The sequence below is a fragment of the Chamaea fasciata genome, unplaced genomic scaffold (assembly GCF_029207755.1).
Source record: "Chamaea fasciata isolate MVZ Bird 193981 ecotype frontalis unplaced genomic scaffold, bChaFas1.0.hap1 SCAF_17, whole genome shotgun sequence".
In the NCBI taxonomy this organism is placed as follows: Eukaryota; Metazoa; Chordata; class Aves; order Passeriformes; family Sylviidae; genus Chamaea; species Chamaea fasciata.
Window position 1 is genome coordinate 11,086,855 of NW_027094102.1, and position 71,161 is coordinate 11,158,015.

General features: G+C 47.3%; 1 long non-coding RNA gene across 1 annotated transcript; it reads left to right on the plus strand.

The window, feature by feature from the left end:
• Positions 1-21,609: 21,609 nt before the first annotated feature.
• LOC136298448 (uncharacterized) lies at positions 21,610-22,630 on the plus strand. The gene is made up of 3 exons (XR_010723319.1): positions 21,610-21,699; positions 21,856-21,935; positions 22,255-22,630. It is a non-coding gene; the product is annotated as an uncharacterized lncRNA (long non-coding RNA).
• Positions 22,631-71,161: the final 48,531 nt, after the last annotated feature.

Consider the following 71,161-nt stretch of genomic DNA (forward strand, 5'->3'; position numbering starts at 1 on the left):
TAACTGACTTCACTTTTGAGGGTTTTCTGGGCCTGAGCAGTCCTGGAGGGACCAGGGTAACCTCAGAGTCACAACTCTGTACCCTGAGGTGACTCTTGGGACCTGATCTCCCTGTCCCTTTGTTGTTCTCTAGTGCCTTTAGATCCCCGGGGAAACTTCTGCTTCTGGCATCTCCTGTTTATTTGCAGGGAAGAAGGAGCAGCTGTCTCTCCCATGTTATCTTTCTGTTACCTGCTTGTTCTGTTTTTCTAAGCTCATATGTTGCTGTCTTGGTTTGGAAAGACAGGTGTCTGCCAAGGAAGGCAGGAACTTCCCTTGGAATGCAGAATGTAAACCCCCTCCCTCTGAATTATTATAATTTTGAAATTAAAGGGCATTCAGGCAAAGATATGGGAATAGGAATAACAGTTAGGAATATCAAAAAGGTAGTTGAACAAAAAAGCAAACAAAAAAAAAGAAACCACTGACAGAGTCAGAACACAACCTGACACCCTGTTGGTCAGGGTGTTGGGAGCAGCTCAATCAAGTCCTCCTGCAGTGGTACACGTGGTCCTGTTGGAGCAATGATCCTGGAGAAGGGTGGAGTTTTCCTCTGAAGGTCCAGTGGGGGTGAGATGGGTCCGGTTTTCCTCTGGGAATCCAGTGCACACAGGCTGTGCTGGTGTTCTGAATGCCAGGTTTGATCCAGGCAGGAATGCTGGGCTCCTCCTGCTAGGTGGAGCATCTCCCAATGGGATGATGGAATTGTATCAGCCCTGCAGTGAGCCTGGATGGCCCATGGACAGCAGATATCCCCTGGAGGGAGGATGGGTCTGGAAGAGATAAGGAACACGGTCCCAGCTGGTTTTAACAGCTGGTGATAAATTCACACTGCTGGTTACATCCTGCATTGCAACCCAAGACAGCTGCCCATGATGGAGTCACCAAAGCACTGCATGAAGTGTTCTGTCTCTGACATCATCCTGGTGCCACTCGGTTTAAATGCTGCAGCAAGGATTTATTTCAGACTTTCAAACCATTCCTCTGGTTGACTTACCTCATGGATGTTCTGGGTAAGAGGTAAAAAAAGGCTAAAGACAACTAAAATTTTAGATGTCTCAGGACAAATGTCCTCTTTCAGGGTGATGCTGGGCTCCGCAGTGCTGTCAGCCCGGGGTTCATCAGGTGGGCAGCCATGAGCACTCTGGGCTGGAGGAGCCTTGTGAGAAATTCGATTAATCCTACTGTCGCTGGTGCCAGCAGAGCCCAGGCGCCTTTGCCAGCTGTGCCACTGTAACACATCTACATGATGGACAAAACCTCACTGGGAATGGGATGCAAAATTCATTGCTGCTGGGACAGGACTCCTCTGGCATCGTTGAGGTGACAGATTGGTTTTTTTGGTGTCTGGTACCCTGGGTGGCCAGTGGGGAGTGTGGCAGGGAAAGGAGGACAGGATCACACCGCTGGCTGCCCGCAGCAGCATTCGCTCAGCCCCTGACCTTTTGTACAGCTCATTAACAACACGCTGAAGAGAAGGAGGGCAGAGCCATTACAGAGCAATTTATATGTAAATGCCCAAAGTACCAAAAAAGAGCAACCCCACTGGCATTCATTAGGAAAAAAATTACTGAATTTTCTTTTGTACGTGTCTGGGTTTGTTGGGAATTTTTTGTTTTTCATTTTGGCAAGACAGAGGACACTGTCAAACCTCCTTGATTCTCCAGTTGCATCCTTGTTGCATCCAGGCAGAGGTTGGGGCTGGGTTTTCCCCTGTCTGGGGAATGAGACAGGGAGGCTTTGGCCTCTGGGATCCCCAATAACCTCTGAGATTGTCATTCAATCTCTGCTGCCCACCTGGGGCACCCAGACAAGTCCCCAGTGCGTGACTTTGTTGTCCTACAGAAATGTAGGAGACAAAGGTGTTCCCATTGCCCCCACCAATGGCCTCACTTCCCCTGGGAAATCCAGAAATTTGTCCCAGAGGCATTTCCAAGAAAAGTGAGTTTACCTTTAGCTAAACCCTTCATTCTCTTTGATGTGGGGTTTTAGCTCTCAGCTGAGGACTGCTGGTGCCAGCAGCAAGAGAGACAAGGTAGAACACATGTATGAATTCTTAATCAAACCATTATCTGTGATGGCCCCGAGTAGCACAGCTGGTGCTGCTGGGAGGCGCGTGCTGCTGTCTTTGCACATCTGAAGAACAAGCTGGTGTTCCCCTCCTGGAGCTGTGCTGGCTCTTGTCAAGCTGAGACCATACACAGGTGAGTTTGGGGAGTCCCTGCATCTAGCTGAAGGGCTGGGAAAGGCCTTGTTTGCGTTGTGAGCCTGGATGTAGTTTGATTTGAGGCAGAAACGACTCAGCAAAAACAATTTCTGGACTTGAATGCAAAGTGGAAGAACTGCCTGCAGTGAAAGTGCCACCAGCAATCATGTCAGAATTCCAGACCCTTCTCCCAGCATCCCTCCATCCTGGCTCCTTCACAGAGCTGCATGAGTCTGTGAAAACCCTCCTTGCCTCAGCTCTGCACCCTCAGCAGGCACCAGAGAGGGTTTCACCATGTGTGACCCTGCAGTGGAGGCACAGGGAGGTGTTTTGGCCTTGCTGATGCCTCTCCCAGCCCATCCCCAGTGCAATGCCTGGATTTTGGGGGCTTCCAGCTGGCTGCTGCTGCGTGTGTGGGGTAACCACAAGACTTCCCCATGCTCAGCATTATGCAAATGAATGTAAATACAAGAGCAACTCCATTGACATAATGCTGGTGTTGGTGGCTTTGCTGGGTGTGAGCTCAAACATTTCTATCCTGCCTCTCACACAAACTCAAAATCTGGAGATCTCCAAGGCACGAGAAACTTCCAGGATTTCTTTCTGCAGCTGTGCAAGGGAAAGCTCTTGAGATGGGAGAGAGGGAGAAATGGAGAATAAGCAATGTTACAGCATCACTATTAAATATGTAGGAGCCCATGTCCTGGCAGAGATGTGTTCATTACTTCACAAAGCATTACCAGTGCATCAAACACAAGAGCTCGCTCTGGGGTGCTTGTGCCCATGGCCAGACACCCAGAGCAGGTGCTGTGAGAAAAATCCATCCTTGGCCTTACCCCTTCCTCTCCTCCAAATGCCAATTTGCAGGTGTTTTTTTTATATCAGTGTTAGGATTAATCCTCATCCTTGCAGTGGGGCAAAGAAATAGAATCCATTTCACCCGAGCATCCACGAGGGGCAGAAGTGTTGGCAGCTGCTGCAGAGGATGGGTTTGCAGTGAGGATATCTCAGCACTCTGGGGTTGGTTTGCTGCAGCTGCCTGGCCAGCCTGGGCCAAGTTTTGGCTGTGGGTACTGATGTGGTGTTATGGTGACATCCAGCATCACTGCCACAGAAACCATCACCAAGGCCCTGGAGATCTGGTTTAGAGCTCCTTCTCTGACCTGAGTGTGCTGAAAGCCACAGCAAAGTAGAACCACTGGCAGGAGCTTCAATTTGCAACTCCATCTGCTGGGGAAAGTGATGATGGGAAGTTAAAAAAAGGTTCAAAATTGCTGTCCAGGTGTGCAGAGATGAGGGAGTCTCACTGGAGCACGACCAGGGGCTGCCACAGCCCCAGTGTGAGCAGTGCCCAGATCTGGGGTGTTAATGAGTGATTTAGTGAGGAACCACATCAGCTGGCAGCTGTAGGTTCCCTGGAGGGACAGAAAACCTCACCCTGGTACTTGCATCGTGCACTTTGCTGCTTCCTCATGTGCTTTGGTGCTTCCTTTTGGGAGTGGAGGGATGCCTGCCAGCTCCAGCAGGAATTGCTTTAGATGCTTGCCCACCCCTTTGCTTATCCAAAAGGAGTTCCTGGGTGGGCTGGGGCCTTAATCAGTGAGTTCATAATTGCACTAATGGAGAAAAAGACCCACCTTTCTGTTGGAATTCTGGATAAAAGATAAAAACCTCGCAGCTTCCCAGTGACGTGGGCAGCCCATTCTTTGTGTGCCTGTGTTTATCCTTAGAAATTGGCTGAAAAAAAATCACCAGAGCTCAGAGAATCCATGCTAGTAGGGATGTTCAGGGTAAAAGACTTAAACAAGGGTAAAAGACTAAACTAATGTTATTTAATCATGTCACACAAGAAGCTAATAAAGGATAACATAACACAGATCTGACGTGGTGAATTCATATCTGAATGTCAGACTCTACTTTTTTAATATCCCTAATATATCTCCATTGAAGCAAGATAAATATGATTATAAAATTTCACCCTAATCTTGAGGAGACAAAAACAATGCCTGTAGGCACAACGGTGCTCTTGCTGTTTCTCCTGGCTTAGGCCATGGGAAGCACTGCCTCATCCCTGCTGGGCACGTGCCTCCTGTCCCTATAACCTCCACTGTGCTCAGGCAGAGCTCAGTTCAGCCCAGCTGCACGGAACATTCATTAAACCCGAGTTCCTGCTCCTGTCCTGCTCTGTGTCCCTGCTCCTGCTGGCTCTGGAGGTGTGTGATGACCTCCTGCAGCACTGTCCCCTCCTTCATCCCTGTGGAATGGGATCCCAGGGCTCACCCAGCCCCAGAAGGGAGAGGAGAAGCCCTCAGGATGAACTTTGCCTGCTGAAGATCTGAATCAGGACGTGTCCCCTGCATGGTACCTCCTGGGGCAAAACAATTAATCAGTCCCTGGCTGTTATCTACCTGGGAATTAGCTCATTTCCTGAGGATTAACCTAATTGTCTAATTATTCATTTTATCATCTCCCCTCCCGCTCCTCATTCATTGTTTGGTTGTTTTATTTGTAAAATATCATTAGCCTCTTATTTGAAGGCATTCAAGAGGTTTACTTTATGGTTTTATTTTTTTAACGTGATTCTTTTCTGAAAAGTCCTTCCTGATCCAAACCTTTCCCGGCAGAAAGGACTGGGAGATTTGGCACTTCTGGTGGGTCACCTCCCCTGTGCGTCCATGAAAGAGCTCTCAGCCTATTTTGTCCCTGTGTTCACCTTGCCTGACCTCTGAGACAATGTCACAGCACAGAAAGTATGTGGAGAAGCTCTCTATGAGAGAACTCCTTGAGAGGAGTTCTAGGGTTAGAGCATAAGTGTGATTTTCTCCATCAATGGGTATTTAGCTGTTTGGGTTTGTCCTTGCCTCTAAAGAACCACCTGACTCTGGGAACTGGTTGTGTCAACGCCTTGGTCTTTGTTCACAGGGCACACCCGCATCACCCCCAGAAAATCCCTAAACCAAAAAGAAATCACCCCTAGAACAGTCTTATGTGGTTTTTCGTGAAGTTTGCAAATGCAGAAATGGATTCTCCGTCTCCTTTCCCATCTGCCTTTGCAGAAGGACTTAGATGATTTGTTTAAAGAAGGGGATAAATTGCTGAGTCTTCTGCTGAAGCTTCTTACCTGGTGTAAGCTCCAACCAGTCAGCTCCAGTTAGATCTCACCAGTTCCACTTGGCTTTTCCATCCTGTAGAGATGTGCAGGGAGCTGGTCTAAGGTTTGGACTGGGGCTAAAACACCTTTGGATGTGTCCAAATAAAAATAAGTGAAAATCTGCCTTCCTTGGTGAAAAAGGAGTGCTTGCTCTTTCCTCTCCACTTTGGTGCCAGAGCAGGAGCCAGTGTCAGGGGGACAGTCTGGCAAAGCTCTGCTGTCAGTCAGGCAGAAAGCAGCTGAGTCCCTGCAGATAATAATCCTCTATTGATTTTTGCCTTGTTTTTACAACCATTAGAGAATTTTCACTAAGCAGAATGAGAAAATCTTTTGATCCCCCAGAGGGTTCTCATGTTCTCTCGAGGAAATAACAACAAATGAACAGAAAAACAAAGCAGAAAAATTAAACCCACGAGTAAACCATAAATAATGGGGTAGAGCCGACTGAGAGCCCTTTGATGTTCAAATGCATCAGTTACATGGTTTGGTTCTTTTCCTCAGAAATTTCCTGTACTTTCCTAACTCTTCAGAAGCAGATTTTCAGTTCCAGGCATTGCTCCTCCACAGTTCATCAGCACTTCCAGCCCCGCACAGAGGAGCAGGAGCTGGGCTGGGCACAGGTGGGTTTGTTGCTTGGCTGGGTGTTGTATCAGAGGCTTTTGGGGATCATTCCTCTGGGAAAAGTCTGTCTGATAAGGTCTTATCTGTGTTTTGAGGAATTCCCAAAATGCATGAGCGTGTTTGTGTGTTGGCTCACCGTGTGTGTCCCTGGCTTGGGTGTCAGGGTTGGTGGAGGCTGAGTTTGTGCCCGTGTTGTGGTTGTCTCTGAGGATTTCTGTGGCCTGGAGGTGACTCTGAAGAGCTTCCTGTGGCACAGAGAAGGGCTGTGTGTGTACCTAGAATCAGGCAATGGTTTGGCTTGGAAAGGACTTCAAAATTCATCTCCTTCTACCCTCTGCCACAAGCAGGAATGCCACCACTATCCCGGGGTGCTCCAAGCCCTGTCCACACTGGCCTTGAACATTTCCAGGGATCCAGGGGCATCCACAGCTTCTCTGGGCACCCTGTGCCAGGGTCTCTCAGGCCTCTACACGTGCATGCACACACGTGTGCTTGGGGACAGGGTCTGCACACCTCAGCCCAGCCCAGCCTTTGGAATAGGTGCCAATTCCAGGAGCTGGCAGCACTGCTCTGCTGCTCAGAGGTGCCTGCTGGCTCACACAACTGAAAAGACTATGACATTCCAAAGAAACTATTTATAAGCAGCAGATGTTTCATAAACTGTGATTGAAAAACCCAACAACACAACAGCCAGAACACCAGCCCGCCCCAGGAGTGCCTTGACTTGGAAACAGGTATTTGGACAGAGCAGCTGCTGGGAATGCCAAGGGAGGTCAGCGCCAGAGCAGACCTGAGGCACTCATGCTGCTGAATGCCTGATAAGAAATGTTGAAGTGATACAAAGAGAGTATCTGAGAGAAATCAGACTCCTGCATTTTTATAAGAAACAAGGAAAAGGATGATCCGATAGGATATGCTGATATGATATGATGATATGATGATATGATAGATTTGATATGATATGAGGAGATGTAAGGTGGGGAAGGGGGAAGGAAGAGGGGAAAACAAAAATGAAGATGCAGCAGAGCTGAGCCACCCTGTGCAGAGCTTTGACAGTGAGCTCTGAGCAAAGCTGGAGCCCTTTGCAGCAGCAGCAGCAGCAGCACTGTGCCCCTGTCCCTGGCCTCCTGAGCTGGGCAGGGATGAGAGCAGGACTGCTGCTGGGGCCACAGGTCCTGTCCAGGGAAGGGCCAGCACAGCCTGACACTGCCATGTAGCACTTTCCCAAAAGCCTTGTTGTTACGACTGTAAAAAATCCATTTCAACATCAAAGTCGGTTTTAATTTGAGCTTTCAGTCTCTTTGATATAATTTCTTCTGCATCTGCTAAATAATGACAAGAGCACTTTCAGAAATGCCCCTCAGTGCACTCTGGTTTTTTTGGACTGTAATCAGCCCTCCTCCTCTTCCTCTTCCAGACCTTTGCTCCCTGCAAACCTGCCCATGCAGCAGCCAGGAGGAGAAAGTGAACATCTCTCTCTTTGAGCTCCAGCAGATCCAGGCGGCTGGGGCAGAGCTGCTGAGTCAAAGCCTCCATTCAGCTGTGGCTCCTGGAGGCACATCTGGCACGGCCTCCATGGACCTGCTGCAGCTCAGCATCTCCCCCCAGTCCCACTCTTCCACCTGAGCATCTGTCAGGGGCAGCTCCTTCCTTGCAGCCTTCCCTCCATGATCCCACAGATCTCTACTCCTCCAGTTCTTGTCCCTGTCACACACAACGCTTCCTGCAGCCCCAGCCTTGGTGGCCTTCAGCCCCCCTGGTAGGATTACCCAGCTCTCCCTCAGGCATTGCAGGGATGTCACTCTCTGAAGGACCTGGACAATTCTTTCCCAGGTGGAAATCATTGTGCTTGCCCCAGAAACTCTTTGGCAGAGGTCCAGGTCTCTTGACAAGCTTCCAGCAACCTGCAGATCATCCTCTGGGGTAGCTAGTGCTGTGGTTTCTCACCCACAACCACAAGTGTCTGCTACTCTGTTCACCTTCTGGGTGAAGGTCTGGAGCAAGCAGCTGAATATCTGCTGTTGCCACCTGAAAACTGCTAGGAAATGTACAGAAACATGGAGTGAAGGAGGGCGCAGGAGGGATCCAGCCAGCTTCTCCTCAGGGAAGTTGGATCAGGCAGCCCAGGCTGGCAGGAATCTGTCCCCACTGTGTAAGGGAGACGACAAATTTGGGGTGCCAGTCAGAACCCTTAACTGGGCTCTCCATCCCTCACTGGCTAAAGGCGGAGCTTCCTTCCATGGCTCCCACTTCTGAGTTTGCCATGCCCTCAACTCTGCCCTGACTGCCAGAGAAGAAGGCTGACAGTACATTGTGTACACAGCACATTAAACCTGGGAAACACAACCCCCTACAGCCCTAAGGTATTTGTTAAAGGCTGCTGATAGCTGTTACTTCTAGTTTGTGCGCCCTTTTAGGTTTTCTCTATTTGTCCCCGTCTGGGAGCTGAGGGAACTGGTTCCCTGCTGGGTGTGTGGTGGTCTCCACATCCATGCAGCACCACGAAATCAGCTGGAACCACTGTGGGCATCCTGAAACCACTGGGGGGGCCACATGCTGGTTTAATAATAACTTGGTCTCCCTGGAGATCATCACATGCAGACAAGCTCCAGAAAAGGCTCATAAAGGACCCTAGAAATCCCAATTTTCCATCTTGGCATAGCCCAGGTCCCAGGCAGAGCAGGCTGAGCATTTGCAGGTGGTTCCTTCTTTCCTAGAAAAACAGAGGATCCATCCAGACCTCATCCTGTCTCATCCCCTGGGTCAGGGCTGAGGGGTCATGTTCACATCCATCATCTCTCATTTGTCCCCTTTTCCATGAATGAACTGCTCTTTGGAGAGGGCTCACTCAGACAGGATCAGTGCTGTCACCATTACCTTCCTCATCCCAGAGCTTCCAGCTCGCCCCACTCCGTGCTGCTGTGTCCTTGTGGGTGGGAATTTCTTTGGGATGAAGGAGGAGGCCCAGTGTGAAGGTGCCTGTCCCAGCTGTGTCTGGCTGAGCATACGTGGTGCCCATGTGAGGCTGTGCTTTGCTGAGCTGCACCAGCCACCCCAAAAGTGACCTTCCCTGACAAGTCTCACTCTCCACAGGAGCTGCCTTGTGGCCAAATGAAAACCTGGATAATTCCTGTATAGAGTGAGGGCTCTAAAAGGTTGCCCATCCTTGGGCTTTGCCATCAATAAAGATTAATCTGGGGACAGTCATTAACTGTCAGAGCAAAGGTCTGCCTGCCCCAGTGCCCTCACCTCCAACAGCAGCCAAGGGAATGGGGAGAATTCAGGGAAAAGAGCAGCTGCACCTTCCCAGCCCACAGCAGCTCTCCCTGCCTGCAGCTCAGGCACTTTCTTGAGGGGCTATGGTTAATAATGTTGATAGGCATTTTTCCCCATGAATTTGTCTAATTGCTTTTTGCATTTCTGGATATCCATTAGCTGTTCTCAGCCAAAGAAAGGTTAATGAATTAGAGCCCTTAAAAGCACCCAAAGGGTTTTAATGGAAGCAATTCTCCAAGCACAAATCCTCACGTTCTCATACTGTTGTTAAGAGCTGCAGAATCATTGTGAGGGTGGTTGGTGTAAGTATGGGAACCCCAGCCTGATCCCCTTTTGTCCCATTTCCCAGCCCAGAGAAATTGGGGTGGTTTATCTAGCTCTGCCTGAAACCTGCCATTCCCATTCCTGTTTTGTTCTGGGAGGATTTTTTTTTAACTTTTATTTATTCATTTTCTGAGGAAAAGGAGGTAGAGTAGGAGGAAGGAAGAGTTCAGATTGTTTCTGTTGCAAATGCACAGCCTGAAAAACAACAGCTGCTTATTATGGATTAGTTTCATGGGACCCAGAAAATGAAGGAGAGGAGAAATATAGAGGAATGAAATTTGGCACAGGTGGAAGTGATCAGCATGAGGACAGACCTGCTGAGGGTCCAGAGGAGAGGGGGCTCAGCAGTGTGCGGTTTCAGCTGAAGGAGAGGTTTCAATCAGGATTTATGGCCATGGTGAAGGGTGGATGGGGGTCCTCACTCTGCTCCCCCCATGCTGGACTGGTCACACTGGGACACTGGTGGCTCTGGGTTGACAGCAGTGGCTGAGGAGCAGCAGAGGGATGTGCTCCTACCCAGGCAGGGCTCTAGGGACAGCTTATTCAGGGAATGCACTGATAATTATTCAGTCTGAGGTTTTGTAGAGTAATTAGTGAGAGTAGGGTGCAATTAACCGCAGGGATCAAGCACAGGAAATCTCAAAGCATGAGAGGAGCTTAGCATTGTCCTGGAGCCTGCCGTGGTGGTGGCTTTGGCACCCTGGCTGTGAAGGAGAACTTTCCTAGAGGTCTGCACACCTTTCCAAGCTCTAACAGCCTGAGCAGCCTCACCTGGGGCCAGGTGAGCCACCCACCTTCAGCCCTCAGTCAGGAGGTGTATTTGAGCTCAGTTTTCTCCTTTCTCTTGTTGGGCTGTGTGAGTGCCTTACCTGGCCTTACTCCTTGGCTCTGACTTCAGGGCTGCCCCCAAAATTGGCTCTCCCTGCTCTGGGACCGAGCTCCTGCCTCATCTTCCTTTCCAGAGCAGCCTCTTCTTGCTGATTCTTGACACTCTATCTGCAGGTGGGTCAGCTTTTGTATAATTGTATTTGTGCCTAATGCTTTTCATTAATGGAAGGGCTGATCTCATTTCTCCCTGAAATTGTCTTATTTGCAGCATGGACAGATGAGCTGTGAAATGTCAGTGCAGAGCTTGAGCAGGGAGGATGTGCTGGGGGTTTGTGCAGGGAGAAGGGGTTGTTGCAAGGTCTGTGTGTCAATGCCACAACCCTGGAAACTGCCAGTGCCCTCAGGACCATTTCCAGGTGAGCAAAACCTGCTGTTGCTGTGCAGACCACGCTCTGTGGGAGCTGGAAGTTGTCCAGAGTGAAGAAATGTTTTCACTCAGTTCCCCCCACCGTATTTTCTTTCTGCTGTTCTCAGCCCCTGAAGGCTGAGGGGTTGCTTGTGCCAGGCAGCTGCAAGATTTAGGAGCTGATTTTCAGGTCTCAGAGCAAGATCCCACTCTGCTCCCAGCTGCTGGCAGAGATTTAAGGCAGGAGAGGCTGCCTGTTGTGTGCTCTGCAGCACAGCTACTGATGGAGCACGGAGGGAGGGGTGCAAGAACTGGGGAAGGATGGAGTGCAAAAATAAGGCTGAATGGAGGGGAGGGCAGGAGTGCTGGAAGCAGCTGGCAGGAGATTGTAATAAGGTGACAAGAAACTCTAACACTTCAGCAGCTGCTTGGTGCAGCCAGTAACCCAACACCTTTAATGAGATGCTGCCTGCTGAGAAGTGAAAGGGTTGGTTTCCTTAAATAAATATTATAATAATATGCAGGAGACTGCTCTGGCAGGGTGCTCCAGTCCCCCCCAGTTCTGCCCTGGCACCTGACTGCACTTTATTTGAACTCCAGGGTGAGTGCAAGAGGCTCGGGCTGTGGGCACTGGGAGCACTGGGCCTGCTTGCCCCTGTGCAGCTGGGCTGGGACCTGCAGGAGGAGGTCCAGGCTGGTTGCCTGGACAGGGCTTGGTCAGGCTGAGTGGGAAGGAAGGGCTGGCCATGGTCCCTGGGCAGGCATTTGTGCTGCTGCAGCTCAGCCCCTCTCTTCTGCTCCCAGGGATGGCTCTCCCCCAGTGTCAGTCCTGGTTGTTCTGAGGGGTACACCCACAGTTGCTGGTATCTGCCTAAAGCTGACACTGAAATCCACTTTGATTTCCCCTCTCCTATTCTGGCCTGATGATCAATTACCAAATCTGAGGCCACTGCGGCTTCCTGCTGCTCTGGCCAGCTTGGAGAGGAGGGAAATGAAGGTTTGATGGGCAGGACCGAGCTGTGGTGTTTGTGATCAAACCCCGTGTGCAGCAAAACTAAAACCACTCTGTACTGTGGGTTTGGGGCTTCAGGGGAGGTGCTGGTGCTCCTCACTGGGATGCTGAGCTGCTTTGTGGTGAAACTGTTGTGGGTTTTTATGGCTGCATGGAGGTACAGCCCAGTGCTTCACCTGCCTGGAGGGCTGTGCTCAATGCCAGGGCAAGATCCTTCCTTCCCTCAGGCTGGCAGTTTCCCTCTGTGCCTCTGGACCAGCCCACAGCTCTGGAGGAAGATGGAGAGCTGGAGGAGTGGCCAGGGGAGTGAAACAGAAAGGTCACAAGTCCCCTTTGCACAGCTGTGGTGACAGGAGCACGCAGCACTTTGCTGCACTACAAGGGTGAGATCATTCCAGCCTTCCCTGCTCCTCCAGGCCCTGTTACAGGTGATATCCTCCTCCTGTGCCCTGCCACCAGCTGCAAAAACAACTGCAAAGTAAGGAGTGAGAGGAGCTGGGAGAGCAGTAATGGACTAACCAGAGCTCCTCTGCCTCAGCTCAGCAGCTGCTTTGCTCAGAAGTGCATCTGTCTGTAATTATTTCCATGGAAATTCCTTGTTTTTAACCCACTCGTTCAATATTTCTCTCCAGCCTTTGGCCGAGCACTCACTGGTTTTTCTTCCTTGGGCAAGGGCAGGTGGCAATCCTCCTGCTTCTGCTTTTCCTAGAATACCAATTTCCTGTGTGGAAATAATAGAGGTTCCTGCAGTCGGGAAATGGTTGGCAGGCTGTGTCATTCCCAGGTTGCAAACATGCTGTGGGTTGGCCTCCAGCAGCTGGGCAGCCACCAGAAAATGTTCCTCCTTCCTCTAAAATCCAGACAAATGCTCACAAAGGCTTCATCTCTAAGTTCACTAAGCATGGGGGAAAAGCTGTTTACATTCCTTCCCATGCTGGGAAAGGTGTTTCACCATGGAGGTGGGCAGGTTGGGGATGTGCTGTGAAGTTTTCGGAGCTCAGGGCAGCTTTGCTCTGTGTCCTGAGGCATTCCTGCCTCCCATCACTGGGCACAGGATCTCTGTGCTCTAAGACAGTGAGGGAGAGCTGCTGCTTGCCCAGGGTCTCCAGGACTGAGTTCTCCATGAGTTCCGCCCCTGGGGCAGGGCTGCAGGGCTGGTTCTGCCCAAGCTGCTCCAGGAGTGAGGCAGGGCCACCTCCTAAACCAAACCTGAGCCCTTCCAAACCGCAGGTGTCCACCACAGAGCAGCCTCAGGGGTATGTGCAGGAGTTCTGCTGATCCCATTCCTCCTGGGGTTCTGTCTCTGAGCTGGAGGAGCATCTGTGGCCCCACTGATGGGATGGCAAGGTTTCCTTCCACCCACCACATCCCCCTCGTTTGTTGTGTTTTGAAAAGTGCTAGAGCAGCCTTTAAATAGATGGTTAAAGAGAGAAAGTGCAAAAAAAAAAAAAATCCCCAACAGTTTAAAACATTTCCGCATAATTTGTGCTATTTTTAGCCACAATTTGATAAATGAATGTAGGTCAAAAAATGGGGGAGAGAGTTTGCACTTTTTCTTTTGTACAAAATTTAAGAGAATTTTGGGAAAACTGGAGCAGCTCAGGAAGGGGCTAAGTAGGTGCTGAGCACAAAGTGTTTCTGCCTGAAGAGCAGATTCCTCACATGGTGGATAATTTTTATTTTCTCAAAAACATTCCTTGCTTTGGAACATTTACACAAAATCCCTCAATCCCAAATTTCCACCCCACTTCTGGAGCTGCTGCAGTGGTGCAAAGGGCATTTCCTCACGTCTAAAACTCCACTTTTGTGATGACTGCTGGAGGTGTGTAAGGGAAAAACACCTGGGTGATACAGACACAAAATCTAGTTCATTCTCCTGTCAAATGTCTCTGCTCCAAGACAAGTGTTTGAGGGCTGGGTGTATGTGAGAAGCAATGGGGGAGATGGATGAAGGTGAAGTGCTTTGAAATGGGACACAGACCTGACCTAGTCCCAGTTTTAGCCTCCTCTGGCTTTGAGAATATTTTTTCACCAGGATTTCTTGATGTCCAAGTCCTTAGAAAGAGAAGAGGCAGCAGGGATGAGGGGATAAGGAGAGCAGTTGTATGAGGGATGTGTGTTTGGATAGAGATCTGAGCACCAAGAAGGACATTGCTATACTTGAGTGCCTTGGACATCCTCAGCTCACTCCTGCCAGCCCTCCAGGGTCACTGCTTTGGGCTGGCTGGGTCAGCTCACTCCTGCCAGCCCTCCAGGGTCACTGCTTTGGGCTGGCTGGGCCCCTGTGCTGCTGCAGCTGAACCCCACGGTGCTGATGAGCTGCCAGTGCTGCAGTGCCCAGGAGGGATGCTCTGTGCTCTGCCCCTTTTCCCATCTCTTGCTTTGCCCCACTCTGCAAAGCAAACCCAGCCAAAATAACTTTCTTGTTGTAGTAATTACCTCCAGGACTCTTGCTCACTGCTCCGCTGGCTTTCAGGCACATCCAAATGTAATTAATGTGTTCTAAATTAATCTTCAGCACGCAGGGGAGCGAAAAGACACAACCTTCCCTGACTTTCTCCCAGTCCCCCATTCGTCCTAATGACGGTGTGGAGCAGTAGGAGTGCAAGGCAGAGCATTTAATATCCACCTGTGCCATTCTGAAGGTGTGCCTGCAGCTCTCTGCAGGGCAGGGTAATCACTGGACCGACTGCTGTGGGATTGTCAGTGTGGGAGGGATGGTTGGCACCTGCAGCCTCCCTGATCTCCTCAGGCTGGAATGTCACTGCTGGGGCGTGGAGGGAGCTCAGGTGCCCCCTCAGTCCCCTCCCTGCTGGGCTTGCTCAGGTGGGACTTGGGGAGGGACCTTACAGGGCTGGATGCAAACTTCACCTGGGGCAGCACACTGAACACCGGGAAATCAACGGGCAGAATAACTGTAACTTTTAAAAATAAAAAGGAAAAGTGTTTGGTGGCTGATGCAATTCTTTTTCAGCCTCACTCACTATTAAATCACTGTTGTGATCAAACCCCAGTCAGAAGCTCAGCTGCCCCTCAGCTTTTTTCCCCACTTCTTTCTGATGGGATGGGGAAGAGAAGAATTGGGAGGGCAAAAGTGAAAAAACCCTCGAGGGCTGAGATAAAGACAGCATGAGAGGGAAGGCAAAAGCTGTGCACACAAACAAAGCCAGCAAGGAATGAATTCCCCACCCCACTTTCCATGAGCAGGCCGCTGTTCAGCCACACCCAGGGCAGCATGGCTCTGCCACAGGTTGACTTGGCAGGACAAACACCAGCATTCCAAGAGTTCCCCTTTCCTGCTTCTCCCCAGCTTTACATGCTGAGCACGATGCCATGTGATATGGGATGTCCCTTTGGTCCCCTTCCAACTTCTTGTGCACCCTGATCCTCCTCCCTGCTGGGCAGCTGCCAGGGATGTGAGAGGTGAAGTCTCTTCTTGGTGGACTGAAAACTTAAACAAAATTCTATAGTCAGCCTGACCAAAAAAAAATTAGGGAAAAACCACAAGTGGTCAAGCTAAGAAACTTTGGTATCTTTAGTCTGAACAGCAGCTGAGTTTTGTTCCATATCCTCCAGATTTTCACCTCCTTCACCCAGCAGTAATTTTCCAGGGGTTATAAAGGTGGTTGTTCTGCCTCTATACAAACACACTCCTGTCTTTCAAACTTTCACTTTTAAAAATGTATTTAATGGGGAAAAAAAAAAAAGGCCCACTGAGTAATTTATTGCAGCTGTTTCTGTCCTGTCACCAGGGAGATACTGAAAGAACAAGCCTGGCATTGCAAGAAGGTGGGAAGGCTGGGGTAGAATTGAAATGGGAGATGGAAAAGAACAGGGAGAGGGAGGAGCAGAACCCCCCTGTGTGTGTGTGTGTACAGACACCTGTGTCCATAACGTCTATGTACAATTACTCACCATATCTGTGTGCATTTAAATACATACCTGCATTTACGTGTGACAAACCAGCCCAGAGAGAGTTTATTCATTATTGCTGTTATTGGCAGGAACTTTTTCTTCCTGTGCCTAAATATAAAGGAAAAAAAAAAATCTATATTATTGTTTGGTGCCAAGTTGTACAAGATGCCAGTACACAGGTTAATGAAAAAAATGCATGAATTTGGATAGATATATAAAGGTCCCTTGGGTGTTCAGTCATAAATCTTTGTAGCTGGAAGGCAGAGCAGACATAAATAGGCCTGATATAACCAACTGTTTTTACATACAAATGAATGCTTGCTTTTCATTTAGTTGACAATATTATTATTTAGAATCCAAGGAGAATATTAAGTGAATTTTGTCATGCTGTCTCCATTAGGAGTTATTCCAGATCTGTGAATTCTCTGTAGTGCAGGCTTTGGGCTCCATGCAGGGCTGTAGAAAGTGAGGGCGTGTGCTTTATTTCATGTAATGGGGCAAGTGTCACTGAAATGCACTGGGTTCTTTAGAGAAATATGCCCTCCCTCAAAGCTCCACTGGGAAGGAGGAAAAAAGGAAATAAATTGACTTATGATGACCCCATACTTGTAATTATGGGTTCTATACAATGGATTTCTATTGAACCGACAGCAGAAGAAAACTTATTTCTTTTAAATATAAATTATTTCTTCCCCATGCCAGGCACTGAGCTGGTGTAAGCTGCCAAGTTGTCAGTGCTAGGATTCACATTTGCCTATTTATTATTTGCTTATTTATTATCTGTGGGACATGCACAGTTAATAAATGCCTTCCGCTTCCTCTGCCTGGCAGCAGGAGGGATGCACAAGGTACGGGAACCCCCAAATCCCTCTTGGTGCTCATCCTACTGGAAATGGGGCCAGAAATCAGCTGGTTCATGCTGTAGCCTGCTCTGTGTCAGGGCTTTGAGAGGGAAAGGCTCCGTCAGTCCTTGGAGTAATAATAGATGTTCTGTGGGATTTCCCTGCAGCACCCCCCAGCTCCTTGGAGTTACTGGCCAGTATTAAAAACATAAATAAAATGGTGCTTGATTCTGGGTGCCCACTGACTGCAAACCCAGTTAAAAAAAAAAAAGACTTGCTGCACTTTACTGGGCAGTAAAATATATCTGGAGGGACTGTGCCAAGGGCAAACAGAAATGAGGCTTTTTGAGTTAATCTTGTGAAGAGTAGCAAAAACCGGGCAGAAGTGTGGCTTATGGGCCATGTACAGCCTGTTCTTTAAGTTGTGTGTCTTTGAGTAAACAACACTAAAGTGACTCCAAACACTCTGGGCTTTTTTGGAAGCTCACTGACAGATGCTCTCAGCATTTCTGAAACACAGAACACTGTCCCTGTGTGCTTGTCTGGGAGTTGGGGTTGGTCATTGCGGAGCCCAGTCTTTTTGCTGATGAGAGGTTTCAGCACAGCTCGACTTTTTAAAAAGTGTTTAGTGGGATCTGTGGCTCTAAGGTATCTCTGAATGCCTGAACACGATTTCCTCACTGTTTTTGTGTCTTCAAGCTCACAAAAACCATGGTAGGTAAATGTGATTATCTACCTGTCTTGGTTTGGAAAGACAGGTGTCTGCCAGAGAAAGCCAGAGCCTCCCTTGGAATGGAGAATGTAAACCCCCTCCCTCCAAATTATTGTAATTTTGAAATTAAGGGGCTCTTAGGCAAAAATATGGGAATAGGAATAACAGTTCTTTACTAGGAATATTAAAATAAAAATGTAGTAGCAAAAAAAAACCCCAAAAAAAACAAAACCAAAAAAACCCCCCACAAACAAATAAAAAATGAAAACCCTGACAGAGTCAGAACACAACTTGACACGCTGTTGGTCAGGGTGTTGGTGTCAGTCCAGTCAAGTCCTCCTGCAGTGACAGATGTGGTCCTGTTGGAGCAATGATCCTGGAGAAGGGTGGAGTTTTCCTCTGAAGGTCCAGTGGGGGTGAGATGGGTCCGGTTTTCCTCTGAGAAGCCAGTGCAGACAGGCTGTGCTGGTGTTCTGAATGCCAGGTTTGATCCAGGCAGGAATGCTGGGCTCCTCCCCCTGGGTGGAGCATGTCCCAGTGGGATGATGGAATTGTATCAGCCCTGCAGTGAGCCTGGATGGCCCATGAACAGCAGATGTCCCCTGGAGGGAGGATGGGTCTGGAAGAGATAAAGAACCCTGCCCCACCTGCTTTTAACAGCTGGTGATAGAATACAAACTGCTGGTTACATCTTTCATTACAGCCCAAGACAGACCCTTTACAGACAGTGGATGGGATAAAGAAAAAAGGAATGATTTGGTGGAGGTTGCACACATACAGCCCAGTTCCCCACAGCTGGGACTCAGCTCCCACGCATGGACCACCCTCCCTCTACAGCAGCTGGTGCAATTTTAGTTTTCCACGGTCTTCCTTTGGGTAGAGCAGATGTTATCCCAGAACCTACAGGTGCCTCTGCAAGGGTTTAAACAGCCCAAGGGAAAAATTAAATCTGAGAATATTTCTGGATGTGTGAATTGTGTGCTGGGAGAGTTGCCATGTAGAAAGGACCTTGGTCACCCTTCCAAATTATCCCTTTGCTACTGGATAAGATAGGAAAATATGTTGGGCTACTCAAGTCTACTCAAATACTTTTTTTTTTTTTTTTTTTTTTTTTTTTTTCCCCAACCTGCTTGTTTTTGGCTGCTTCAGTGAGCTGGCTTCACTTCTGGCCCCAGTTCTGTGCAGCTCCTCTTCCTTGCTGCTGCTCGGAGGCAGATGAGTTATGCAGGAGGTGCCCTCCTGGTGTCTTTGCATTTTTTAGCACTGCCAGACACAACCATGCTGCTTTCCATTCCCTGAGTTTAGTTCCAGGCTATTTCTTGCCTCCTTGGGTGCACAAAGCAAAGCCCAGCTTAGCTGGGTTACTACAGGTCTTTGAGGTTGTCTTTGCTCTTGGCTCACCTAAGCCATGGAAATATTGTAGCTATTGAAATTTCTGTGAAGGGAAGTTTAATTTTAAAACAAAGCCTTCAAACAGTCAGAGCCAGCCAGCTCAGAGGATTGTGCTTTCAGAAAAATAAAGGGGGAAAAAAAATTAGCATTTGAAAGCAAATCTTCCTGATTCCATAATAATCTGGGAAATTAATATTAAAATTAAAAAAAAAATTGTGGAGCACCACAGTGTTCTTATTTTCTCAGAGCTGAGAAGCCTAAATCTAATAGTGGAGGGTGCTGCTGAATCTGAAAATCTGGATATTTAAAGTTTTAATCTGAATTCTCTCTTTGGTCTCAGGCAGAGCCCTTGAGAGGCAAACGGGAGCCTTGGCCACACTGTCCCTGTGCCCGTGGCAGGGCAGGTTTGTTCCTGGCCTGGGTGCCCTGCTAGCAAACCTTTCCTGCTCCATGGGGATGTGGTGGGCTCTCCCCTGGATGTGGGGAGGTGCCATCTGCCAGGGTGGCTTTGAGCCACCACGCTAATCCAGCCCTGTTGGCCTTGGGCATCCCAGCTCGGATCAGCTCTGCCTCAGCACCAGGGGCTCTGGGCTGCTGATCAGAGAGCTGGCAGGAGAAGAGGGCAGGGGAAAAGGCTTCTGACAAATATGCAGACCCTTGAAGCACAAATGAAATAAGGAGGAATAATGTGCACCCTTTGCCTCTGCTGCTGGATGCTCTCGCTGCCTCTGTGCCTCAGTGAGGTTTGCTGCAAAGCCAGATTTTCCTTTGAATAACTGTGCTTTTAAAAGAAGCCTGGCCAGCATGGAGGTGGTGGGTGAGTGTCCTTGCAGAGAGCCAGGCAGGTCTGCTCCAGGGCCAGCTGCTGCTGCTCCCCAGCAGGACAGAGGCTGGGGGATGGTGGCAGCAGAGAAGTGTCTCAGAAATTATTTTTGGACTGAATTATAATGAAAAATAACTGCAGGACAGAACGAGCACAGGCTACAGAGGAGAGATGCAGAAGCACTTGAAAGTCCTTCTGTTCTGTTTTTGAGTCCTGCTGGACACTCTGGCCTTGGACACTTCCAGGGATCCAGGGGCAGCCACAGCTTCTCTGGGCACCCTGTGCCAGGGCCTCCCCACCCTCACAGGGAACAATTCCTTCCCAATAGCCAATCTAACCCCCTCTCTGCCAGTTTGGAGCCATTAATGCAGGATGTCCTCCTGAATGAGTAGCAACACTCAATAGCTGTCACATTAGGAACACCTGCAGTGTCCAGCCTCTACCTCCACCATTATCAGCCCCAAATCCTCCCCAGCCTTAACAAGACATGGGATGGAAAGCAGCAAAGGCTGCAAGTGCCTCAGACTGCCCAGATGTTTTGCCTTGCTGTTCAAGGTGCTGAGGACCACTGGGTTCACAGTCACTCGCTGTGGATGCCCCAGCACCACTTTATAAAATTTTTTTTTGCCGTTGTCCAGAGATTAGTCCATATCTCAGACCCTCTTTCTCCAGGTCTGCTGCACCACAGCTCCCATCTCTTGGCATTACTTTGCTGCCTTTCAGGCAGCTGGTTCTAAAAATCTCACGTTCCTCTGCTGCTGGAAATGTTGTAAAATAGCTTTGTTCAGCATGTTGTAAAGGGCTACTGCTAATAGCTAATACTCTTGTTTAATTTTTCAGCTGTAAATAAGAAAACATGAACAACAGTGGACAGCACCGGCTCTGTGGCGTGTTTGCTAATGTGGGAAGTAGTTATTCACATGCCTTTTGTTCACAGCTCCAAGAACAAAGGGAAAGGAGGAGAAGCCCTGCGAGCCTTGCAGAAGCAGTTAGCAATTTGCACAGAGGGCTGTCAGGGAGCTCTGGCTCCCTCCCTGGGAAATGCCTCAGTGAGCCCCTCAGCAGCACAAGCTTCCCACAACGTGTGGCTAAATGCTGCTTAACTCCTTCTCTTTTATTTGCATTTAATGTGCCACGGCTGAGCAGAGATGCAAGCCCGGGTAATGAACACAACTGCAGTCTGTTTATACAGCAAATAAGAGTCATATTTTTTCTGTATAATGCCCTGTAGCCTGGTGAAGGCTTCACTGAGCAGGGCACTCAGGGACTTGGAATTCTGGCTCGGAATCTTTCGAAGCTGCAATTCCTGTGTCTGTCGTGACCCTGGTCTGGTTTCCTGTAGATTTTTCACAGCAAATTTCCTGTGGTGCCTCAATGCTGGCTCGTGGGCATGGCTGAGAGGAAGTTTGAATGCTGCTGGCACAGAGCAGCTGCAATTAAGACATCAGGATCTGTGAAAGGGCTGCTGTCACTCAGCATATTGGCTGATATGAGGCATTTGTTGGCATTACTGATTTAAGCTTTTCTGTATCACCTACTCCTTGTCACTCACTTGGTTTTTGTGCTTTACAAAAGAAAAACACCTGCAAAGGAACAGGAATCTCACCTGCCTGACAGCTTTTGCTGGTGTCCGGCCCTGAGGAAGGGGAGAGCTGGGAAGTAGGAGGGGATTGGGATAAGTTGTGTCTGGGTTGTTCCCAGCCATGTGTTGTGATGAAGTCAGTGTTAACCCAGATCTTCACACAAAAGGATCTTCAGCATCAAATTTGAGGCTTTAACCCCCAGCTGGCAGCCAGGCATGGCAGCACTATCCTTTGGCCTTTGATATCAAGCTGATGTGAGGGAAATTTCTTCTTCTATGTGCTTGAGGCCCCAGGAGAGCTGCTGTGATTCCCATTGCTGCATGAGTAGGGCCAGGAGCAGAGAACAAAACACTCCTGCAGCTGTCCTGGGCATGTGCAGGGTGTTTGCACGTGGCCCAGATGGAGGAGGCAAACATAAATACCTGTTTGTGCCAAAGGAGTGATGTGCTGCTCATGCACATCATCAGGGGTGTGTGTGGGAGTGGGGAGATAGATCTGTGTGTTAGAGCACTAGGAAGGAATGCTGAAATGGGGCTGCTGTACTGGAATTCAAATGCAGTTAAAATCAGGTTTGTAAACGGGAGGTGTCTCTTTAGAGGGCAGTGATAACAGCCTTTTTAGGCACTCAGACACAGAGATCTCCCTCTCCTGCCCAGAAGTAAGTTATCCTGCAAAATTCAGAAAGATCAGTGCTTCCTTAAAGAAATGTTTTCTTTTGCACTCAGGTTGCCCTCAGTTGCAGGGGGACTCTCAACTGCACATCCCCAGGATGAATCTTTTGGTCCAGAGGAGCCCACAAATCACGGTTTGGTACAACTTGTGTGAGACACTCGGTATCAGTGTGAGGCTTCTCCTCCATGGGGCTCGTGCTGGGGCTTGTGGTGTTGCTGTGGCACAGAGCAGGGTCTGGGTGTTGCTGTGGCGGGAGCTCATCCTCTGCTGAGGGTCACAGCCTGTGCTGCTGGTGTGGGACAAAGGGGATGCTGCCTTTGTTCTGAAGGCCGTGGATGTGGGCAAGTTCAGGAGACAGAAAGTGCTTCACCATCCATTATTCAGTCTTTGTGGGGGAGAGGAAAACCCCGTGTGCTTACGTGCTTTTTATGAGCTGCTCTTTTGCTTTGAAGGTGGGAACCTGAGTGAACTCCTTGGTGAAAGCCCCTCGGGGAGTCCTCATTCCTCAGCCACTCACCTCGCTTTGGGGAGGAGGAGACCTGGCCTGGGCAGCCAGCAGCATCAGCCGGGGGTGACAACGGCATCGCTGGCTTCCAGCGGCAGGACGGGACTGCAGCAGCTCCAGCCGTGCTCTCTGGGACTGAGCAAGTGGCAGGAGTGTGAAACAGCACCTCTGAGAGGTGTCGGCAGCTGTGAGACGCAGCGAGCACAGGGAGGAGTGTGCCTGAGGTGACTCTTCCCCTGATTAGCTCGCAGGCTGTTGTTAGTTGGCGTCCTCCTCTTGTGTAATGCTCATAACAAAATAAATTTGTCTGTCTTCCACCAGAACTGGGGGGTTCCTTTTTTGCATCTCTTGATCCTGAGGCTTCCTACGTCTCCCTTCTCATCTGCACAAAATGGGGTGGTGAATCCAGAGGTGAAACACAGGCAGCCAGAAACACCCTCTCATTGATGTTTCCTGCACTGTCCGCCTAAAGACAGCTGGGCTCTGAGGCTGGGACAGGAGGTGAGTCTCCTTTTTGATGGATTCAAATAAGAAAGCATCTTTTAAGATCAATTCCTCCTCTTGTTGCTCACTTGTTCATTTCTAAACAGTGTTTTATTACTTCAAGTGATGTATTAGTTCTGTTTTTCCACTTCAAGGAGGACTGAGATTCTTCCTGCTTTTTTTTTCTAGGATCAAGCTGGGCTTTTAAGAGAGTGAGGGACTCCTTGGTGACTCCTTTCCTTCTCCACCCACCGTGAGCTGCTCCTGTCTACAGCAGGGCCAAGCTGCCGCTGGTGGGAGGAGAGGAGGGGAAACCCCTCTTTACTTATGTTTGGAGGTTAGAAATATCAAGGATGGGGACGGTCATGAAAAATGCATGCCCCTCATGTGGGAGCTGGCCTACATTTCCCACCAAATGCCTCCTGGCCGATGTTTTGAAGATACACCCTGTGTTTTGAGTTGTTTTTCTGTTGTTCCTCTTCTGTCTGCATGGATGCATTTGGATGATCTCATTCTCCCTGCACCATGTAATATTCCTTTGAGGTGGAGCTGGGGATGGCTGCTCTGTGCTCTCAGTGATGTGTTTGGAATGTGGCCACCTCAGCACCACCTCAGTGTCCCCTAAATCAGGGGAACCTACTCAGCCCTGCTGAGCTCTGGTGAGGGCGCAATGTGCAGGCTGTGCTGGTGGAGCTTTGGGCACAAAGCCCAAAGGATCCCTCTTGCTGGCCCAGGGGCTGGATAAACGTGGCGAGAGGACACTAAACTCATCACCAATTAATTTCTGTGTCTGGGCAACACTGGTTCCCGAGATATGTGGCATTAGCAGTGGTGCCGCCCCACAGGGGGATGCCCAAACTGCAGAATAGCGGGGTTTGGGTGTGGGGGGGCTTTCCATAAATATAATCAATACAATTAGAGCAAGCCCTGGCTGGGAGGCTGCTCCCCTGTGCCTGTGCATTTTGTACCTATTGCCTTCATCTCCCTGCTCATTCTGTGACTCTCAAAGTCTGTCCCCTCCATTCTGCATCTCACATCCTTCATGACTTTCCCAACATATCCCATTTTTCCTTTGCAAGGGGTTGCTGCTCCACACAACTCAGGTGCTGGGTGCACTTGCAAGGAGGGATGTGCACAGACAGGATCATCACAGAATTTAAGTTGGGAGGGTGCTTTGGCAGTCAAGTGGTGCCAGGATGTGCACGCTCTGGCTGTCCTGCTCGCAGGCTCCTCCTGAGCTCCCTGTCATCTCTGCTTTAGGTGCTGCTACAGACAAGGACACTAATAACTTAAGTAATTACTCATGTCCAAATCAATTTGCTGCCCTGTCGGCTCCATTTTCTCTTTGGAGCCAAAATCAGCATTGATTCCTGAAGTCACCCTTCACATCTCCAGTGCTGTGTACAGACCTTCAGTGACTTCTGGAACACAGTCTGAAGGAAGGCTCTGCCTTCAGTGGAACTTGTTTCCTAATTTTTTGTAGCAGTTCAAATACCTTTATGTGGGTGAAAATTATTTTTCTGGTAGATCATGGTGAACTGGTAAAAAGGCAATCTGAATTCAACACCTTTGCTTAGAGTTAGCAACACACTGAAGTTTATCCAACCTCCACCCGCAGCTTGGAAAGAGATGAGAGTTTTTGTTGCCTTAAAAGTGCAAAAAGCTGGATCACCACCCCAACTGGCTGCTGGATGAGAGTTAAGGGGCTGCCTGGTCCTCAGTATCCATCCAGCTCCATGGAATTAGAATGGTTTGGGTGGAAAGGAACTTAAAGCTCATCTGGTTCCACCCCCTGCCATGGGGAGGGACACCTTCCACTATCCCAGGTTACTCCAAGCCCTGTCCAGCCTGGCCTTGGACACTTCAGGGATCCAGGGGCAGCCACAATCCTCTCATCCTGTGGGATGCAGAAGAAGCAAGGTGTGCAGAGATCAGGGTAATGTTGAATCTTTAGTACTCACATGTTAAATTTTCAGGAGTATTTGCACCTCTGTGCCCTCTTTTGGCTCAGGTGTGGCTGCCCTGGCTGATGTGGTGGATGAACACTCCCTGTGCCCACCTGTGGGTGTGAATTTTCTTGTCCTGGGAGCTGATTTGTGTTCTTCCTGCAAAGAATTCTTTACTGGAGGTGTGGCTGATAAAAATGGACGACTTGAAAGTAATCAGATATTTTAAACTAGAAAATAAGGTGGGAAATTCTCACCATCTATATTAAGATCTTAATTTAATGTATTTAGGAGGCTTACAATAAATGAAAATGCTAAAGCAAGACACTTACTGCTGAAGTTTTCTGATTCTTCAACCCACTGAAAGGACAGATAAAACATGCCTAAACACTTGCATTGACCTTGCTGAAGGGCTGCCTCCACTTTAAAAGCTGGTGTTTTCAGGAATTGCAGAAAGAAGACTTTGTTTAAAGCAGTTTCATCCAGTAATAAAGCTCAAAAATTAATTAATTCAATATTTGGTGAGAACAAAAGCCAAAAGCATTTCGGGGAAGTGGTTTTCTTTCTGCTGCCTCAGATATTATCTTCTTGCACCTGATTTTCATTCAATCAGCTCTAACATCTCCAAGGTTTTGGCCCCAGTTATTGGAAACAAACAATTCGATTTTATTGATCACATGTAGTTCTTCTTTTGTGTTGTAAATCAGATTGAAATGCAAAGCATGTTTTAATAAAAATATTTTTGTTGCCTAGCACACATGAAGAGCTTGTAATTGATAGAAAGCTGTTTGAAATGCTGATTTGTGCATTCTTATTCAGTTCCAGTTGTCCAAGTAGAGTTTGACACAAGTGGAAAATAAACTATCATTTAGCAAATAGTAAAGGGATCACTTAACATTGTTTAACATGGCAAAAAATTGGAAAAACCAGACTGTGAATGAATGAATGCAGGTATCTCTGTTTGCCTAAATGCATACAGATGAGGTAGTGAATTGAAAGTAGAGGCTAAATTTAATTGCAGTTCCTGTTTTAATGGTTTCCCACTGATAAGAATAAAACTTTCTGCTCAGCAGGCACTCAAAAGTACAAACAGAAATGGGATTGAGACCAGTGATTTTTGAAACACTTCTATGTAAATCAACCCAGTCCTGATTTGAGCACTGATTTGAAACACTTCTATGTAAACCAAGACAACCCTGATAGAGAGGAAATGAAAAGACTTCCCCAATATTGGTACGAACCACTGACTGCAGCAGTCCTGGTGCAGGATGGAGCTGCTGTGGTCCCTGGTATCCAGAGCTGGAACTGCCATCTTTTCTCCCATTCCAGGACAGAAAAGAAAAGTTTCCATCCTTTCTGAGGACAAACAGTGAGAAATAGCAACTGATCAAATGGGGCATGATCGATGGCTGTTAAAGGAATAAAAACCTGCCCACACTGATAATAAACATTGCAGCTGCTTCCAAAATCCCTCCCCAGGGCAGCTTTGTCAGACTTTAGTTGCGGAGGAAAAATAACAGTGGCCAGCAGAGCCAGTCTATTCAGTAATAAAAAACAGGGAAAAGGCAGCGTGGAAGAGCAGTCTCGGTGCCTCTTGTGGCTTCTGTCAAGGATATTGTGCCACAGTGACCCTGAGTCAGTGACACAGGACTGTCCAGCTGGGATTGAGCCTCACTGGCTCTGCCTGGCTTTGGTTTTTCTCCTTCCTGGTGTCCTTCCTCTCCATGACCTTCAGGTGATGTTTGGCCAGAAGATGCTGTGTGGGCACAGAACTGGAAAGAGGAAGGAGCTGGGAGCTGGTCTGGCACTCGGTGTGTGGTTCCTTCGAGGGTGCTGTCACTGATTCTGCTGCTCTTTCTGCCTCTTTGTATCGTCTGAGGCTTCCCATGGCTAAATTTGGTGTAGCAGTGATCAGTCCTGCTGGAGGCCAAAGGGTGGCAGGGGACGTGTCAGTCCTGGCACTGCTCCCCGAGGTGTGCAGCTCTACCTGCTCCAGGTGTAGTCACAGAGCTCCCAAAGGTGGGAAATCCCTCCCTCAATCCCCTTCTCAATTAGAGGAAGCACTGACAGACCTTTTGGAGACATCTCTTCAGTTACAAGGTAAAAACCAGGATGATGTCTGCCATCCCATCTCCCTTCCTTCCCACAGAAATGGAGCTGGGATATTTTGGCCTGCACTCCCCAAAACACCAAGAGAAGTGCAGAACTGATCTTGCTCTCACCCTCCTCCCTCTTCAGGAATTGCTTCTGGACGCTCCTCCCTCTGCCTTAACAATTTAACTCTAGTAGAATTATATCCCTGAACTATTGTTCTCATGAAATGCTATGCTTAATAAAATGTGTGGCGCATCAATAATTTAGGTACTTGTGACAAAGCATAAAACTCTGTTAAATATATCGTAAACTTTGCCTGGTGTTCTTGATAATTAAAAATGGATGTAATGGCGAAGCATTGTAGGTGTTAAGTCTATTTCAGAGTCCTTGCATGTAAACCAGAGGCCATCAATTTTAAAATACCGTAAAAAATATGGCAAGATTTTTCAATATATCTGATATACTGTCCTATCTGTTTAAATTATTAATATGCAATGCAACCAACAGGAGCCTAAATTCTTCCCAGCATAAGCTCTAGGTAATCACTCTACGAGGAGCTCGGTGAGCCTGGGGGAGTGGAGATAAACCCCAGCAGGTAATCCCTTCCTCTGGGCTCAGGTGTCCTCTGCCTGGCTCCATTCGAGGCCATTCACACCTGTGCCAATCTCAATCCCTCCCTGCCTTGCCCTCCAGGCTGCATTTTTCCCCCTGTTTGCATTCCCAGAGCCTTTTCTCTGCAGTGGGATCCGGCCACCCCAGCAGGGAGCTCAGGGCAGGGGTTTGGGGTTGCTGACAGGGTGGCTGAGAGCAGGAACCAGAGTGGTTTGAGCATGGGAGGAGAAAATCCACCTGCAGGTGCCTGGAATTAGTGATTCACTGAGTGCAAAGCTGGGGGGAGCTCTGACGGATGGGCAGGTTGGGAAAAGTATAAAATAAATAGGAGAAAGTAGAGATTTGGGCCAAAACCATGGACCTGCTACCAGACCTTGGATCAGGCAGAGCACTCTGCTGGTGGACATCTGGAGCCATCCCAAGTTCTCGCTCTGTATCAGCAGCTGCTCAGCTAAAATTTTGTTTTCAGGGCAATACCAGTCCCAAGGTCATGAATGGAGGTCTGCTGATGCAGATCAGAAATTTGGGGTCCTTGGGCAGTGCAATATAAAGGCATGGCCCACGTTTCTCAGGGAATGCAGCTCCCTGGGGGACAGCAGCAGAAGGTAAAGGCTTGACAAAGCCCCAATATTTTTCACACCTGCACACAGGTCTGAAATAAATAGATCCCTTTTTTTTTTGTGTTTGCTCCAGACTCTGCCCTACTGCTGTGGTTGTGTCTTTGTTTTGGGACAAAAGGACTGAAATGAATAGGTAGCATTGTCTCTTCCTTACCAGCATCTCTCTAGGGGCCCTGGCTGAGGGAAAAGCTTATTTTAAGGAAATGGAGTTGATGTGGGGTGAGGAAGAGATGCATCATGAAGTCCCAGAATGCAGGAAAATGTTCCATGCTGGGAATCGCACTTTGTTTGTAAAAGTGAACAGATTGAGCAGTGGGGAAAAAAGAAAAAAAAAAAAAAGAAAAAAGAAAAAAGAAGAAAAAAAAAAAAAAAGAGCATGAATTCACTTTAGTTTGGTGTGCTGCTCCTGGACATGCTGTTTTTGGAGGCTGTGGCTCAGAACAGCACTCAGTGTACCTGGCCAACTGATTAGTATTTTCTCAGACGGTGAATTTATTCCTGGCCTGGCACAAGTGGGTGATGGGCTCATGTCTTTGACCCTGAGATTTCCAGCACTGTGCCATTAAGGAAGCTGCAGAGTTTTGTGTGTTTGGGTCTGGACTGATGCTGCTGCTGTCCAGAGGAGCAGGGGGATCCCAATTCCCTTCCCTTTCTCTGCTCCTTTAATTTTCTGCCGAGGAGTGACTCCTGCCCTGATCCCCTGTTCAGCCCAGCTGTGTGAGTGCTCCTGGCCCCTCTGCTCTATCAATACCCCTTCTCTCCCTCTGAGGGCAAGAGCTGCAGGTGAGATTTTAGAGAAATCAATGTGAAGGGAAAACTGGCAGCTTTGACTGCATGAAATGACAAATGCCTCATTATTGGCCGAAAGATTTTTTGTAAGGGAGGTTGTTGTTGTTGGAAAACACCAGTGTGCTGGTTTTTTTTGGTAAATGGACTCATTGTTGTGGCTGTTATGGGAGTGTATTTTACTTTCTGTTTAGTGCCATCTTCATTACAGACCAGGATGGATCCCTCTGCACAGCAGAGCACATAACAAAAGAATTAATCATCCTGTTCACAGGGTCACTAACAGTGATGAGTGTGGGGCTTCTCTACAAGATGGTTCTTTTACCTTGAAGGATAATAAAAATAGTTAAAGAATAAAAGAAAAATAGGACAAAGAGCATCCTCCTGACGTGGAACACTTTTCTGAGCAGGTAGTGCTGGGTGCAGGGGAGACAAATTCAGGAGGGGAGGCATTTTCATAGGATCACAGAACATCCTGAGCTGGGAGGGACCCACAGGACCACCCAGCCCAGCCCCTGTCCCTGCACAGACACCCCAACAACCCCACCCTGGGCATCCCTGGCAGCGCAGTCCAAAGGCTCCTGGAGCTCTGGCAGCCTCGGGGCCGGGACCATTCCCTGGGGAACCTGGGCAGTGCCAGCACCTCTGGGGGAAGAACCTTTGCCTGATATCCAGCCTGACCCTGTCCTGGCACAGCTCCAGGGTCCTGTCACTGGTACCCAGAGTGCAGAGAGCAGTTCCTATCCCCCTGCTTGCCCTGAGGAAATGTTTTACCTGGTGTCACCTCCCTTGTCTGTTTGCCTGACCTTTCCCCAGAACCTCAGTGATGGATGTTTGTTGTGTTTTCGGGGGCTCTGCTACCCCTCAAATTCAGCAGTTTCTTTTGGCTCTGGCCCTCAGTGTGCACTGCTGCAATTCAAACATCTTCATCCTCGCTTTACTCTTGGCAGAAGTGAAGGATGATCTGTCCATCTCCCTGTCTGAGGCTGCAGTGCTCTGAACATGAGGATTTACCCTAATTTACCTCAACAACTTCTCTTCTTTAAACTGAATCCCACCTCCTTTGCCTTTCCTCACAGTTTCCCAGGACATCCTTATTTTTGCCAGCATTTTGCCCAGGTCAGATGGTGCTCAGAGTGGCCCAGGAGGAATCCTCAGGCAGTGCATGCAGATGTGTTCCCACAGTGTGACCACACACCAGTGAGAGCTGCTCTCTGAGCACATTTCCCACCTCGTGAATCTTGACAACGCCACCTGATCACAATTCTGTGGCTTGTTTAAAGCAGTGTCTTGTAAAATGATGCCAAAGGCCTTGCTGTGGCCCTTGTGTACAACAGTGACTGCCTCTCCCGGAGCCCTGCTGCCCTGTCATGGAAAAATATGAGATTGGCTTGATATTAGTTCTTGACGAATCCGTATTGGCTGTCCCTCACTGCCTTGTTATCTTTTTGGTGCTTGAAAAGTGTTTGTTTGATGATTTGTTTCAGTGTTTTTCCTGGGAATTGAAGTTAAGCTGCCTGGCCTGTAAGTCCCTGCTATGTTTGCTGTTCTCTGCTCTTCTGGGACTCGTCACAGTCCCTGAATTTTCAAAAATAAGTGCTAACAGCCCTCAGATTGTCTTCACCACTTCCAAGTACCTAGCAGTGAATCTCAGCAGCCCCAGCTGATTTGAAAGCGTAGTCTGAATTCTTACCTTTTTGTAACAAGTAACCATTGCAATATCTCTGCAAATGAATCCATCATTTTTATTGGGAAGCATTACTCTCTGCAGTGACAGCTGGGAACAGCTCTGTTGAATGATGGAGGAGCTCTTCTCCTGGTCATAAAGCTATTAATAATTTGACTTAATTTTGGGGGGTTTGGTGTTATAATTTAGATTCCCTACAAGCTCTACAGCAATATACAACTTAATCTAATTTTATTTTATTTCCCTAGTGTGTTTCCTGCTCACTTACACAGTCCTTAGCCTTTTGAATCAGTTTCTACAACTGACCTCTCTGTGGTCCAGCATCACTTAGTGATTTTCCGTAGTTTATTTAGTATATGGAAACATACTTTTTTATATAGTATATGGAAACTTATGCAGAATTTTTTTTTTTTTTTTTTGAATATTCAAAGTCAGGTAGGTCTGAAGGTGAGCAGATTTTATGCTGGAGTGGGTGGAAATCCCCTGATGTGTCTCAACAGCTCTGCTGTTCCCTGACAGGCTCCAGCACCTGGGATGGGTATCCTGGGTTATCCACAACCCACAAGGCTCGGGGGACAGAGCCAGGGCAGCAAATATTCTCAGCTATCTTAACTTTCCTTGCCTTTAAAATAGACCAGGAAAATTTTCACTTTGGAACGATGACACTTGAAATTTACTTTTATCTTTGTCTTGTTTTACCATCTTTTTTGTGGCACCGTGTTAATAGGGATGAACAGATTTAACTGATAATGGTGTACTAAGACAACCTGCTAAGCAAATCACACTGATGTTTTTCTTCCCTGCATTATGGATGGCTGGGATTTGTCTTGCTGAATGAAACATCAGGTGGTGGATTTTTTTTTTTTTCCCCTGTGTTTCAAAGTACTTCCAATCTAGTTTACAATGAAATGGTTTGACAGTTTTCAAGTAGGCAACACTTTGATCTGTGTGTCAGCTTGCTTTAACTCACTGCATTGGAACAAACAGCAGATGTTTTGTTCTACAGAACAAGTATTTGGTGTCTGTTGTCCCTGATATTTTTTAAATAAAAAGCCAGGAGTGTTTTGATTCATGCATTCCATCATGGTAGAACTTGTCAGTCACAGTATAATGTGTTATAAGTTACAATAGAATTGTCATAAACTGAAAAAAAAAAAAAACAAACCCCACCAGAGATGAACAGCAGAACTGAAACTAAAATTCCTAATTCTGAAAATCATTCCTTAATGGAAAGTTTGAGAGAAGAGCATGTCATTTCATAATTTCTTACTGGTGATTGACAGAAAGGAGCATTTTTCAAGTAACTTCAGTTTCAAAGAAACGGAATTGTTTGAACTGAAGGATGCTTGGAAACAAAACCTGACCAAACAATATGTTCTTGTCCCCACTCTGACATGCATGAGCAACTCCTATATGGGGTGTTGGAAAATATCTCCTCCTATTAATCATTCTTTCTTCTTGCTGGAAGGGCCTTTTCCTCATGTAGGAGCTTTTCTGGTACTCTGAGCAATCTGGTCTAATGAGAAGTGTCCCTGCCCATGCCAGGGAGTTGGAACTGGATGAGTTTTAGGGTTTCTTCTTACCCAAACTATTCCATGATCAAGAATGATAATCAATTAACTAATTAGTACCATATCAGTGTATTCCTGCAAGACTGGCTAAAAAGAGGACCACAAACCAATTCTTTACATTATTTGCAGTTCTTGTGCTTTGTAGAAACCCACTAGAGCCCATCCTGTCCCTGCCCCAGCCTGGTCCCTCTGTCTGGATCTCATCTGAGTGTTTCTTTCCAAAAGATTAACCTTGGAAAATGGTGATTTGAAGATATTGTGTTTTTGCAGGTGCAGCATACAGAACCGGCATTGATTTGACAGTTTAAGTTTTCAGGGGAAAAAAAGGCAGCATTTTGGAAATTGATGGGATTCAAATGACAGGTTTTGATATTTTTAGTTTGAAGTAGCATTTTAATTCAAAATACAGAAAAAAGCAGAGGGAGGAGGAATCAGAAGCTAAAACTGGAGATAAACAGCAGTTGATGAGATTATTTTTCTCCTCTTTGGAAAGATATTTAATAATTTCACAAAGAAAAAAAATACTAATAAAAATTTTCACATCTCTATTCAGGGCAAAGAAAAGGTCAAGATTCTGTGGCCAGTCCTTTGCCAAGTGTCCACCAAGAGTGGAAGAGCTGCAGCTGGGAAGAAAAGGCTCATTTCTGCAGGGTAAAGCCTTCCAACCCTTCCTGTTCCATCCAGCCTGGATTCCATCATGGAGTGTTCATTCTGAAAAGTCTCCACAGCAGAGTCAGAGCTCTCCTGACCCCTCTGAGAGCTCAGGCAGCCACCCTGGGTCTGGATCCTGCCAGGGCTGCGGTGCTGCTCCTGGGGCACAACCAGGGCCAAAACCTGCAGCTTTTAAAGCTGAGCACGTGGGGAGCTGTGGAGGGGCTGCCTGAGAACAGAGACACACTGCCACTGTGAGCATGGGCTCCTGTCTCCTGAGCCACTGTTAAGGCCAGCATCAAGCTGCCAGACATGTGCCCTGCTCATGCTATGCAGGATTTGAGAGGTTGGGGTCTAAGCACTGGTAGGTCTCTGCAGGCCCCCATTTAAGCTGACAGATCGGCTGGCTCTGTAAGCAAAATAATAATGAATGTAATTATATGCAATTACCAACTTGCCCGTACTCAGAAGCCAATTGGAATAACTAAAGAATCCTAATTTCCTTGGCACAAGGATGTCCTGTTTAGAATTGAGTGAATAGCACAGAATTTTCCATTCCTTTGCCCCATGAAACATTTCCTCCCTTGCTCTCTCCTCTCACCTTTGATGGACAGAACCCTCCTATTAATGTTGATGAACTTGGTGGCATGAGGCTTCCCCTGTCACCATACAGGATACACTGAGAGATGTCACCCTGTCTTGGTTTGGAAAGACAGGTGTCTGCCAGGGAAAGCTGGGGCCTCCCTTGAAATGGAGAATGTAAACCCCTCCCTCCAAATTATTATGATTTTGAAATTTAGGGGCTCTCAGGAAAAGATATAGGAATAGGAATAATAGTTCTTTACTTGGAAAATTAAAACGAAAATATAGTAGTACCAAAAAACCCAATCAACCAAACAACAACAAAAAAAAGAAACCACTGACAGAGTCAGGACACAACCTGACACGCTGTTGCTCAGGGTGTTGGTGTCAGTCCAGTCATGTCCTCCTGCAGTGACAGATGTGGTTCTGTCAGAGCAATGATCCTGCAGAAGGGTGCAGTTTTCCTCTGAAGGTCCAGTGGGGTGAGATGGGTCTGGTCTTCCTCTGGGAATCCAGTGCAGACAGGCTGTGCTGGTGTTCTGAATGCCAGGTTTGATCCAGGTAGGAATGCTGGGCTCCTCCTGCCAGGTGGAGCATGTCCCAGTGGGATGATGGAATTGTATCAGCCCTGCAGTGAGCCTGGATGGCCCATGCACAGCAGATATCCCCTGGAGGGAGGATGGGTCCTGGAAGCGATGAAGAACACTGCCCCAGCTGGTTGAACAGCTGCTAACAGAATACAGACTGCTGGTTACATCTTGCATTGGAACGCAAGCCACATCCTCAGCCATGCCACCCATATCCTGATCGTGTGTTCCTCCAGCCCAGGTTTTGTGTGAGATTTGCCCACAGGAAGCTGCTGAGGCTCCAGTGCACTGTGCTCTGTATGGGGCTGGGGAATGGAGGGATGGTGATGGCTGCACTCAGAGCAAACCCAGGGCAAATCCTGCCATCAGAGGGTACAGGGGCTCAGCTCTGTGGCAGCACTGTTAGAATTTACAGATTTCATCACACAGCAGGAGAAGTGTCTCCTCTGGCAGGGCTGAGTGCCCTGCAGCAGCACCAGGAGGTCAGGGCTCAGTGCCTGCAGTGGGGGCTGCAGGGCAGAGCTGCAATTTCGTGAACAAACCATGCTTGGGCATGTCTGAGATCTGGCTGGGGGATACCGAAATGCTGGGAGGCAGATTTGCACTTTATACCTTTCTCTCTCCATTGCCATTCCTGCACATAAAGACATTAAATCCTTTTGGCCTCAGGAAAATTACTGCAGGATCTTTGGTGAGTGCTACTTGTCAGGAGAGCATCCTGCATCTAAAGGTTTTCGGATTTTTTTTTTTTTTTTTGCTATAAATCTCCAAAGATATTTAAGATCCATGACTCTTACCTTTGAAAGTCTACTGTAAAGTCTTGGAATATGAAATATATGCATATAGAGAGAGGTTGGCACACAGGAGGACTCACCTCCAGCTTGAAAATTACTAAGATCTGCAACATTCATCCCAAAAACCTTGCTATAAATAAAGCTGAGGGAAGGAAAAGGCTTTGCTGGGGTTGCCTCTGCTGGGAGATGAAGGGATGCTGGGGCTGCAGCAGAGCATGGGGTGATGTGCTGCTGAGATTGCCAGGGAAGCTCCCATCCCGAGGCCTTTGGCTTGGTGAAAAAACTCATCCCACAGCAGAGAGAGAGGAATGGATACCCACAGAAAATTAAAACATTAAAAAAATAAAAATCCTTGCCTATTTTGACTTAATTTTGTGTTATAGTTTCACTGCTGCAACTATTTTTAAAAATTATTTCTAAACCCAGAAGTATAAAAAAGGGAAAAGTTAAAGTCTGAAATCCATTTAAAGCTTTTTAATCCGTGAATGCTTTAAATACTGCCTCACCTTGACGTTGTTTGAGTTCTTGGTGTTGAAGCTGAATTCTAATTATGCCCCAGTAGCTTTTCTTGCCAGCTCGATCTTCCAGGCTCATATCACATAGAAGCTAAAAAAAAAAAAAATATCCAGACTTCCCTTTTAATCTGTCTCACTTTAAACAATTTATCCTTTTTGAGATACCTGATTGCACAGGCTCTCTTAGATAACCACATGGTGTGTGTGAGTGTGTGTGTGTGTGTGTTCCATCTCTGATGGCAAACAGCGTATCTGATCCCTATGGAATGATCCACTGGGGAATGATGGTAATTAATCTCTAACAAATACAAATTTGGAAACATCTGTGTAGATTTAAGCTTAAGAAGCAGGACCGAGGAACAGGTTTCAGCAATGGGAAGAGAGTGAGAAAGCAGAACTCAAGGTACCAGGCAAATATTGCAATTAAATTAGTCAGCTTGAGGAAATTAAATCAAGGGAAATTGGAAGGTGTCATACTTTTTGATCCGAATTTCTGGCTGTTATGAGATTTTGAAGAGAGCCAGTGAAGAATATAGAAGATAATAAGTCTTAATTTCTTTTCCTGGTGACTCAGAGGAGAGGTGGATGAAGCCCTTTCTGATTTTGTGATAATTAATGTGACTCCCATGGCAAAGTGAAATGCTGTGATTAGTTATAAGTCAGCTGAACTCTCACAGCAGGTTTTCAGAGAATTTCTCATTGTTTCAGTCCTGTTAACAGCCCAAGCTGCTACTCTTGCCTGGGCCTGTCCTATCTATAGGGTGAAGCTTTGCTGAAGAAATCTGGTGGAAAAGTCCCAGTTAAACCCATGGTTAATTTAAAGTGCACAGTTGTGTATCAATAGTTGTGAATCGACACCTAAATATGTTCATGGAAAACACAACTTCTGACCTGTGAAAGTGCAGATTTAGCTATCCCTTTAAAAAGAACCATGTAAGATGCTAGGAGTGCATTTATAGCAGTGCCCAGCAAGAGGTAAACAGGGCACATGGTCAGAGATGGTGGGAAACAGAGCCAGGAACCTTCCTTAAAGATTTCTGCTCTCGGTTTCTAAATTATGTCTGTTTGTAAATGCTGTGGTGTGGTTTTGGTAACTTCTCACAATTCAGGGGGATCACAGCTGCTAGAATCCAGAGCTGCTGGCCTCTGGAACACCAGGAGGGTTCCAGCAGGTCCCAGCAGGATGAAATTCAGCAGCGAGAGTGAGGGAGGCCAAAGGCCCCTACACACAGCAGATGAGTTTCTGCTTCATTTTTCATGGTTATTCAGGTAGACAGCACCGTGCTGACAGCTGATACAGAAGGTGGGATGTGTCCTCCTCCAGGGAGGCTGGGGAAAGGGGAGTCCATGGAGAGAGAGGCAAACTCTGGGAGGCAGCAGATCCTCCTGTGGCTGTGCTCTGCAGGAGGAGCAAAGGCACGAGGGAGAATCTGCAATGGCTATCCAAGGAGGTGCAAATTACCTGCTCCTTTCTGGAAGGTGTTGCCACCACCTCCTTCCAGAGCCTGGTTCTTCCTTGCTCAGGATGCTGTGGGAGAGGAAACACAGGGATTCAAGGGTTCAGGGATTCAGGCATGACCATCGCGTTCCCAATGTCCCATGAGGAGCACGCTGCGGAACTAGAACCATAAAATCACAAATAGTTTGGGTTGAAAGGAACCTTAAGCTCATCTCATTCCACAGGCAGGGACATCTTCCACTATCCCAGGCTGCTCCAAGCCCTGTCCAGCCTGGCCTTGGACACTCTCAGGGATCCAGGGGCAGCCACAGCTTCTCTGGGCACCCTGTGCCAGGGCCTCAGCACCCTCGAAGGGAACAATTCCTTCCTAGCATCCAGTCTAACCCTCCCTTCTGTCAATTTGAAGCCATTCCCCCCTGTCCTGTCACTCCAGGCCCTTGTAAGTAGTTTCTCTCCATCCAGTAACTCCATCAGGCCCTGGAAGGCCACACTGAGCTCACCCCAAAACCTTTCCTTGTCCAGGCTGAACAGTCCCAGCTCTCCCAGCCTTTCCTCACAGCAGAGCTGCTCCACCACTCTGATCATCCTGGACTCTCCTCTGGACTCGCTGTAAAAGTCAGAAGTTTTTTGGCACCCTCAGTGACCTCCTCGAGAGTGGGGAGAGAAGAGGAAAGTGGGTGAAGGAAAAGGTTTATTGTCTCCCAAGAACCCCAAAACTCCTTCCAAGGCCTGCAGGAGAAATGCACTGGAGGCTTGCTAAACATGCAATTCCTTTCCAAGAGGGGAAGCAATGAATGAATGCACTGAGGGATCTGGTGGTCAGTGAAGCAGCTGTCCTCCTATAAGTGTCTTTTTTAAAACTTATTTTTCTTAAAAATGTGGCAATGCTCTGAGTAGAAAGGCTTTCAGGACTGCATGGCCACAAAAGGAGTCCAGCTTTCCTTCACGTGTGCTGATGGTGAAGTCATCGAGTGTTTTTGCATCACATTGGAACTTTTCTTTTGGAAAATATGGGGCAGAAGAAGCTGTAGTTATTATTTTCCAGAACTGCCAACTCAATCTCTTAGTCATTCTCATAGAAAAAGGCTGATGCTCCAAAAAATTTGTGCAAAATCCTTCCAAAACAAGCCATTACTACTTCTGCTTGCAGACAAAGAATATAAATGTTTATGGGCTCTCTATGGAGCAAATGAAGGGCTTGGTTTATACCCACGCTGCCCTAACAATTCTGTGTTAATATATGCCATGAGATTCCTTCTTTTCTTCTTTTTCTCCCCCCTGTTCTATTTGCACTTTATTGCACCTCAGGTATTTATTTCAGGTCCCTGACAGGCTCTGAGAGGCACCTCTAGTTGTTTTAAACAAATAAATCATGTCTTGTCTGCAGGATCGCCCCAGGGTGAGGAGCAAGCAAGGCACCATTTCCAAACTCTGCAGTGATGGATTCCTGCAGCCCTGGGGGACAGCTCGGTCCCCACGCCATGAGCCAGGGCAAATGACCTGTCAAACCCGCTGCACTCACCTGCTGGGTAGGAGAAGAGAATATTGGGATGCTGGCTGGAGCTGGCTTGGAAGGAAAAATTTGGGTTCGGACACATTTTCTCTGGGTTTTCTCTCAAGGTGGGAAGTTTTCTGCTAAAATTTCCAAAGTTCTCCCAGTGATTTGTTAATCTGGGTCTTGTTTTTGTTGTTTCTTGGTCATGGGATGTGGAGTTCAGCCTAAATCTGGGAGCCCAGCAGGAATGACGTAGGATATGCCCCATCTCCCCACTTACAACCTAATTTCTTTGTGAGTGTTTCCAAGTAAAAATAGAAAAATAAATAGATGTTGAAGCGAATCCTAGATACAATCTCTAATTAGATTAGGACCCAGAGTTATGGAATAATAAATTATCCAACTACCACGGTACAGCTTCTCAGTGCTTTTAAGACTGATTTTTGCCTAAGGCACCAGGAAAGTGACTTCAACAAAACTTGCAGAGATTAAGGCTGATTATGAAGTCAAGTTGGTTTTTGTGATGCCCCTTCCAGACACACAAGCAATGGCGTTGTAATGAAGATGTTAAAAACCAAAGAGCCCCTGTGCAGCTCTGGCAGCTGCATGGAGCATGGCTTAGTTCCTTTACCTGTGCCCAAAGCTGAAGTTAATAAGTAAAATGCTGACCTGGAGAGGTGACAGTGAAATGATTTTTTACTTTCAGTCCTTCTAAATTAAAACACATGCCCTGGTGTTTTGACTCTGAGGACTCTATTAATTTCTGTCATTGTGGTACATTTGTAGCTCAGAAGTGATTCCCAGCATCATCCATCTCCAGCCTGCTGATTTTATCAAGCTGAGCCGTGCAGGGTCCGTTGCTAAAAAAGAAACTTCATTTCCTCTCAGCCATTTGCTGTGTGAATCAGCAATGCTTTTGGCTCAAACTGGTGGATCACCCAGTACTCCCAGTAAAACACACAGGGACAGCCACAGCCCTTTCCCCAGGAATGGGAAACAGCAGAGCTTGAAAATGTTGAGTTCAAATCCTCAGGAAATCGCTCTGTGCATTGCTCACCCAGCTGGGAATGCTGGCTGTGCTTTTGGCCATCCAGGCATCCACTGTGGATGAAGGGGTTGGATGCTGCACATGAGGAAGGCAAGTGCCTACCTGGATTTCTGGATTTTAGGCCAAGCCTTGACCTAACTTCTAATGAACCCTGGCACGCAGATTTTTAAATTTATTTTTTGTTTTTTTGGCTTTGGGCAATAAAAGTACGTGCTGGGCTCAAAGGACTGTTAATAAGGAGTAATTAGACAGTGGCTTTGAGAGCTGGCAGCTATTATTTCTCACCTGCAGTGTAGTTAGCAACCCATATACTTTGTTTTCCTTGCTTCACAGCACAGTGCAAGTTGTAAATGGAAAAGAGTTTCTCTCTGCCACACAGGAGCATTTGGAAACCATCATTATTAATCCTTGTGGCTTGACAGTGGCACTGTGCAGGGTGCTGGCCTCTTACCTCTGGACATGCAGGAACACTCTGTCTCAGAAAAGCACACTTTACCCACCATCCATCTTCCCTCTGGAGCTGTTTGGTTTGCTCTGTCCAAGGAAATCCTGGCTTGGAAGAGCCCAGGGAGTCAGTTTGTGCCAAGGAGTGTGGAGAATCAGCTCAACAGAGGAGTTTTTAGCAAAGCTGCAGCTGTGTGGAGCAAGGATGTGTCACTGCCTGTGACCTCCAGGGTCCTGCCCCAAGCTCCTGACAGCTCAACCCAGCTTGTCTGCTCCTCGTTTGACATCAGTGCTTATAGGTGGGCAATGAGCTAACTTTGGAACAGTTTCTTCATGGAAAATCAGACTTTAAACAGGGCTTAACACATGCAGCAGGTCACTGCGGGCTGCAGAGGCTGAGGGGCTGCTTCAGGTCTGCTGCCGTGGTGCTCCCTGCAGAACTGGAGTGCTGCTTGTGGCTGGAGCACCCACCCAGCAGAGGGGATGTGATTTTCCTGAAGAACAGGAGGAGGTTTTCCAGCCTGTAATATTTAAGTCAGAGCCCAGGAGTGAGTGTAACCTGTGGAAAATGCACCTCTTGGCATCCATTATTTGATATTGGCAAAAGTGAGCCCTACCCCCTCATTCCCACCTTAGTTTTGAAAATTTTTGGCCTTTTCCAGTCTCTCACTCGTGGTCTCTGCAGAGCAGCCTCTGCAGAGAGCTGCCACCAGGACCCTCTGTGCTGCTGCTGCATGCAGAGGGGAGGATGAATTGTTCTTTCCATGAGTATTAAATATTTTATTTTGTGACCTTCCTCTAATCAGATGCTTTATCTCAACCATCTATTAAAAGCAAAGCAATAAAAAACGGGATTTAATAAAGTTAACCTCCTTAAATTGTGTAATTGTCACTTTCCCAGGATATTAGAGAAGCTGTAAGGGGAGAAAAATATGTACAGAGCAGTTTTTGGTGCATTGATAATTTATTACCTAATAATCTTTTCCCTTCCACACTATTCCCAGTTTTCTCATTACTTGTGTGCAGCACAACACCCTGTTGCTGGCAGCTGGCTGCTGTGCTCTGCAGAGCCAGACCTGCTCTGTCAATGGTGAACACACTAGTGGCAGCAGGGACTGTCCAGGCACAGGCAAGGCCTGAGGGTATTGAAGTATTTAATACTTTAATAAGTATCAAATTTGTTGAGTGAGGTGATTTCCCTCCTAATGCTTTGTAAGTGCAGTGAGAGACAACCCTGCTGCCCCAACAGGCTGGGGCAGGTGTTTCTCAGAGGGGCAAAACCGTGGCAGGAGGTTCAGCACAGCACCAAAGGAAGCCACCCCTCAGGAGTCGCAGAATCCCAGAGCACTCGGGGTTGGAAGGGACCTTAAAGCTCATCCCATCCCACCCCCTGCCATGGGCAGGGACACCTTCCACTATCCCAGGCTGCTCCAAGCCCTGTCCAGCCTGGCCTTGGGCACTGCCAGGGATCCAGGGGCAGCCACAGCTTCTCTGGGCACCCTGTGCCGGGGCCTCCCCACCCTCACAGGGAAGAATTTACTCTTAATATCCAACTAAACCTACCCTCAGGAGCCCGGGGTGGTGGACACATGCATCCCCAGGCATTTGCTGGGTGAAGGTGGTTTCTATGAAGTTGAGACTCAGACATGAATCAGACCCTGTGGATCCCCTGTTTCTCCCAGAAAACTGTCCAAGCTGATACTTCTGGTCTGACTCAACAGCACTGATAATTCTTCTTTGCTGTCTTGAGCATAGAAGAAGCATTGAGAGCACCAAGTACCTCCTTGGAGAGATCACAGGCTGTGCATCTGCTGCAGAGAGTTTGTCTTTGGGTCAAAACAGAAGACCTGAGGTAGCTGAGGCACTGCAGGATCTTGGAGAAGACAAAGCAGAGGTTTTCCTAACCCATAGTTGGCATCTGGAACTACCTGGGGCAGGCTGGGGTAAAAGTGACCTGCCTTGGTCCTCACAGGGATGTGGATCTGCTGCCTTGCCTGTCAAAACGTGGTCCTATCAAAATGTTTGTGATTCAGGAGTGAAGAGCCTGGCCAGGCCAGGGATGCACTGGGGGATCAGGGGTGCAGCTGGAGATAAGGCTTCTCCTCTTGGCAGCTCCCTGTGTTTAAAAGTGGAGAATTCTCTCCTTTTACAGTTTACCTTCACATGAGGATTCATGTGACAGCTTTACCTGCCAGAGGAGAGCTTCTCCCAGAGGTAAATTCACACAGCAAACCACATCTGGATGAGGAGTTATCAAGGAAGGGGGAGCATAGGTCAGGTGAGTGATGCCTGCTGCAATTTGCAATTACAGAGCACGTTTGGGAGCACAGAGGAGAATGTTCCTGTCATGCTTTGGGCTGGGCAGATTGATGGATGTGACGGGATTGAAATGGTGTAGAGGGTGATTACAAGGTGCTGGGAAATTAAATAGAAAAGCTACTGGTTAGGAGCCAAATGTAAATTTGTCTCTCTTTCTTCAGAGCTGGATACGTGTTGATTTGCATCTGCACTTCCCAGGAAGGGCACAGTGCACAGGAAACAGAAGCTGGCACGTGCTGGAGGCACAAAAATGTGACGTGGCTGTGACTTACTGAGCAGAACCTCAGCTTTGACTGCTGGGCAGGCAGGTATTGCCTTCAGAGAGCACAGCCAGGTGGTCTTGCTTATCAAGGAGAAAAACAGGATGGTGCTGGGGCTGGTGGTCATGAACGAGGACACCTGGATTCTCATCTTGCCCCTGAATGTGTTCACAGAGTGTCAGCACCCCCTGGGATGGGGTCAGTCAGTCTCTGGTGCTGGGGACAGCCTGGGAGTGCAAATTCCTGGGGTTCGTGGGCTTTTAAAAGGAGTGGTATGAATTTTAATTCAGGGAAAGCCCTGCAAAATCAAGAATCAGGAAAAGAGTGTGCAGTAGCCAAGAAAAGGATTTTAACTGGGATTTCTTTCGTGGTCTGAAGGCACAATGGGGGATCTGGAGGCTGTGGTGGGAGAGGAGAGTCGTTATCAGAACCTGGCTTCTCTCTGTTAGTGGTGAATTTCAAATTCAGACTCAAACTCGGGAGCAGGGGAAAGGGCTTGGACCTCACTGCTGCCCAATCTAGTGATAGAAATTGCTGCCACTGCCCCTGCCCTGCTCTCCCCTCCATTCCTGTGATTTTAAAGTGTAATCAGTCTCACTATTCAGGAAAGTCTGGCATGTGTCTCCCCACCAACAACAGGGATTCTGATAAAAGAAGTCAACAAGGCTAATGTTGTTTTCAGTCACTAAATCTGACTTAAAGCTGGCCTAGGAAAAAAGGAATTCATCTCTGAATACATTAGTGATGACTGACAGGAAAATATTGCAAGTGATGTAGTTGGTGTACATTTTCATTCACCTGTACAGCTGCCTGAATATTAGAAAAACTTTTTTTGCAAATGTATCGCAGTAATTGACAAAAAAGAAAGAAATTAATACTTTTGCAACCCGTAAATCTCTCCATTATGTGCCTGCAGCAGCAAGGCCTTCCTAGAATTGGATTCAACATCAAAATCCCCACCTTGGGCTTCCCAGGAGCTCTGTGAGGAAGGGAAGTGTACTGGTGGGGGAGAGGGGCTGATGGAACAGCCAGGGTGGTGTCAGCTGTGTGCAGAGCGTGTCCTGTGCCCCACACTGTCACTGCCTGCTCCTTCCTGGCCACCTGGCTGTGACCAGCAGCTCTGGCTCTCTGGGCACACAAGGGAAAGCTGCCCCTGGCAAACCCAGCTCTTACAGGCTGACAGCAAAGCTGGAACGGGGGGAGAAGCCGGGAAAATCAATGGGAATGACAGTTTGAAAAGATCATTGATAGTATTGGCAGGTGGGAGAGCAATGGAGTGGGAAGAGCAGGAATAATCACTGAGGGAGTTCAGGATGGAGGCAGTGGGTCTCCTGAGGGCGCCCAGTGCGTGCCCAACCTCTGTGCTGCACCAGTTCCATGCCAGACAGGCCCTGACTGAGTTTAACATATGGAAAAAAAGAAAAAAAAAAAAGATTTCATAGACAAGTGGCCCCGTAGGATTCAGGACAGACTCAGAGCCTTTAGGTCAGGTTTCCTTTGGCTCCAGCCAGAATTTGATGTGCTGACTCAGTTTTCTGAACAAATGATGCTTCTCCCTGCCTTTGACCTGCTTGCTCTGTGTGCATCTCCCCAGACTATCAAAAGCCTTGAGATTTCTCCAAGGAGCCCAAAAGGATCTGAGGCAGACAGGCCAGACTTTGTGCCCTGTCCTAAGAAATAGGGCACAGACAAAACTCTAATTCCTGCAGGCTGGATCTCTGCCTCACACGTGTTTATTGCAGCTGTGGGACTTCTCTGGGCTGTGTCCCCTGGAGCTGAAATGAAAGCAGGGTAATTGGATGCACCACCACAGTGGCCGATGACAAACAGCATTTTTCTGCAAGTGTTTTTCCTCCTGTTGCTGAGAGATAACATCTGATGTTATCAACCAACATCGCTCCCAGTTGGTACCACCGCTAATTTGCCCTTCTAGAAACGCTTCTTGTTCTTGCAGCCTGCTCACTGCAGCCATCTAGGTGAAATTATTTCTTTCAAGCTACAAAGAAAAAAAGAAAAAGGAGGACAGAATTTTTGTCTTGTGTTGTCCAATATTTGAAAACCCTCGGAGAAAAACGACAGAGATCGATCTAGACCAAGATAGGGAGAAAACTCGTCATAATTTTTGAGATAAGAGAGAAGCAAGAGGAGCAGGGTGTTGGTGGGTGTTTGTTGGTGTCTGGTGGGGTGCAGACAGCCAGGGGGGCTGCTGACCCTATTCAGAAAAGGAACCTTGAATTATGCAGTGCAAAGTGGGAGTTGTGTAGGAATTTCAAAATTCATCGAAAACATCTCAGTGAGTTTGTGAATCTACACTGGGGATGTTTTAAGAGAAGGGAGGTGTGATTTAACTACATCTGGTTGCCCTTAATGTCACCTTCCTTAATCCAAAGAGAAACTTTTCTAACCCTAACCCTAATCCTAACAAGCATCCTGGCTTGGGGCTGTTAATCCCACAGGCACCATCCTCATCAGGCTGGCTGGCAGGAGGGAGGTTGGTTGTTGGGTTTTCTGAGCTCCTTTTCTGGAGAGAACAAGGGCTGTGGGAATATCAGATGCCTGGAGCCCACCTGTCAGACTGCTCCTGTTAAAGTTTGAAGAATTGGCCAATTTCAATGTAATTTAACAGACAAGAGCTTTAAAAGGTAATAGGTTTCTGAAATCTTTGTAAAAATAGCAGGCCAGGTAAAAGAGAGACTCTTCCATGGGCTTAGCTGAGGGAAAACTACAGCATGAACTTGCATCTTGGGGATGTAAAAATATCTGCTCACGTGTTTTCCATTGGAAAGTGGGACCTGGTGATTCTCCTGGCTACACAGGAACTGAGGTGTGTGAGCCTGTTTTCCAGGTAAGAGAAAGGAGGGGAGTGCAGGGCTTGATGTCTGTGGTGCCCCATATTTGAGGCCTAGGGGACCACTGGAGGCAACCTAAATTAAAGTGGACATTTGTAGGAAGAAGAATCAAGAAGGAACAGGATCATGTTGAAGGAAATAATGGGAGCAACCTGTTGTAGGAGAAAATTAACTGCTCACAGTTCTATAATTCAAGGGCACCGTGGTACCTTTGCAGAAAGCTGGTGGGTATCTCCATCACTTTTTTTACAAGTGCAGAAGTAGAGACACGAGGACATGGGAAGTCTGCGGTCTCTGATCCTCCTGGTTCACATCTCAACTTTTGTCACGGGACACTTTATTTTCTTGTAGTCAAGGAGTAGCCAGGGGGAAAGGAAGTGGAAAAGCTGTTTGTAGCTGCCATTTGTAATGGAAAACCTGAGTGGTATTGTCTATTTTTATAACAGGATTTTTAGAGAGTCTAGCAGGATTGATTTTAAAACTGTAGAATTAGAGAATCTCTGACATCTATAAGTCAGTTGTTCTAAAGGTTAATAATTTCTATTAAAAACAACTTTTGCGTCGTACAGAGAGTTTCAAGGTGAGGAATGAAGGCACAGCTCTGCTTTCCTTGGTGCTCCATGCTTTGCTGGCTGCTACAGCCAGAATTTCTTCTGGGACCTGTGCAGGCTGACAGTGTGGCTGCTATATTTAATGTTGTTCCCAAATGTCTGGGCAGGCAGGTGGCTGACCTTCACACCTGGCTAAATAAATCTGCCCTGCACTCCCTCCACTGCCAGGAGACCACGTGCAGGAGCCACGTGGCAGGGCTGGCAGGAGCCTGCCCTCCTGGGGGAGTGTTTTGCAAGCTAAAAAAGGAAGTTTAAACCTATCAGGACGTCTCTCTGAGCGAGGAAGAAGATTATGCTGAGCCTCGCTCCCAATCAGCCCGAGCTGGTGGGGGAATTGTGTGCTCCTGTGGTTTAATCAAGGCAGACACAGAGTTGTCCAGACACTCCTCAGAGGCTGGGATGGAGGCTGCGTTGGAGGATGGGATGGAGGATGGGATGAGGCTGGGATGGAGGTTGGGATGCGGCTGGGGTGAGGCTGGGATGTGACTGGGATGGAGGATTGGATGAGGCTGGGATGGAGGATTGGATGGAGGATGGAGTGAGGATGGGATGAGGTTGGCATGGAGGCTGGGATGAGGCTGGGATGCTGCTCCAGTTCAGGGCATGGCAGCAGCAGCAGGGCTGGCACATCCCCCGAAGGCAGCAAAGCAGGGCCTGGGTAGATAAACTACCTGAGAAATGGTCACACTCCATTCCCTGCTCAGCCTCCCCATCCCCAGCAGGGCTGGCTAATAACAGACAGATCCTCAAATCGCTATTGAAGCTGGTGTGAGGGAGCTGCTGCACTCTGCTAACTTTCAATAATCGCTGAAGCAATGGCAATAGAGTTTGTGCACTGCGGTGGAAGAGATCTATTAAAAGTCCCTTCCAAGCCTGTGCTGCTGGGGAGAGCAGTTAATTGAAACCACAGTGCTTGTTTTAATTGTGTCTGTCCGTAAGCCTTTGCTGGAATTGCTCTGTCAAGGCTGCTTCCCCTCTGCCAGCCCTGCTCCTCAGCTGGGCGATGCTACAGCACCACTGCCTTTCACAACAGGCTTGGATTTATGCTGGGAAGTGCAGCAGGGCTTTAGAGCTGCTCTGCCCTCAGCCTTTGTCCTGCAGAGAGGCAGGGATCCATCCCTGGAAGTGTTCAAGGCCAGGCTGGATGGGGCTCTGAGCAGCTTGGCCTAGTGGAAGGTGTAGGGAGGGAAGGAGCTGCACTGGTTTTGGTGTCACTGATCCACACTTGAAGCCTTGCTGGGGCCTGGGCAGGCCTTCATCCCTGAGTACAGAGGTGGCATTTCACCACAAAAGGATGGTGACAATCACAAATGTAGATATGCAATGCAAAGAGAGGAGAATACAGAAACACACCAAGGTGCACCAGCTCAGAGGCAGCCTGGGGGCAGGCACAGGGAGCTGGGTGCTGTGGGAACTGACAGTGGTCAAAGAGGAACTTCTAGGCTTCAGGCAGTAGCAGCAAAGCCTGTGGGAATGTTTACTTTCCCACACTGGCCTGTGAGTGTAAGGAGGGATCAAAAACAATCCTTGGAAGGTGAAAAACCATTAGCAGGTTTTTTCTAACTGGTTTACTTGTAAAAATGGTCAAGAGGTGTTGTTCCAAATAACCAACAATATTCACTGTACCAGAACACTGTATAAAAGGATGTGCCTCTCAGTAAGCTTTCTCTTTTTAAGCCCTCTGAGATGATTTGGAGTATATCCTTATTAAATATAATAAATACAATTAATGATAGTGTGGCAGGTTTGGACTGGGCTCACGGCAGGGGTGTGTGCAGGGGTGGGAGAAGGGGGGTGGTGTGGTGGCAGCTCCAGTGCTCCCAGTAACTGCTGGAGTGTTGTCACTGCTGACACCTGCCAGCCTGAGCAGGGAGAGCAGGAAAGATGGGATGTTCTGACGGAAGTGACCCAGCAGGGTGGGGGGGTGAGGAGCAGTGCCAGGAGAGGTGCCTGAGCCAGCAGCTGGATTAGTGTGGGGCCAGCCCAGGGGCAGCTGTGGCAATGCTGGCTGTGGGGAGGGATAATCCTGCATGGGAGCAGGGAGCCAGGGCTCGGCACCACAGGCTTAACCCAGCCTGGGGCCAGAGCTGTGCTGTCTGGCAGGCTGCTGTGAAACCAGAGCAAGCCCAAGGAGCAGTTCTGTTGTGGATTTGTGCTGGGGAGGTCAGAACCCAGCAGTGCTGGGCTCCCTCCATGGGTGCTGCTTTCCCAGGGCTGAGATCAGTGCTGGAATTTAATAACTGCAGAGGCAAAGATGATGAGTGAAGTTTATCTGTGTTCTGTGCCAGCCTAAATCCCCTTGTTTGGCCATTCCCTCCTTCAGCCAAACAATTATTTTGCCTTTGGGAGGGCCTGGCTGCTGGCAGGGCCGGCTCTGCAGGTCACATCACATCTGCCCTGCTCCTGGCAGCAGGTGAGGGCATGAGGAGGGCTTTGAGAGAGAAAATCCACCAGCGAGGCTGTGAGTGAGTTTGGCACTGCTGGGAGGGAGGTGGGTGAAGGCAAGGGAGGAACCAGCCCGGTGGGGTGAGGCATCATCTCCCCTGGGGAAATCACCCTGGGTTTGGGGCTTGGCTTGCTCCCTGCTTTTGGAGCCACCCCTCCCCTCAAGAGACCAAAATGAGCATTCAGCACACTCACCCTGACAAAGGCCAGCCCCAGCCGTGTTTGTGCTGTGCTGGCACGAGAAGGGGACTTCGTGTAAATTAAATCGAGTGTAAACTACCCTCATTTCAAAACGGTTTTGCAGTGCCAAGAAAGTATAAACTGGTTTTAAGGCTACATGGGAACCAAGCTTCTTGTTTTACAAATCTGATCACCTTGGGCTCGGCACCCCCTGGGAGGTTTCAAAAATCTCCAGCAGAGTCTTGCTTTGTTTGCACGGATTAAAACTGTAAATATATTTAGGCTATGAACACGGAATGGGAAGAAAGGAAAAGATTAAAAAATATTATGCATTTCTGATTTTCAGATTTATGTTCTTCCACATGGAAGTGTGAATGACATTTATTTGGCTGGCTGCATAATCCATGTTAACAAGACAATTAGTATGTGCTGAAAGTTATTATTTTCCTCGGCACGTCAAAGTCAGGACTGCTGCTAGATTTGGAATGGAGCCTTGATTAATTCCTTCTTTGCGGTAAAAGATAATATTGAATTTTTCTCCAAAGATCCTGGCAGCATGTAATTAATATTTTTTTCCCTGCCTTAAATAAAACGGAACAAAACACAACAACCTAACTGAAGGAAAATTCAGTAAAAACAGGCATTTCCTCTATGATTGTGTGTTGAGTGATTCCCATGTTTCTGGAAGGCACAGACGGACAGCCAGGGAGAGCTGCAGCTCTCTCCTCGTTCAGGAGCAGGTACAGGACTAACAGAGGCTCTGTATTTTTTTCAGGCACTGTGAGGTGTCCCTAAAGAGGAACTTTGCTGGAGTTTTTCACCTCTTTTGGAACAGACTCAAAAGCCTTTGGGTGGGAGAATCTGGCGTTTGAAAAAACCCCAGTGCTGCTACATAAGGTGACTGTGTGTGACTTAAACTAGAGCCTAAATCCTGTGGTCATGCTCAGTTCTGTTCAGGTGCAGCAGCCTGGGCCAGGACTTGGTGTCAGGTGCTGCAGGTTTTTCTCTGCAGCAAGGCTCCAGGTAGTCTTTATCAAAGTGGTTTATCAATATTCTTATCAAAGTACATTTCATAGCAGCGTTTTCCACTTTCCTATTAACTTTTCCTGCCCTTCTCCCCTTTCCCCACCCTGGGTCTGTGTGAGCTGCACTCTGCTGAGCAGAGCTGCTGCTTCCCTTGCCCTGGCAGCTCACGGCAGGATCTGCTCAGCTTCAGAAAGTTTTGCAGCCATGGCTGAATCTGAATCATCACAAAGACTCAAAATATCGAATTTCAGGTGTCTTCTGGTGTCTGCATTCAGCTTGGAGGAGAAGAGCCCCTCTCTCCCATGGCTGGGAGGGATTGGGGCTGGAGGCAGGGGGAGAGGACAGGGCTCGATGTCTGGGGTGCAGGATGGGGCTGGGGCAGTTATTTGAGAGGTGCTGAGAGCAGAAAGATGTGGGATTGCTGGGAGCATGTGGGTGACTCAGTGTTTCAGATTTCAAGTCCCCTTCTGGTACAGGACTTTGGTTCCTAGGGGGAGATGAAGCCTGTCTTGGCTGAGGAGTGGGGGCAGCTTAGTCTGGGAGCAGGCTAGCACAGAAAACCCAGAAATGCCCCATTTTAGCTTGTCCACTTCATCCCTGACTCTGGGCTGTTCCTTCCCATGACACCCCCCACAGTAAGAGCAGGGTGCTGCCAAGGAAGGGAATAAAGACTGAGCAGCAAAGGAGCTGCTCTATGAGCAGTTTATATCAAAAGCAGTTCATACCAAAGCACAGAAAAACAGGTGAAGTGCTGCTGGTGCATTGCTGGGGAAGCTGTGTGCCCCTCTCTGGCACCCAAAGTGGTGATCATCTCTCCGGGGAATGAGGCTGTCATGGCTCATGGGGTACAGCCAGGCAGGTGGGCAGCATCCTCGTGGGTTTGATTTCCAGCTGGTCTCCCCCTGGCATGGTGCGTGTCCCTCTGCCCCGGCTTCCCCATGGGCCACAAGGGCGAGAACAGCTTTCTGCAGAGAGCAAGTGGTTAATGCCTGAGGCAGAATGATGAACACCCCTGGAAAGGTGAGGAATAATCCAGCACAAGGGCTGGAGGAGTGCAGTAAATAAAGCAGAGGTTCCCCACAGAATGAGAATGAATTTAAGCCCTCCATAACTCTCCTGTTCCCCAAGCAGTGTCTGAGCTGCCAGAAGCAGGGGCCTGTGGATGAAGAAGTGTGGCTAAACCCCAAAATACCCTTTGTCCAGGGGGGCAGGAGGAAGAGCCTCCTCCCTGGCAGGGAGAGTGGAGAGGGCAGGTCTGCACCTCCTGAGCTGATCCCACCAGCCCAGGAAATGCCACTGCCCCCAGGAGTGTGATGGGTGAGCTGGGGCCAAGTGGCTTTGACAAAGAGCAAACATGGCAGGGAAATTGATGGAAAACTTCAGAGAGGTGAAAAGAGTTAGGGTTAAGTATGAAAAATGTAAGTGTTCCTGGCAGCATGACAATCTTCAGAGTCATATTTCAATTTCCTAGATGAGAATGTTTTATTTAAGAAGGTCAGAGGTTTCCTGGCTGGCCATCATGGATACGTGGCCAGGTTTGCTCCTCTTGAAACACAGAAGCATAAACAGAATTGCAGCATGTGTTCTCCTTTTATTCAAAATCAACTCCTTTATCAGTTTTTCCCCATCTCTCTCCAAATTGTTTGTTGCTGAGGGACTTTAATTGCTCCAGAGCTGGTCCTGTGGGTGCAGCTTAATTTCTCTTCTCTGACACCCTGGTGGCTCCAAGCTCTGCTGCTCCAGACCACAGTGAACTCATTTAAACCATTAACTGTGATGGCAGCAACATGAGCCTTTTGAGAAATGCTGTTGGGTGATATGTGCCCAACATCAGCCCCAAATAAAGGTTAATTTCATTCATCAGGAGATGCAATTAAACCCCTTTAGCTGGGAGCCGTTTTTCTGGGCTATACCACCTGTTATGAGCATTTCAGGGGTCATGATTTCTGCATTTCCTCTTGCTACCCTAGAATAAATTATGCTTCAACAACTCTAAACATAAATAATTCCTACAACATGTTTTTTCTTTTTTTTTTGTCGTAACTCAGCCAATCATTGTTATTATTTTCATAATTATGCCATTCTCCATCTGCTTGACGGAGTTAATGTCTCACTTTGTCAATCACTGGCCCGTCTTCCTTCCATGTCTCAGCAACAGCCAGCCAGAGTATGCAGAAATTAGGCTGTTTTCCAGGCATTGAAATGACAGTTTTAGTGCTTGTGTTGGTCTTTGTGTGTGTTCATTGACTGGCTCCGCAGTTCTGCCTCTCCAGGGAAGATGCAGGAGGGGCTGGATCCTGTCTCTCACCACGCTGGTGTTTTGTGGTGCTTTGGGGCAGAGCTGGGGTGTAGCAGAGTGGGACTGGTCCTTCTGGCCCCTCTTCTCCCCCCAGAATTACATCCCTCCCCAAAAATGCAAACCAAGGAAAGCCCTGCAGGGGGCTGGCGACAGGCAGCCAGGAGGGTGTGTGAGAGAGAAGTAGCTCTGTGCTCTGCCACGTGAGCTGTACCTTGCAGAAGTACCCTCGTTTTCCCATTTGTGTGATACTATTGATAATTATCATCGGTAACAGCCTGTGGCTGTTGGCAATTCCCCTGCTCCAGCAAGAAATGGCATTGGGGTAAAGTGTTTGAGGCCTCCCAGAAAGGTTCAGTTTTTGCTGCCTCACCTTCTTTAGGTGGAGAATGACTCTTTGTGTTCTTCTCCTCCATTCCATATGATCCAGCCTTGCCAAAAAGGAGTGAGACAAAAGAGGAGGTAAGGTCATCATCAGGGACTGTGGGCTGGGTGGGTGAGCAGGATTTATTGTGTTGCTAATCACAGAGCAGGTCAGCACTGGCTGGAAAACCTACTGGAAATCTGGGAAGAACCCACCAGGCAGCCCACCCTGACCTGGCACCCTCCTGCACCCCACCAGTGGGGTGGGGCGAGGCAGGTAGGAGAGACTCATCTGCCCCATAACAGGTTCTAGGGGGCATTAAAAACTGGGGTCTGAGCACAAGGGGGTTCAGATGGACTCAAACTGGTTTAGATACTTGGAAAAAATTCTTCACTGAAAGGGTGGTCTGATGCTAGAACAGCTGCCCAGAGAGGTGATAGATTCACCATCCCTGGGAGTGTTCAAAGAACCTGGGGACATGGTTTAGTGGTGAGCACAGCCTTGCTGGGTTACTGGTTGGATTCAGTGATCTCACAGGGCTTTTCCAGCCAAAATAATTCCATGATTCTCTGAGTAAACTCAAGGGAAACTGCACCGTGGTTCAGCCTGGTCGTGCCAGCACAGCTCCAAGTGGGGCTGGACAAGATCCCAATGTATTTTATGTCTCCCCAAAGCTCATTATCGTGGCTGAAATACAGAACCAGGGCAGCACCTGAGCTGCCTCAATTACGGCCAGTTTGAGTAGTCCTGCTCAGCCATTCCCCAAGGAAGGAAGCAGTGATTATTTGTGCTGCACAGCAGTTTGGATACCTGTAAGCAGGTGTGCATCCTGCTAAATGCATCCCCGGTAACGAGCTGAGGCTGTTGCCTAATTAATATTTCCAATATTCCCAGGCTGGATTGATATACTGGAAATGAACAGTGTCAGATGACAACAGAAATTAGATAAGGAGCAGCTGGAAGTGGTCCGCTCATGTTTAAGATCTAGCACTACCAAACTGTTTTTATTACCAGCAGCTCGAAGAAACTTCAGGGATTTTCAGGGAGATGCTGTTGATGGTGGGTGAGAAGGGGGAGCTCATCTTCGGGCTCCCCAGTATCCACAGTGAGGAGCAGATTCTTCATTAGCACCAGCCAGCATCCCTGTACAGTGTGGTGCCAACCACGTTCATTAGCTGCGTGTAATTAGCCAGGGGTTTGGAAATTGCATGAAGGGTTAAGGGTCAAAGGAGTTCTTTCTGAAATTCTTTATAAAATGAGGAGCTGGGTAGCTGAGCACAGAGGTTTGAATTTCAAGTGAGGATGCTCTGCTTAATGGAAGGCAGGATTTCTTTGGTAGTTACGAAGGGCAAGAATTTGTAGGTTCCCTGAGCAAAAAATACAGCTGCCTCCTGGGGACAAATTTGCCTATTTCTGTTAGTTATTATCTGTCTTGGTGCAGGGCTTGCAGTTCATTTTTGGCATGTTGTTTGTAGGGGGTGGATTTGCTACCAGATCTTTGACCGCTAACAGATTACCTAGTTTAACACCCTGGTTGTCATTACACTTGCCTGGACCCAGAGTCGTGTTATTAAGTTCTGAGGAGATGCTACATCCCCTTCACCCTGAGTGGTTAACAAAAGTTTGACGGCTGCCTGATTTGTTTCTGTCAGGATGAGAAAGCAGTGATAGGTGGCAGCTCCATTTTCTGTGTAGCCCTTTTTTAATCATTCACACACAAAAAGGAAAATGCACATCTGTCTTGTTTCCTTAAGCACAACAGAGAGAATTCAAGCAGATCCTTAAACCAAAAATCAACACATCTGTCACACCAATGAGTTCTGTGACTGGAAAACTACAGGAAAACTGAATCTCTCCTGTTCCATGGATGTGATTTCTCCTGGTTTCTGCCCCTGGCCCGCACAGCAAGGGCAGTGCTCTGCCCTCTCCTGCCTCCTGCTGATTTTCACCCTTGCTGTTGAAGGTCCTGAGTGGCAGAAGAGCTCCCTGACAGATTGGCCAGGCAGTCCAGAGCTTGGCAAAAGCAGCTGGAAGAGCTTGTTGTCCCACATGACCCCATCTAGAGAGCAAGATTTAATATCTCTCTTCATGTCTCTTTCACAGCCAGCCCTAAAATATACTGGATATCATTATAGGATACTGAAGATTGCTTTTCTTCTGATAAAATATATTCTGTTCAGTAATGAACATCTGTCAACTCCCTTCAGTATGTGTTTGACACTCACGAGTTTCAGAGATCTGTGTCTGTTCCTGAGTCCAAACTATACCTGGTACCAGCCATGTGGATTACAAATCCTGTTGGGAAACAAAACAACTCTCTGGTCATTTACAAGGCATGGCATCAAAAAGATAAAATGTCTTTTTGGTTTGGGTGAAGAACACTTGCAAAAGGGAACCTCTATGATAGTAAAAGCAATTGCAAAAAAGGAAGAGGAAAATATTCCTTTTATGAAATGTAAACTCCCTGCTGTGGAAAACTATTGAGGCAAGTAGATGAGTAAGATTATAAAAAGGATTAGATATGGATTATCCAGGATTAAGGCAATGAACTCTCTTGGATAAAATTCACAAGTGCTTTTTATCCTGGTGTGTTTGGGGTCCTAGATAAAACTGTTATTTCTAGGTAGATAAAACCTGCCCTCTCCTGCATTGCAAGGACCAACAGTTGTGTGTGTTTGCTTCATTTCACTCTTAAAAAACGCTCTGAGCTCCCAAAGCAAACAAGGGCTGAGTGTAAAAACCTCGTTATAGTGAGTGGAAACACAGCACCTGATGGGGTGGGATGTAGCTGAATATAAACTAGGCACATGGGGGGGAAGAAACCACAGTGTTACACATACATATAAATGTCCTTACATATTTCTGTATGTACTTACACTCTGATGGTCCTTGACCTCAGCAGAGACCTGAGGAGTGAGATGTTGGACGTAAAACAGAGAGTCCCTGTCAAAGTGTGAGCTTGCTGAATCAAACAGGTCATTCAAGCATGAGGATATAGCAAGAAATAAACAGAGAACAAACCAGATCTTGTTGCAGCACTGGGCAAACACTTCTGGTCTCTGAGTCCAGCTGCCAGGCCTGGCTCCCTGCTGCAGGATGTCCTGCAGGGCTGGACAAGGGGCACAGTGCAGCTTTTCCCTCAGCACCCACAGCAAAGGGGCCGAGGAGTCCAACCTGGAAAAGAAAAACTGGAGGGGAGAGTGATGCCTTAAGTTTCAGCTTTCACATTTTCAGATTCTGTGCTGCCCAGGGGTGCAGCTCTGAGCTCACATTCAGTGTCACTCAGCTCTTCACAGAGTAGGGAGACAAAACAAATCCTTTTCCTGCTGGAGACCAAGGGCAACTTTCAGGCCCAAAAGCACAAACAAGGGTGGCTGAAGGGAGGAACAAGAGGGATGGGACCTCGCAACCTGAAGCTGGAATTGGACAATTAAACCCCGATATTGCAAATAGACCAAAGCTTCTAAAAATGTAAGAACTCATGACCTGTCAGCCATTTTTGTGACCATTTTGGGTCCACCTTGGGTGTAGCCCTGGCCAGGCCCTGTCCTGCCCAAGGTGTACCCTGGAGACCTTTCAATAAATATCTAGGTTATTCTCCAGCTCTGTCCAGTTCCAGCCCAGCCTTCCCAAGGCATCAAGGGTGTGACATGGCTTGAGAAAACCAGGAGTGGCTTGGATTGGGAAGAGAGGTTCACTGCACGTTCTAAGCCTGTGCAGATCCAGAGCTTTAATCCACAGCAGTATCTTCCACAAGGGTTTGGCCTTAAAGGTAGTTTGGAGCTGCAGCAGTCCAGGCTATCAGCTCCACCCCTGTTTCTAATAAAAGAGCTATTGCTCGGTTGTAGACAGCGAAAAATAATTTTCAGATGTTGCCGCTACTCACAGCGGGGTGTAATAGAAACTCATTATCATTCACAAGTCTAACTTAATTACATTTTTTCTTGAAGGATTTTATGCTGTCTCAGTGGGAAGGGGGGCTCATCTGCATACATTCAGGGCCTGTCTTTTCAAACCCTGGTAATATCTATGGTAAATGCCTAAGAAAGTAGGGGAATTACTTTAGGGCCTTCATTTGATCAATGCAAGCTGCAGCATGGATTCACCAGACCCACAGGAAATATTGTCATGCCCAAACCCTGAATTGTTAGACAACGAGATGTTACCTTGCTCCTTCTGTGCGTGTTGCTTTCATCACATGGTCTGAAAATGAGTGATTTCTACACTGGTCAAATCTTGAAGGCTTTTCTGGCTTTATTCTTATATTTCTTTTGCAGGAAGAAATTTTCCTCCATAGAAGTCTCGAGGCATTACTGAAAATTGAAAAAAACAAAATAAAAGGAACTGGAATTCAGCCTGGGACGATCAAAGCATTCCTTGTTTTGCCATGGATGATGTCTGTGGGCAGCCTGGCGCTGTCTGGGTGGGGTGGGTTCCTTCTCTCAGTTGTGTGGATAACCAAGGGGTGCAGCTCTGCAGGTCACTCAGCAGCTGGGTGTGGGGAGCCCTTTTCTGAGCCCAGCTCCTCCCGAGGCTGCTCTGCATCCCTGCCCTTGTACAATCCACAGGGTCCACCAGGGAGCCAAAAATACCCAGACACAAAATGCCTTTGGGCATTTTATTCACGGGTCAGCTGCCACGAGGGTCAGCACAGCTCCACAGAGCCTGGGAGGGCTCTGCAGCCTGACCCCAGCCCAGCAATCACTGCTGCGGGGCCAGGCCTGGGGTGGGTGGTCGTAACCTGCACAGCAGCGGGTCAGGGAGGGTGACCTTTGCAGGCAGGAGTAAAAGAAGAGGTGAAAAGAGGTGAAACCAGCCATATAATTAGCTGTGTAATTGAACTTTCTAAAGGGCAAGGAGCTCCAGGCCAGTTCTGCCTCCTGTGAAGTGCAGCAACACCTCCAACCCCTCTGACTACAGAGGAGTGAAAGCCGGGCTGGGGAGTGCTTCACTGACGGAGAGCACAGATCCAAAGGCAGTTCTGATTGCAGGTTTAGCAGATGTCTTTGGGGTTAAAATGGAAAGATTTAGCCATTGCTATTGCCTGGGAATGCAGAAGGCCCCAGTGGGACAGAGAGGCTGAAACAAAGCAAAAGTAATTAAACAGAAGCAAAGCAGGCAGCACTTCTCTGCTGATAATCTATGCAAACGACAAAGTTTCTTGTTTGGACAATCAATAAACCAGCCCATTTCATTTTAGTTTTGTGTGGTTCCATGTACTGGCTGTATTGTGATAGAAACATTGTGAAGCATTGATTCACAGATAGAAATATATCTGGGTTGCTTGTGGTTTATTAAGAAGATCAAGATAACAAGTGCTGCATTATTGATCTAACCCAGAGGGACACTTCCTTTTTTTCCGCTTGTCGATGAAATCCCATTGTAATTATTTTTTCCCTTTTCTCACTCTTCCTTTCCTCTCACCTCTCCCTGTTTCTCTGGGGACGCAGTAATGAAGCAAGCACAAAGAGTGTCAGTCAGGACTGGCAGTGGGCAGGAAAAGGGTAGAAGGGACACAAGCAGAGGGACTGCAAGGAAAGTGCATTTGCCAGCTTGTATGGGAGTGCTAATTCTCTTCATCAAGGCTTAACTGGGTCACAAGCTTAGCAGGAGCCGAAGGAGCCTTTTTTGTTTGCACATTAGAAATCTTTATCAGTGAGTTTAAATCTTCATTTATTTATATACGTTTATTTATCAGGCCGGCCTACAGGCTCCTGTGCAGAGCTGGATTTACCAAGCTGTGGGATTGCTGTGGGAAAGGGAAGGGCAGAGCTGGTGATTTATGAGCAGAAGTCCTGCAAGTAGACAGGTTGAACAGTATATCAGTTATGACCATAATGCCACAGTTTTTGGGAGAAGCACAGAAAAAAGTCATTTCTTGGCTCTTGGCTGGGGAGACAATGCTTGAAACAAGACCAACATTTAGTGGGGCAGGGCTTGGTGAGTCCCACTGCCTCGAGTCCCAGATGAAGCTTTGGCCTCCTGTGTCCCTCTTCAGGTTCTCTGAGTGAATGTTTTCTCACCTGTCAATACTCAGGTCACACAGAACTGGGCAGGTTTCAAGCACACCTTGTCCTCTCTTCCCTCCCCAAGATGTTGCTCTTCCTGTGAGTTGGAGATCTCCTTTCAGGCAGTCACTGATGTTTTTCTACCCCTAATTTTTCACGTGGCCATGGGTGCCTTGGCTGTGCTCTCTTTACGATCAGCCTGGAAAATTCCAGCTGTGCAGACCTACAGTGAATAAAAGCATTAAAGCTTGGGACAGGCCAGTTGTCCTGTCCTTGGCTACAGTGTCACCCTGGAGTGTCTCAGGGTGCCCGTAGAGCAAACTAGTGAAGAGTCTGACACCTCATCTTTACCTGGAGGGTCAATGCTGGCCTAGAGGTGGAGGGGCATGGATGCCACTGCTTTGCTGCTGGACAGGTGACGCTGCAGCTTTTTGAAAATCTCCATTCCCCTTCCTATGGAGCTGCTTAAGCACAATTCAAATGGCTTGTCCCCTCAGAGGATCTGGGGTATATTCCTGTCCTTTATGCTTTTTATATTTTTGTAGCCTTGTGTTTTTATACTTTTTACACCTTCATATTTTAAAATGTCAATATTTCTTTTTATATTTTTAACACTGGGACTCACTGGTCCTGAAGGTCTTTTCCAACCTAAACAATTCTGTGATTCTGTGGTTCTAAATTCACCATAAGATCTTGTGTACTCAGCACATTGTTTCCTCCTCACATCCCTGAGGCTGCAGCAGGGGCTCAGTGGGACCTCAGTGCTCCCAGTGCAGCCCTGACAAGAGCTTCCTCTACCCAGCACTTGCTGCTGCTCCTCCTGCTGCCTCTGTTTGTTGTTCAGTTTGTACAGGCTGAGTTTTCCCACTCCATGCATCCCACAGCCCTATAAAATTTAAAAGGCTTGCCTGGGTGTAATTGGGTTGTGTTTTGTTTATATAACCATAGGAATAACACATTTGAGAGAGCAGGAGAGCAAAAAGTCAAGCACAGCAGAGTTAGGAAGAGGCCAGAACGAAACAGGTTTGTACTTTTGCCTTGTGCACACACCTGCTCTGCCCATCTTTATTTGCAGGGCCAGATTGAAAAGCTCCCTGTCAGCACTTCACGTCCTTGCCAGGAAGATGAGGTGCTCTAACACTCCCAGAAAAAGCATCACTCACTGGTTTGGTTTTCCTTTCAACACAGGAATAATTTTGTTCGTTTTGTCCTGTTTTCTGAAGCACTTCTGAAACTCATTTGGGCTGAGCTGTTTGAAACCTCTTTAGCCTGATGTAGGCACTCCAGATATAAAATTGTAACCTTGTGGAAGATTTGTCATTATAATCCTAACCAGGTCCGATAAGGGTCACTAGCTGGGCAATGCTTCTGGTCCTGATGGTGATGCATGTGGCTGACAAATACAATTTATATATTTATAGAAGAAAAATACAGGCAATCTGAAGGAACCCGAAGTTCCCTTCTTATTTGAGAGGTGACAGACAAGTGCTGGAGTGAAACAAGGCTCAGAAGCTCATAACATGACAGAGATGAATGGTGCTGCCTATCAGCCTTCTCACTGGCCTTGGACTGGGTGCTGAAATTTGAAAGGTTTGTGAGAGTTGTTCAAACCCCATGGTCACTTTGTGTTTGTGCCACTGTCAAGGAAGAATAAGGCAAGTCCCAAAAGCAGTTCAGGCTTTCTGTAGTTCATAACTACACTCCTGGCTTAGGTGGATGTGACAGGCAGGTAAACTCACTTTTGCCCAAGCAAAATAACATTTCCTACAGCAGCACCAGCTTTCTTTGCAGAAGGGGGAGAGGGCATGAATCAGAGAAGATAAATTTTACATTCAGACGTAGTCTGGCAAGTTCTTATGGCACTTAATAGCTGGCATACTCCCACTGCAAGGGAAGGAGAAAGCAAATTCAATCATTTATGTTACAAAAGTCCCACCGCTCTTTATTATGTGCACAGATGGTGTCTCGAGAGCTTTGCTGGCTGGCAGTGCTCTGCATGCCTAATGCCAGCCAGGGAGCAGTGCTTTTCCAGCCCAGGTGACAGTGGGAAAGCTCTTTTCTTTCCATCTGATAGAACCATGTGGGTTTCCAACCTCTCCCATTTTTACATTTCATTTACACCAACCTTCCAGCGAAAGATCAAAACGTTATTGCAGGGGCAAGGGCAGAGAGAACAGAAGATGCACCAAAGAGAATGGATGATGCACCATGGAGGTGAAAATCCATTGCAAACAGAACAACAAATATAGAGGTGTTGCAGGACATTTAATTGGACAGGAAATGGAGTTGTTTTGTCTTAAATCCTTTCACATAATGGAGGCTTTCAAAGGGTAAAGTGTGAAATCATCTAAATCTGTGGAAATATGTCAACGCCGGGAATGGAATGACCTCACCCAATGGCTTCTTGTTTTTTATGAAAGTTTTTTTTAAAGCAGCAACATCTCCCATAAGAGCTGCATTTCTGCAGCTATTTACACTCAGCCCCTGGCTGGCCTTTTCAGATCAGGGCCATCTTTCTGGAGCTGCCCACTCTTTGCTGCAGCAGTGTATCAATCACCTCGCTCCTCTTCCCCGCTGCCTGGGTTTGGAAGAGTGCTCTTAGTAAAAGTTACAGGGCTGTGGAAAGGTCAGATGTGCTCAGCCTCTCTTTACAAGTGCTGCTCTAAGACTACCATTTACTTTAAGCAATAAAACACCGTGGGTTTATGCTTTCCCCCTCCAGCCTAAAGGCCTTGCAGCACTCAGCAGCTATTGTGTTATGATATGCAGCACCACTAGGACACAGCAGAGCACCATCCCACCTTCAGAGGCAGGAGAGAAAATATAACAACACAGAAGACTAAGCTGACTTTTGAACATCACAGATTTTATCTCAAAAATGCCTTGGGCCAGTAGAATTTAATTCCAAGGTCCTAAGGGCTGATGGAATTTGGCATGGATCCATCTGATTTCATGCTGATAGAAGAATTAGTGTCGGCTGAGACATTTGGGGGCTAAAAAAAACCCAAACAAACAACACAGAGGAGATAAATACCATCATGCTGTAGTAGTTGCTGGATTTTGTCTTTATTTCTGCTTGTTGTGTGCTGTTGGATAGAAACGAGCTTCAAAGGAGCAGCTGCACATGGTCAGAAGGCCAAAGGTTTGTGCGATAAGAGCAGATATTTCACTTTCAGTGCACGTCTGGAGTGCCTGTACATTGAATGTGCTGGAGGTTGTGGATTTATTGTGTGTCACATCTATCAGGCCAACTCAGATAGCGACTGCAAAGGATTTCAGGTAGAATTTCCTCTGTTGCACCCCAGCCTAACTAAACCTGAATGATTTCAGCAAACCGCAGCCTCTGAGCTGCCTCTGGCTCCTACAGCTGAGAAGTAAAAGTGAGTTCTACAGGAGAATAGCTCAAGAGCTCTTGATTCTGGGCTTGTGCCACTGCTTCCCCTGGACTTTAGCAACTTTGAACATTCAGGTTGTTCTGATAATCCAGACCTAACTCTCTCAGAGCTGAACACCCACAAATGGAGACAGAGCTTACTGAGAATTTTGCCCATGATTTTTTCCTTTTTCCACTTTCTCCTTAAAGGGTCTTTGCTACAAAACTTTCCAGATTTCTTTGATGACCCTAATTAATGAGGCAATTGCAGAGAGCTTTATGGGCCTGTCCTCTTCCTCTGTTTAGGCGTTGTTGCTATGATCAGTGCTTTTCTCTCGGTCTTCCTTATTGCTTTATTGTTTGTGAGCTGAAAGGCCAAAGAAAAGAGCAATCCATGTTGGCCATGCTCAGATTGCCCTGGTGCCTGGGGGGAACTGGAGGCCATGGTCAGGGCTCTGAGGGGTGGTCATTTGTCTTACATGTAATTCTGTTGACTTCTGACAGAAATTTAACATTTCCAGCCTTTCACCTTCACCAGTGCTCACAGAGCTGACCCCAGGGGCTGGCCCAAAGGGAGATGATAAGATCCCTTGCTCTGGGAAGCTGGAGGAGTCAATAACAATGAATATTTAAGTGGTAAAATTTTCCACTGCCACCACTGAAGTTTTTTTTTTTTTCCTCCTACTAATTACTGCCATTAATAAAGTCCTGCCAACACCTGGCTAATGAGGACTCAGCACCAACTTTACTTAAACTGTGGCCTTTTTGTTTTCTTGGTAGTGCAATGTGTGTGACAGTTGCCAGGTTGCTGAGCACGGAGGTTTTAGAGAGGTTAATAGAATATGGAAACAGCTTTACAGGAAGTCCATGCTGATGAAAAGAGAAATTATTATTGAAAATAAGCTGGAAAAGTTCAGATAAGTGCTAGTTCTGCTTGTATCCCATCAGGTGTTCAGAGAAGTGGCTGGTGGGGTCTTCTGCTTTCTAGGTGGGGACACTGAAAAACCAAATCTGGCTGAAGATGTTGCAGCTCAGTACAATTAGGAGCACTGGAATAAAAAGGCTTTAAAGATCACTTAACCCTCCAACTGTTCTAGGCTTTGTTTCCTGCTGCTGGAAGCCAGGATAGAGTCTGAACTCTGGAGTTTCAGTTTGATGTATATACACCAGTTTATGAAAAGAGGAGTTCACGGGAAGGACAATAAAAATCTCCATTTTCTTCATTCAGAGCTCTTTGTTGAACTCTCCTCCATCTGGATGACTCCTTTTATGGTGCTTGGATAGAGGTGAAATTCCCAGAGCGTGTGCAAGAAGTTAACCAGCTCCTCAAGACACCTTGCCTCAAAGGGTGCTTTACAGCTTAAATTAACTTATTTACAGCTTATCCATAAATCTTATTGAAGAGGAAGCCTTATTTATTTTTAACTATTTTTGAGTCAAGTGCCTCGGTATTTTACCCTGATGGACACAACGTTGTTTCATGTTGAGTTCTGGAGTGGCGATGTGGTGGGAATGGCTCCCATCTGAGTTTTGTAGGATTCAGGTGTCGGATTATCCCTTTTCTGACCCAGAGATGGGGCAACTGAGGGGCATTTTAAAAACTTTTATTCCATTTTCAGTCTCCTGTGAAGGCTGAGACAGTACAGATGTTACAATTCATTCCACCACAATCAGAAGCCAAACTATTTCCTAATTACAATACATTATAAGCGTTTCTTGGCCTATCAGCTTTTGCCACACAATGTTGTGAATGCCTTAAAGCCAATCACCTAAAATTACCCTTCCTGGGTCCTACTACAATATATCTGTCATAGTTCTATTTCTCCTAAGTATCCAGTCTATTTGCAAGGCCATCATCTGAGACTTGTTTCCAGTTCCATTTCTGTCAACAAGGTCTGTCCTATTCCATGGCATTTCTAAGTCAGCATTTCTTGTCTCAAAGTTTGCATACAGATACATACTAGGTAAGTCTTGTGTCAGGCTTTGAGAATTCTCTACAAATCCATTTCCCACATTCAGGGGAGTCTGTGCAGGACACGTTGTGAGGTGGAATTCAAACCTTCTCTCAGAAGCAGATCTGAACCCTCTGAGAGTGTGGAGTTGCTGCTGAGAAAGCTTTGGGGTGTAACTGCAGAACCAAGAAGTCAGCCTGAGTCCCATGGATGAGATTTGGGGCTGTGAATTCGAGTTTGACACCAAGCTCTGGCTTCTATAATTTCAGAGTTGTTTCATGTTTATACAGTGTAATTGCCGTTAAATGCAAGCTCTCTGAGCTTTATTAAAAATAGCACCACATTAACCTAACGAGTTTTTACCGACAGGATTGATAACATTTATTAAAGGGTGTATATAATGTGTTTTTCTGCAATAAAAGATTGACCTGAGAGGTCTTTCTGATCCCAGTTGCTCCTGTTTCAGGCAAACCATCCACGAGAGGACAACAGAGGCTCGTGTGCCACTGGTGGGGCCACGAAAGGGGTGTAATTAAAAATATTTTAATGCATAATGAATCTGTCAGCTCTGGGGAAAAAATATTTGCTCCTGTTCCCTGGAAGCTGTTGTGACAGCCTCCTTTGGCAGTGCTACCTTGTGGAGAAGATGGTTGGATGCCATGGGACACCAGGAATTCCGAAGGGATCTTGGGAGGAATGTGCTCCCCACTGCCCTGTCTGTCCCTTTTTTGTGGGTGACCCCAGGGGTGGCAAAAAGCAGCAAATTCCTCAGTGTGGTCTGTGGGAAGGGCTGACTCTGTGCTCCTGTCTGAGAGGAATGACAGATTTGTCTTTAAAAACAAGCTCTGGGTCTGCTGGTAGATAAAACCAGCACTGAGAGATATAAGAAACAGTGGGAAGGATTCCACTGATTGATGTATGGAAAAGAAGATATTTGCCTTTACAAACAAACTGTAGGTTTGCTGATAAACGAAATTGGATATTGAAAGATGAAAGAAACAATGGGGAAAACCCATAAATACCGTAAGAATTAAAAATTAAAAGGGGAGGTTATACATTAAAGGGGAATTTTAGGTATTGGGCACTCCAGGAAGTCTGTAACTCTCAAGTACCTCAGCCAATGGGAAAAGAGAGAGAGAAATGTGGCCGGGAAATTGGGATAAGCAGGAGGCTGTGTCCTCCAAAAATCTGAGAGACCCCAGGGGAAATGCCCCATGGCCTCTCCCTTTATTCAAATAAAGTCAAAGGACTCCTCTGTCTCCTTTTTGGACATAAACCTCTGGCGTTTTTGGATTAATTTTCCTAACATGTCCCAGTACTCAGCCCCTGGGAGAGGTAATGGTGCCTGCAGTGATTCCTGGTGGGCCTTCCTGCCATTCCTCATCGTGTTCAGGACACCCCAGCTCCTGTGCCATGGCCATAAAAGCAGGAGAATAATGGGGGTGTGGCCGTGAAGCCTCTGTGATAGATTTCAGCCCTGCTTTTCCTTAAAACAAAGAAAGGTTGAAAAGGAATTGTAACTGAAATGAGCCTGGTGAGGGTGGGGAATTCCCTGGACAAGGTGGAGCAGAGGTCAGAGCAGGAGGATGCACTGTGGTTGTGGCCAGATCCTCAGTGCTGCCTGCCCACAACACTCTGGAAGGCAAGCCAGGCTCTTCTACACATCTGTATTCCTGTTTTTTCATCTCTATTTGGAGTCCCTAGGGCTTATAGTTAAGACTTCCCTCAGCAAACTCTGGTGCTAGAAACTGAAATACCTTAAACTGCTGGATTCAGCTAATCAGATTGGCTTCCGTGTAACTTCTGGGCTTTCCTGCACATGAGGATCCTGAAAAGAAGCAGCAGAGACCTCCCTTAGCATGGCTTCAGCTGTGGGGTGAATGAATGCAGCTTCCCAACAACAAGGGATGCCCTGGAAAGTGCTGGTGCAGATTGGCAGCAGATTTGGTAGTGGCGGCAACCCCCTAACCACTGCTTCTTCCAAGGAGTGTGCTTAACTCTTGGCATTTATTCTGTTGTCGTTTTTTTTTGACTTAAACCCAAAGTTTCCCTTAAAATAAATGAACAAAAGGTGGTAGACTGGAAAGTGGAAAGGCTGAATGGCAGAATTGATTCTGGCAGGAGACTCTGGGGAGAAAACTTTAGGAAGCAGAGAAACAGAGGACCAGGAAAAGGGGTAAAAATGGAGAAGTAGTGACTGCTGCCCAGAAAAGAGAGAAAAAGAGGTGGTGGGAAGTTGGAATCACCTGATGGAGAGTTTTCTGCCCTTGGTGGTCCAGTCATGAAGGGAGATATCTGTAAATATTTAACAGGGAGGGTGTCGAGGGGAAATTGCCTGCAGCCTGTTAGTCCGGGGGCAAGGTTTCACCTGCTCTCCAACGTGGAGGGAATGCAGACAGAGCCATGCCAGTCAGCCCCACGGCCAGCAGGGACAAGATATGACAGGGATCAGAACACAGAGAGCCAGGGATGAAAAACTGCTACTCCCACAGACTTGGAAATAAAAGCTTCAGGTGGCATTTTTTATTTCCCTGTGTTGCACCTTTGTTTTTAAAAGGAGGGAAAAGAACATGGTTATTTGTGGAGGTGTTAAGCAACAGAAAAATCCCTGGCTTCAAGTTGCTGCTGGTTTCTCATTAGTTATATTTTTTTTTTCTTTTATCCTGCATGCATCACTCTGCAGCATCTTCATGGGCTGAGGAATAAAACATGACATAACTAAGATGTACAGTGTGCTTTCTGGCTAAATGGTGGGACTGGTGAAACATTACAATCATTTTTCTACCTTTTATTCGAAATCATGAAGAGTTAAGTGCATCAGATTGCTGGGTTTATTTTTTCTTCCCTTCTGTGAATGAAAAATTGAAGGAAGAGTGTGGTCATTAATTAAGGAGTTTGTTGGGAGAATATAATGACCATGACACCATTAATTGAAATAAAGGGCAGGGAACATCCTGAGCCACAGGAAAAAAATATAAAGGAATGTTTGGCAAGTGACGTAAAATATGAGATCTCGGGGTTCAAATTTACTGCTAATGCAGTTCCCAGTTAGCACTCAGTGGCGAATGTTAAGGAGCAGGGAATAGAGCAGCAGGGTGGCCTTTGGGAGAGGATCTGGTATGGAGGTATTTTTCCCAGTGTCTTGCAAATAAATAGATATTTTTCAAAGTATATTCACTGAATCCCTACAAATCCCTTTCAATCTCTCTCTTTTAAGGAGTACACAGTGATTATGGAACAGGTCTCCAAATGTAAGGATTTATTAAGGTTGACACTAAATCCATATGTAGATACCCAATATTTGTTTTGGACATTTTGCTGTCAGAAAATGTCAGCAAATAAATGATAAAAGGTATCTCTGGGTGCCTGGGATGATTATTCAGGTACATTTGTAGATGTCTCAGAGTACCCTAGGTCTAAGAAAGACCAGGACAGGATCATTTATTATGAATAACACCCAACTAATAATCCTGTAAACCCAATGTGCTACTGTTAGAAATGGTATCTTTGTCTTCAGTTCTTTTGATCATCCTTCATGGTTAAATAGGATGAAATAAAAAGAGTACATGAAACCCTAGAATTGCTCTTCTTTGCCTGAGGAATGTTAGTGGAGGGAGGCTGCCCAGAGAAGCTGTGGCTGCCCCTGAATCCCTGGAATTGCCCAAGGCCAGGCTGGACGGGACTCGGAGCACCCTGGGACAGTGGAAGGTGTCCCTGCCATGGCAGAGGGGTGGAATTGATGAACTTTGAGGTCTTTTCCAAGCCAAACCCTTCTGTGGTTCTGTAACATTCACCATTAAGACTCGATGGTACCCTTATGGAAACCATCTCTGCATTCAGAGAAAGGGGGAGGAGGAACACCCTCCGTGGTGTGCAGCCTCTCCCTGTGGGCCAGCAGCCCTGCAGCATCAGTGTCAGCTTTGTCACCCCTGCCTGTGCCCTCAGCACTGGGAGCAGAGCAGCTGCTTGAGGGATCCAGGTTCCTGTGGATGTGCTCCTGACTCTCCCAACTTTCACGGCTCCATTGTTCCATTTCGGTGGCTCCTGAGGATGCTGCACAGCTCAGTGCCTGAGCAGATCTTGAGGAAAATAGTCTTCTGAATAAAAACAAATTGATTTGTAAATACTGGCAGAGATAAGGAAGGGAACCTGTAGTGGGAATAAAGCACGTCAGGAATGCTGCAGTGATAAGATCAATTTGCTTCGATCAGTGCAGTGCCTTGGAGTGCAGCAGCAGCTCTTGTCTGAAGGTACATGTGCCCAGGGAGTGTGTGGGATGGGCTCTCGTGGGCTGCCTCTGCTCCCAGTGGGCAGATTCAGTGTCCCAGCAGAGCAGACAGAGACAGGAGTCTAGGAAACATAATTGTACACCTGTGTATCTTCTCTCAGAAGACACTCGGCTTTGAAGTTTAAAACTTTAGGGGTGGGATATTAGCACAGAAATTAATTTTTAGACAGCAGTGCTATCTGGTTAGAGTAATTGCTTATTATCTGCTTCCCTGGGGTTTTAAGCTCTTGGAAACGACTATTTACAACTCTGTGTGTGCTTAAAGGCAGGAGAAAATTGCACTCCATCGTTTCAAGGCTCTGTTCTGGCTCTCTGAAGTTCCAGGAGGAAAAGAGAGTTTGGAGAAAACTTTCTCCTGACCTGTCTGCTCCAGGAAGTTCCTGGGTTGGAAGGGACCTCAAAGACATCGTCATCCCATGGGCAGGGACACCTTCCACTGTCCCAGGCTGCTCCAAGCCCCATCCAACCTGGCCTTGGACACTGCCAGGGATCCAGGGGCAGCCACAGCTTCTCTGGGCACCCTGTGCCAGGGCCTCCCCACCCTCACAGGGAAGAGTTTTTTCCTAATATCCAATCTAAACCTGCTCTCTGACAGTTTGAATCCATTTCCCCTTGTCCTGTCACTCCAGACCCTTGTAAATTGTCTTTCTCCATCTTTCTTGTAGGGTCCCTACAGGTGGTGGAAGGGATCATACGATGTCTCTGATTTTAAATATTATTTAAGCCATGAGTGACTTCAGTGCTGGTGAGGGGCTGTCTGGGGTGTGGGGGATAGAGAAGTTTTATTCTTCCTTCTTTGTCTTTTTTTATTTATTTATTTGTTTGTTCCAAAGTCTACAGTAAACACTGCCATAAACTATGCTGATGTAAAACAACTGCAAATTGAGGCATTATTTCATGTTATTTGTACCACAATTTTATTGCATTCACAGTTATTTACAGTATGTAAATAAGCTTCATAGTGTAGAAAAATGTTCTGCTATAACTCAGTTGTTTGAGCATTAAAAAGAAGGGGAGGGAATCAACCAAACCCCATAGAAGCAGGCAGCAACAAGAGATTATGGATAATACTACGGATATTTTTTTTTGTTATAGGATTAGCTCTGTTTGAAAATAGCACCCATTTCCTGAAACACCGAAATCTGTGTACTTCAGCTACCTGCATTGTGTTATAAATCCATAATGACTATTTTCCATCAAATATCGTGTTACAATTTGAATTATTAAATGCTAAATTGCTGTGTATGGATTGTAAAGCAATGAGAATTTCCTGCTAGTTGAAAGGGAGAGCTGCTGCGGGTAAGAACTCAGCCTTTGATGAGCATTGCAGCGTCTGTAGACACAAGCAATTATATGCAGATGGGGCCCAGGCAGCACAAAGATAAATGGAAGGTCCTTTTAAATCCAGCTCGTAGCATCCCCTACATGAACATGGACTGCAGTGTGATTGTCCAGCTTTCTCAGGGCTTAATTTCCATCCCATTGAACGTAAAGGTAAAAACATCTATGAATTTCAGCAGCAGCAGGGTGGGGTGCTTTGGGAGTAGATTAAAGCAGGATAAAAATTTTTGGAGAGAGAAAGAGAGGTAGCAAACTTTGGCAGAAAAATATTACCTGTGTGCAGGTAGCTCGAGGAACCTGTTCAGATGGGGAAGGGGCTTCTGTGTTTATGGTTTGTATTGGTGTGCTGGGTGTGTTTCCAGGACCCTGACTGAGCATAGTGTCACATTTTTCCCTGGAGGAACCACAGTGTTTGGCAAATGAAGTATGAAAGAAAACTGTTTTAATCAAAGGCAGCAGAAAGGAGACATCCATTCTGGCAGTCCTGGCCACAGAAAGGGATTTTTGAAAGCCAGGTGAAGTTTGTGTTTGATGGGCCCAATAAGGAGACAGGGTACCTGCAGGTGGTCTGTTCTACGTGGTTAGAGGAGCCAGTGGCCTCCTTGGACAGGGATGACTGGACACTGTCGGCTCCACACGTTTAGAGATCATGAGAGGGTGAGAGAGGTGCTGTCCAGGATTCATATTTAGTGATCAGAATGTGTTCATAGAAAACAAAGTACCATATCAAGCTGTCACGGGTGAAGCTGGTGTGGCTGTGTCTCACCCAGCCACTGCTTGTCTCCTGCTCCCTGTAGTCACTGACAGGACATGATTGCTGCTGAATGTGAGCACAAAGCTCTTCATCCTGCTTGGAATTCATATCCTGGTTCACACAGAGATGAACTCTCAGCTTCCCTGCAAAATATTTAGAAAACTAGACAAATCCCTTCTGTCAACTTTCATCACGAACCGCGGTGCGAGATGGCTTTTTCCACCACTGCTGCCTTCTTGTTAGGACAGGCAGTGCCTTCCTGGCAGCCTGCAGAGCTGCCCCTGCCTGCTGAGAGTCTGCTGGAAGCTGTGCTGGTTTGGAGGGACTTTGTTTCAGGGCAATAAATCACCTTTTTGGGCAGCAAGATTTCCCACTGCTTTTCCCACCAGCCAGATGAATGCACCTGCATGCAGTGTGCTGTCACGCTGTTGGGTCTGACTGGGAGCTTGGCACCTGCAGAAAGTCTTGAAGGCCTAAAAGGCAGCAAAAGCAAATGTGGTTAAAATCCAACTGCTGGGTCACATCAGAGTGAGGAGGATCTGCCCTGCCATGTGTGGTTCAGTCCTCACTCTGTCCTTCTGCTGCAGCTTCTGCTTTGCAGCCCTTTCAAAGGGCAGGGGAAGGTGCTGCAGTGGCTGGGCCATGCCCTGAGACAGAGCAATATGTGCTGCACCTTGTCCAGTGTTGAGCTGCTCTTCCAGCGTGTGATTGTGATGTATCCACATGGATGTTCTGAAAGCACATCAACATCAGCTCTTCACAAACTCCTTTGGATAAAAGCTGTGGAAAACAGATTCCTAGGCCCTCTTTAAGCCTGATGGCACTGCAGTGGTGCAGAGAGAATTTGGAGTGGTTTGGAGGCAGCCTTTGAAGAGCAGAAAGCAGCACAGCTATTCCTTCATTATTATTTTTTTTCAGGCAGCACACACCTGGTTTCTCAACCTTTATTAGACTGATGTTGTCAGGTAGGAGCCTACATTTCCTTTCACCCCCAAGTGCATCCCCCAGACACTTTTATCTTTGCTTCCTTTCCCGTTTCTAGGAGTCAGGGATGACATCACTCACCCAGGCTCAGTGTGCTGGGATATAATTGGTATCAGAAAAACACCCAGCCAACAAAGGAGGACGAGCTGTGTCCAGGGTTTTCAATGGCTGGCATGGTCAGACCCCCAGTAATGTGCTGCAATGAATCAGCACCTTGCAGACATGGAATAAATTAGTCTTGGGAAAAGAACTTTACCATAGAAGCAACATAAACTTCGTTGTATTACCCTAAGGTGCCCAGTAATTGCTGTTGATTGGAAGGGAAAAGCCATCCAGAGGAGAAATGCAATTTGTTGCTGTGGCTACTGGCTCCCAGATTTATTATCTCTCCTCATTCTCCCTGAGTGTTGTAAAATACACCACACATTCA